Source organism: Cervus canadensis, chromosome 4 (assembly GCF_019320065.1).
Source record: "Cervus canadensis isolate Bull #8, Minnesota chromosome 4, ASM1932006v1, whole genome shotgun sequence".
In the NCBI taxonomy this organism is placed as follows: domain Eukaryota; kingdom Metazoa; phylum Chordata; class Mammalia; order Artiodactyla; family Cervidae; genus Cervus; species Cervus canadensis.
Window position 1 is genome coordinate 40917276 of NC_057389.1, and position 72089 is coordinate 40989364.

The 72089-nt window shown below is 43.4% G+C and overlaps 1 protein-coding gene across 1 annotated transcript; it reads left to right on the top strand.

The window, feature by feature from the left end:
* The first annotated feature begins 1247 nt into the window (after positions 1-1247).
* On the top strand, positions 1248-28593 carry TIMD4 (T cell immunoglobulin and mucin domain containing 4). Its single transcript, XM_043464869.1, has 8 exons — positions 1248-1373; positions 5567-5908; positions 8108-8377; positions 9979-10065; positions 24430-24476; positions 26026-26119; positions 27488-27527; positions 28465-28593. The coding sequence occupies exons 1-8, from the start codon at positions 1316-1318 to the stop codon at positions 28535-28537; spliced, it is 1011 nt and encodes a 336-aa protein (XP_043320804.1). The 5' UTR covers positions 1248-1315; the 3' UTR covers positions 28538-28593.
* The last annotated feature ends 43496 nt before the right edge of the window (positions 28594-72089 follow it).

A 72089-nucleotide genomic window follows, 5' to 3' on the forward strand; every position in this document is an offset into this window, starting at 1 on the left:
AGATCAGGGGCTTTGGAGTCAGAAAGTCTTGGCTTGAGTTCTGTTTCTACTATATTTTTGCTGTGAATGTCTTTCTTTAGCACCCTTTAGCCTCAGTTTCCTCATCTGTTAAATAGGAAAAATAATATCTATTTCTCAGGGTTGTGAGGATTAAATATAATACATCTACATCATTAGCATTAGCAGAGTACCTATCATTTAATTAGGCATCCAATAACTAATGATGATGAAATAAATCTTTTAGAAAACACATCTGATAGGTGAGCACTGATTTGATTCCTCATCTAACTGATTCTGTGGTACTGGGTATATTGCTGAATCCATAGAGTCCAGAAGCGCCATAAGTATCACGAGATTCAAGCCCTGAAATCTGGTTCATGAATTGTCTTGTGTGCTCTTCCCCATCAAGTGGTCTCACTAGAAGTGATGGAATTGGGCCCAGACATGGACTTTTTTACTACCTGAGCCTGTCTGGTGACTATCACCATATGCTTCCTTTATTGGCTCTCTTCTTTCCTTGCCCAATAAACTCTAATGGTATTTTGGCTCATGTGATGGTTGATGGCAGTCCTGTTTTTATTTATTTTTTTAAATTTAATATTTTTTCTTTAAACTTTTTAATTTATTTTTGGCTGTACTGGGTCTTCATTGCTGCACATGCGCTTTCTTTGGTTGAGGTGGATAGGGGCTACTCTCTATTGTAGTGTGAAGGCGTCTCATTGTGGTGATTTCTTGCATTGCAGAGATCAGGCTCTAGGGTGAGTGGGCCTCAGTAGTTGTGGCATGAGGGCTTAGTTGCTCCGTGGCATTTGGAATCTTCCTGGACCAGGGATCAAACCTGTGTCCCTGGTACTGGCAGGCAGAATCTCAACAACTGGGCTACTAGGGGAGTTCAACCCTGCTTTTACTTCTCCATTATTAGGGCAAGGGGGCTAAGGTTCTGGGAGAAGGAGAACCCAGAATGGCATCAGAGCCAAATTCCCAAGTTCCCACAGTGTATGAGTATGCATGTACATAAGCATAGGTGCTCATGGACATGTAGGAAACCCCCTATATAACTGGACAACGGAGTACATGCATGTCCACACCACCACTCCATGTGTCTGCACACACACTAATGGCCAGGAGAAATGTACTCAGCACATTTCATCATACATCCCAGATCGAGAGAGGCCATTCAGGAGAAAGAAAGGGAAGATTATGAGGCAAAAAGAGAAATGAAACCTAAGAGGTCCCACCCTGTCAGCATTAACTGGAGTATAAGAAATGGAATTCGGACAGACAGACAGACTCCTGACATCTGCAAACAGCCAAAATGTCCAAAGGGCCTCTGATTCTCTGGCTGATGATTGAACTTGGGCGGCTTTGTCTGAGTAAGTGTTCTCAGTCCTTCCATCCAAAAGTCCCTGAGGACTTGGCACCCTGTGATGGATTCCGATGGCTGATCTATAAAACAGAAATCCATTGCATTCCTGCATCCACTCAGCTTCTCTTTTTGGAAGGTCTCTCTCCCTATCTGTGACGCAGGGTTTATCTTGAGATCTTTGGATATTTTAGGGTGGGGATATTTATGTTAATACCAGAAATGGCAATTTAAGAAGAAATATAGATAAGGGATGGGATAACATGAGGAAAAGAAACGTCCTTTCCAGGTGTTACTAGCACAGTAAACGCCAGGGGAATTTGTTCTGCTAAGAGGTATTATTATAAATCTTATTTTATCTTTATTTTTGGGATTTTTTATTTGCTTCTTGGTTTATTTTATTTTGCGGGGGTTCAGGTGTCCAGATAAAACTTATATTTTCCACACATGGTCTCCAGGTTTTGGATGATGCAAATGTACACACTCAGTGTGGATTGGTACAGACCCTCACATCCTGAGTTATAGGACGGGATGCTGTGGGCTGAGCTGAAGTCACATCTTGGTTATTATCCTTTGACACTGAAGACTATGGCCCTTTCATGTAAGAAAGGAGGGACCTGGATAATACCAGTTTTAACAATCTATGACTCTAGGACTAGACAACATCTAATGTCCCTTGCAGTTTAAACAGTTCCTAGTTTCTGCACATGAATCTTTCAGATGTGCTTCATGAGAAAACACCTGTTATTTCAAGAAAACAAACCTTTGTCCTACTGCTCTTTGCTTATTATTTTCCTCTATAACTCCATGCAGTCTCAGGTCTCCAGCTAAATCAGGCTTTTTCTGACCACCGGTAGCCTCCAAACTGGTTTAAGTGAGTCTGCTATGAGTTCCTGTCCTCTCTGAAGTCTCCCCATTAGAGCACTTATTGCCTTGTAGTAGTTGTTCATTTAACCACCTCTCTCTCCAGATACGTTATGGGAGTTAATGGAATGAAAGCAGTTCCTGTCACTTTCTTTATCATTGTTTTTGCCTGGTCTTATCTTGTCCTGTGGACTGGCAGTGTGGAGGCTTTGGTGATGGTTGCTGGTCACCTTTCCAGCCACTGGCTGGACACTGAGTGAGTGAGCTTCTCCAACCCTACTTGAAGAAGACAGTGCCTGGTGGATGATTTCTTTTGTTTTTTCAATTTGTGCCTTTTCTAAAATGACCCTTTAGAAGACACTGACTACTCGGACTCATTAAGGATCAGCGCTGAATCACTCTTCAGAGATGCCAAATCAAACCCTTTACTCTGTCAATGATGTGATTGAGACCCAGATTGGGGAAACACCTTGGATAAGGTCACCAGCTGGAGAAGGAACCCGGCTGGTGCCAGAACCTAGGTTGTACCCACCATTCTGGGTAATTGCTGAAAAGAGAGATTGATTTAATTTCTTTGTTCCAGGATAATTTTGCAGCTGGAAAGAACAGTCTCTTTCCTATTTCTACATTCTGATATGCTTGGTGATTTGTCTTAATGCTTATTTGTTTCATGTGGCATTTAATGCTCCACCTCATGTGGACCTGAGGACTATTTCTGAGGCGAGCATGTTCTCTCCCCTTTGCCGCATGAAGATAATGAGATCAGGATTATTGTGGCTTTCCTCCAGAGAACAAAAAAGCAGTAACTGGCAGAATGAGGTTTTCATTGTAAGCATAATGGGTGTGTTTCTGCCACGCCTGCTTCCTTTTTTTAACATTAATTTTTAACAAATAAGTAATACAGAAATACCCTTGGTGAAACAATTAAATTGTTATAAAGCTAATATCCCCTTTGACACTACTACCCTCAACCCCAGTCTCTGATCAGGGAGATGCTGACTCAGTGAGTTGGATGTGTGTCCCGTCAGCCACTTTTCTATCCATTTACTTTCATATGTCTGTGCCTGCAAATCCTGCAAACTGTCTTTTTAATGGTTTTGTATTTTAAATGTCATTTTGAAATTTCCACTTTTCATGCATTAATAAGCCTTGGAGTTTTCACATCATTAGTTATAAATCTGTCTCATTCTATTAATCTTGTATGTGTAGTTCAACGGAAGGATTGTGCCGTAGGTTAGCCGCTACCCATATACACATGTTGATTCCATCCCACACATATGACCTGGAAGTAAACATTTTCAAATTGGCTTCCTTCTGCCTGTGTGCTTTTCTGCAGTGGAAAACACACCATGCAATGTTTCAGGCTTAGTTCCATTCTAGTGTTAACCAAAACTGCAAAATTACCCCAGAGTGTGGCTGTACCAATTCACATCCCATTTCACTCCAGGTTACTCCAGTCATTTGCTTGACCCCTGACTGGGCAACACTTGTTATTATCACTCTTCTAAATTTTTGCCAGTCTGATAAGGGAAATGTAATGGCCACTCGTATTTCCTTATCTATCTATGAATTGTCTATTTTGTCCTTTGCCAGTTTGTTTCTATCTGGAAGAGGCTTTCCTTGGTGAATATGGGGTGCCTCCTTCTGTACTGTGATAGTTGGGAAAATAAACTGTTGAATCTCCAGTGGAAATAATTCTGTCACTTATTTTTCAAATTAATGTACCAACTAGTTCTGAGAACAAGCTCATATTTTAGAAATTATTGGTTTTTGGTGCACATGTTCTGCACTGCTATGACAGTTGAGGATGATGACAATTATTCCTCACCCCGCCCCCCACCCAGCCCACCCCCACCCCCCAGCTCCATGGGGTGGGGCAAAATGGGCTTCTATAGCATGTACAATGTGTGGACTATCTCCACTGCAGCAAGGAAAAGAGACGGCAGGTTAAGAGAAGGTCCCAGGCAAGTCTGAATTTACAAGGACCTTTCATCCTGAGAGCAAACTTTGGAAAACCCAGCGTGTACATCGTTTGGCTTACTCCCTGGGCAATTGTTAGGACTCATGCTCATCTTCTCTTAGATAAGGACAGCTGGAAGCTGCTGACTGCTATGCCAGGGAGGAACACACTGCTGCTGGCCATGTCGTACACAATTTAGCTGTCGGGGTTAACAGAGGTAGTGAATGGAGAGTCATAGGAGGGCACCTTGAAGAAAACAATGAACAGAGATCTAGGTACCCAAGAAGGAGCGTGATGTCGTCCTAACGATCTGGAGCTATGGCCTGCCTGGCTGTCCCTTCAATAGCTTGGTTTGATTGGGAACAATCACTGATGCTCAGTTAAACCAGAGGGCTAAATATTTGCAGCAGTGGAAAAGTTTCGTAGATTCTCAGAGATGGAAGTTATCTTAGAGAAGGCACAGAGCAAGTGTTCAGTGACCTTGGTTGTATACATTGCCATGGGCCTCAGTCTTGAGACTCTGACTCAGGGTTGGGCAAGATAACAGGTATTTTTAACAAGCTCCCCAGGCCATGCTGATGATCAGTTGAAGCTGGGAAACACAGATACTGCATTTTTAAAATGGTGATATATTCCATTGCATATAGCTAACACGATCAACCTAATCTTCCAGCATCTTTAAGTCACAGCTGCCATTCTAAAGAATTCCTATGATTCCTCTCCAGTTCTAACTTAAAAAAAAATCCACAAACTTCCACCTAATTTCATACTCTCTAACAACAAACAAATGGTCTAGAGCAATTAATTTCCAAGCAAATTCCAGGAGATAGTGAAGGACAGGGAAGCCTGGTGTGCTGCAGTCCACGAGGTCACAAAGAGTCGAACACAACTTAGTGACTGAACTAAGTACACTCTGCCATAATATACTCTGGGGTAGAAGACAGAGGGAGACCCATCTGAGGCATTCGCGTCAGCAGTACACAATCACTGCCTGTTGACATACACTGGCTAGAGTGCTACTCACACCTGTTTATATGAGTTAGGGCAGTTAGATTAAAGGGTCAGAATTTTCCACTGGAGAATTTGTTTTATTGAATGGTACTCAAGATCAGCAAATCCACAAATTAGCAAATTCATCAGCAAATCTGCAGCAGAGATGGGTTCAGACTCGGGTAGTCAGCTGTTCCCACTTGAGGGATAGCAGAGTGTGAAGTTTGGAGTTTGGTGGCAGCAAAGGACAGGCCAGAATTTGGGCTAAAGAAACATATACAGTACAACCCTCTTCATCTTCCTGGAAGCATCTGCATGCATGATCCCTGTGGAGCATATTTGAGAGATTTCAATACCTCACAGCTTAATTTTCTCATCTTTCCTCACAGCTCCAGCAGCATCACAGACTGTCATCAGAGGATTTTTGGGTCAGTCAGTGACTCTGCCCTGTACATACTCATCCTGGTCTCCGAATGGTAATAGTATGTGTTGGGGCAAAGGCGAGTGTCCCAACTCCAAATGCAATGACGAGCTTCTCTACACCGATGGGACAAAGGTGATTTCGAGAAAGTCGTCAAAATACCAACTTCAGGGGATTATCCAAAGAGGGGATGTCTCCTTGACCATCATCAACACCAGCGAAGGTGACCAGAGTGTGTACTGCTGCCGCATAGAGGTGCCTGGCTGGTTCAATGATGTGAAGATGAACATCCGCCTGGATCTGCGGAGAGGTGAGCACCCGGGGCTGTGTCTGTGGGTGGAGAAGTTCGTGTTCACGGGTCATGGAGTCAGAGGGTGGCGGCAGAGAGACCGAAGCTGCTTAAGCAATGAGTGGACTGATTCAACCTGAGACGTGTTTGTGATTAGAGGAGCCACAGTCTGGAGCAATTGCCTGTGGGAGCTGAGGAACCCACAGAAACGAATGAAAGGGTGGAGGGTGAGGAGTAGGGGGTAGGGAAAAGAACCAGTGAAATTCAAAGTCAATCTGAAGAGGGCAGCTGCTTCTTATCTAGGGAACTGAAGAAATTTGGGCCAAGGGCTTTCAGATCTGTCAGTTTTTATGTGGACTGTATTGATTTTTGCATGTTGGCAAAGATTACAAAATTTTTAAAAACACTGGGTGAACAAAATAAAATGTTTTGTTCATGCATTAGCTTCATCCATAAACCAATGGTGGGCTACTTCCAGTGAAGGAAAAGGGCAGAAGATTTGGAGACAATCATAAATAGCAGTTTTCAGGTGGTCTTTCCTTCTGCTACTATCAGCTGCTTTTGATAAAATTTGAAATATGGCAGAACTCCTAAAGATTTGAGCTGCATGCATGCATGCAGGGTCTATGGTTGAATTATGTAAACAATAATCACCATTCCTGCTAGTCTGGAATGGAGCCTCTCAAAGTCAGCTCTGTGCTCAGCCTGCACCAAGGACCAAGGATTCTTGGGCTCTGTTCTTAATTGGACTGGCATCTCAGAAGGCAAGTTCTCACTAGCCATATGCATAAGAAGCTTCTCAGGTGACTCTCATGGGCTCTAAAATTTGAGAAGAACTGATATGGATGCTTCTAGTTAGAGAACTTTGATAAGCATTAGTGTATTTTTCTCCTAAAGCAACTTTGTGAGATAGAAGGTATTATTTGGATTTGTTGAAGATAAATGATGCCAATCCAAGTCTTTGCTTTCCAAACCTGATATAACCAGCTATTAATATTATTTTATAAAATACTGGTTGACCTCAATATTCTATGAAATCATTTCTCAGCTCACTTGAAACTAATGATGTCTTTCTGGTCCATTAGGGTTAATGGAAATTTGGCATATTTAAGAAAGGGTGGTATGTATAGAATATCTGTTGCTAATGAACCCAAATTCAGAGGTTTAGGGGGTGAGCAGTTTTGGCATGAATCAATCTTTACACTCTTTGAAATTGTTTGTTTTAGACAACAATTTGTTTAGACCTTTAGAAATTGTTTGTTTTATTGTGGAAAGAACACCTAGAATGAGTTCTATTCCCTTCACATTTTCAAGTGTACAATAAACAATTGTTAACTTGGGTACAATGTGTGCAGCAAATTTCTGGAGCTTTTCATCTTGCTTGACTGAAATGTTAGGCTTGGGTTTCCTTTTGATGCAATCATTCATGCCACATTTTTGCAACATCTACCAGGTAGATCTACTGTAGATCTACTAGGAACATCTGCTAATACCATGATAGGTAATAGATTTGTAGCAGAGAACAACATAAATTCCTGCATTTCGCTTGTGGAGATTACAACGTACTAGGAGAAGCAGACATTATATAACAATCAACAAATAAATGTATCTTTAGGAAATGCTACAAAATCTGTGGTCAAGTATGAGTGTGCAGAAAACATTGTTATTGTAGACTGTGGATGACCTCTTTGCAGAAGTGACCTTTTAGCTGAGACATGTGGTTTAAGGAGGAGTCAGTCTAAGGAAGAGAGGGGCTAGGAAGCAGTTGGTACAAAGTTCCTCCAGAGGGAAGGTCAATAATATAGTTGAAGAACTGAAGAAAGGCCCATGGGCAAGGGAATGTGAGAAGAATTGAGTGGAGGCATGAGGTTGAAAAGAAAGATCCAGATCAAGTGGGGCCCTGTGGGTGGGGTTAGGGATTGGATCTTCACCAGAAGGGCAAGGAGAACTCAGTTAAAACAAAGTTTTAAGTTGGGGGACTGACATAATTAAGTTTGTCATTGTCAAAGATTACTCTAGCCAGGGTGGAAAAATAGGTTGGAAAGGCCAAGGTTTTGAGTTTAGAATCCCAGTTTTCACAGGCGTTTTGATGGCCCAGGCTCATGGACCAGGTGAGGCTGTAGAAATACAGGCAAAGGGATGGATACCAGCAGTTATCTGTGGTGCTTCCCACTTCCTCCGTCTCCTCTTGGTACCGGACACATCTTCTGTTGGTTATAGCCCCCACAACCACGCGCTCAACAACCACCCGCCGCCCAACCACCACCACCGACACCACCGCTGCCGTGACAGCATCCACAGCTGTGCTGCCAACAGCAGTCGTGACTGCCTCTGAGCTCACATCCACACCACCACTTCAGATGAGAACCACAGCTGTGCTCACAACCACGGCCTCCGTGTGCCCCCTGACAACGCTGGGCTCCCTTCCCGAGGAGGACACGACACTGCTGACCCTGGTGCCTTCCACCGAGGGGCCCATCCTCACGGCAGGTAGCTGGCTCACCCGGCCATCCTTTCCCTTCTGCTGCTCAGGTGTACCCTGGATCCCTTGGCAGAGGGCTCTCCTACTGAATGGGGCAGCTCGGCAACTTGTTCTAGAGCCTGTGAGTGTGTGTGTGTGTGTGTGTGTGTGAGTGTGTGAGTTTGTCAGGGTTGTGCACCACAGACTGGACAGTTTAAACAACAAAAGTTTACTTCTCACAATTCTGGAGGCAAAGAAGTCTGAGACTGAGGGGTCTGCAGGGTTGGTCTCTTTCGAGGCCTTTCTCCTTGATGTCTGTCTTCTCGCTTTGTACTCACATCCTCTTTCTCCTTTGTGTATCTGTGTTCTGATCTCCTCTTTATGTGAGAACATCAGTCATATTTGAAGAGGCCCATCCATATGGTATCACTTTTACTCGTTTAAAGGCTCTATCTCCAAATACAGTCATGTTCTGAGTTACTGGAGATTAGGGCTTTAAATATGAATTTACAAGCAGGGGTGGGAGTGACGTGGAGGTGGGAATTCATCCCATAACTCTGTGTGTGCATGTGTGTGGGGGTGTGTGGTTTCATTAAATTGTTCCTTTTCATTGTCTTATGGTTTCCTTTTTTGTTCCTATTTTTTTCCCTTGTGTTTTTGAAAAATCAGCATTTTTAGTTCTCAACTTGACCTCCTAGGAATCTTGCAGATACTTAGTAAAGAATCAGGAAATGTTACCCTGGGTCAGACACCAGTTCCATCATGCCAGGGCTCAACTCTCTGAAAGACCTCCAGATGCCTTAAAATATCCCTTGATGGTGAACTTCCTTCCTTCCTTTCTTTCTCTCTTCCATCCCCTCCTCCCCTCTTTCTCCCTTTCTCTTCCTCCCTCCCACCCTCTCTCCTGAATCCTTCTTGATCCTACACCTTGGAACTCTCACTGAGTTACTAGCTCCATTAATTATGGGCCCTTGTCAAAGCTCTCACCACATTTCAAACTCTTAATTCTGAGGTAAAGATATTAGAAAACAATCATGAGACAGCTCGAAGGCTTAGGCATTTCAACTGCCTCAGTAAGGCCTGGATTAATTTAAACAACTTTACAGTAATGAATTGGCTAATTCCATTACACTGTGAGTACTAACCTAAGGTCCATGAACCCTAAGCAAATTTGTATGTTTTATTCCTTTAGTCCTTAAAATAATCATCTTCAAATACAACATTTACAGTTCCTCTAGATTCTAAAAATTACTTACAATCCTTGAAAAAAAAAACTCGAAATATATGTTAGTCGCTCTGTCATGTTTGACTCTTTGCAACCCCATAGACTATAGTCCACCAGGCTTCTCTGTCTATGGAATTCTCCAGGCAAGAATACTGGAGTGGGTAGCCAATATGTCCCTTCTCTAGGGGATATTTCTGACCCAGGTCTCCTGCATTGTAGGCAGATTCTTTGCATCTGAGCCAGCAGGAAAGCCTCAAAATATACATAGGGATCGGGGGCCATTTTTATAGTTGTCTTTGTACTTGCCTAAAATAAACATAGAAAACTACAAAAACAACTATAAAAATTTCTTGGCACAAGCACCAACTTTTAGCTCCCTTTCATCAGACTTTTTTTCTCTTCCAGAACCAGAGACTGTCCTGTTCCCCAGGACCTCTCAGAGCAGCACTGAGGCGACTTCTCACCGCAGCACTGCCTTGCTCACATCCAAGGGTAAGTGAGTGTGGCTCTCTCTTCTTCTTCCCTTGCCTCTTAGGTTGAGGGGGAACTCTGAACAGAGTGTCATGGAGTCTGATGACTGAAGACGACTTTTGGGTCCTGGGAGCCATGAAGCCCTCCTGGGACACACTGGTGTCAAGACTGTGTTTGTGGCTTGTTCCTTCCTATGGATTTTAGAGAGTGGGAGAGACCACTGACCGCGCTTCATTGGTTCAGTTCTCCATGGTAGATCATCTCTAGAATACGTGCCTGTCCACTCTAGGCTGGGTGGAGCTCTGCTATCTCATCCTATTTCCAAACACACTGATCTTCTTTCTTGAAGCCCCAGAGGGTGGACTCACTTGACCCCGTGGCTCTGTATAGTGGAAGGAGTGTTCTTTTGTTCATTTGTCCTTTCTTCCTCCTGCCTGACTTCTTTAGGTATTTATTAATACTAGGGTCCAGGAGCAGAAAAAGGGCTCCTCAGGTCTCTCAGTGGTAAAGAATCCACCTGCCAAGCAGGAGATGTGGGTTTGATTCCTGGGTCAAGAAGATTCCCCTGGAGAAGGAAAGGGCAACCCACTTCAATATTCTTGTCTGGAAATCCCACAGACAGAGAAGCCTGGTGGGTTATGGTCCATGAGGTCGTGAAGAGTCAGACACAGTTTAGAGACTAATAGCCACAGCAACAGCAGCAAGGGCAGAGAATACCCTAAAATTAATTCACAGCTTTGGAGTTGCTAGAGAGGACTGCCTGGGCTTGATTATCAGCTGCACTACTCTTCCCTGGGGTTCTCTGGCCTCTGTTGTGTAACCTCATGCATATAAAAATTTAGATAAGTGTCTGGCTAGCTAGTAAGCATGCAAAAGGTAACTGTTATCTTAGTAGGTAACAGGAGGATTCTTTACCACCGATTCACTTTTTCTTAGCCCTAAGGCAAATCATTATGCTCATGAACAGCATGAAGTCTAAGCAGTAAAATCATTTCAAATTTCAAGCACCCAAATATGTATGAGGACTTCTCTGTGAACCCAGGAAAACTGGGGAAAAAAAGCAAACCCTCCTCTGGTAATCGTCACATTTTCCTTTCTTTGAGATTTTTACAGTAATTTTTTTTTGGTCCCAGAGTTGGATGGTGGGGTAGTGAGGATGGGGGACTTTTAGGATCATTTGTTCTCTTACTGTATCTCTCTGTTTAATAAACCAGCTCAAGCTTCACAGTCCAGAGTAAGCTGGCCTTTCCAGCAAATCAAAGGATTCTCAGAGGGAAAAGTAGTTGGAGATGAGATTTTATATCTTTATCTTGGCACTCCATTTGGATACATAGAAATATGTAGCATGATACTTGGTAAAGATCTTTCAAATCTGTCATTCATTAAACGTGGCTTACCAGGATCAAAATGATGAAGTCTTGACCTCTGTCCTTAAAGGAGTGGGAGAGACAAGCTTATGTGGAGTGAGCCACCATCCAGTGGGCTTTGTTTGGGTGTAGAAGTATGAAGAGGTGCCCTGGGGACCCAAAGAAGGGAGAGAAGGATTCTAATTGGGAAAAGAGGGCCAGGATGATTTCTCTCAAAGATCCTTGAATTGGTTCTTCATGGATGAGAACATTTCATTGAGCAGAGTGAACAGGCAGGGAGAACAGCCTGAGCAGAGGTAGGGGGACTTATAGGAGCATGGAATCTCTGATTATTTAAGAGTCTAGTTTAATCTAACAGAGATAGAAAGCTAGGAGTAGCCTAGATTCTTAAAGGACTGATTAATGGGCTGAAGAATTCCGATTTCATTCCAGGGTTCCAAGGAACCAGTCATGTGTTTGGAGTAGAGAATGGCATTTTCAGCTCTGTTTGGGGAAAACTTGCTCTGTAAAAAGTTTTAGATGTACAGGAGGGGAGTAAACCTGGAGGCAGAGAGGCTCCCCAGGAGGCTCCTGCTATAATTCAGACAGGAAGGAGTGTCTCGACTAGAATGATCACAGCAGTAACAGCAGAGAAGGGACAGTCAGAGCCGTTTAGGACTTGGAATTGAGGAGACTCAGTGGCTGGAGTAAGAGAGGATGACTGATGCTCTGTACTTGGGAGATTAGCTGATGTGATGTGTTCACCAGTGAAGGAGCCCCAGGAGGAAGAGTGAGAATCATTTCAATGGTCTTGAGTTTGAAATGTCCCTGGAAGATGTCTAACAGGAAGTTGGAAATGTGGGGCTGGGCAACCTACAGATGCCTTGGTGGGGATTGGTGTCTGATGACTGGCACCTCCCTCTGGTCAAATATCATTACTGTGATGATACAGTGTAAGTGCTGAATAGGGACTTACCACTATACCAAAGCTTTCATACATATCATCTCATAGGGGAGAGTTCAGGATTGCCGATATAATTTTGGAAGTCATTGATAACAAATGACAGTTGCTGAGTGCTTTTAGGAAAAGGCTGGGCTTGATGCCATCGGTACATTATCTCATAGTCAGGCATTGTCCAGGTGTGTGAGGAAGATTGTACTGTTACATTCGGTATAAAGGAGAAGAAATTGAGGTGTGGAGAGGTTAAGACATTTGCCAGAGTTTGAACCCCAGGTCTCCTGGCTGTTGAAACTAAGCTCTTAAACCCTTCACTCTATTGTCTCATTAGCAGAGGGGGTAACTGAAGATCCTTTGGCATTGTCTGAATGCCCTACGGGAATGGAAGGATGAAGGCAGACTCCCCACCTCCTTTACAGGAACAAGTACCTTGAGAGAGGATGTAGTGAAGGCAGAAAAGCCAACTGAGGATGCAGAGAGAGCCAGCAAAGGTACAAAGGGCTCTGGGAGACAAAGGTTATGGAGTGTATAGGTAAATGTGAGGAAATTCTAAATGCTGGTTAGTAGGATGAGGTGTTTAGACAGTGACCATGAACTATGGCCGGAAGACCATTAAGGAAACAGGGTAAGCTTGTGGGTGGACACCCTAAAGTCCAATGCTGAGCAATTGTCAGAGAAGAAATGTTAGGTGTTCTTTCAAGGAGTTGGAGGGTGAATATTTAGAGAGGAGGCAGGGTGAGGGAGAAGGCTTGTCCTTGTATAGGAGAAAGAGAAGCAAAAAAAAAAATGGGAGAGGCAGGGTTTGCGTCTCGATGTGGAGATAGGAGACAAGGGAGCTAGGTTGGTATAAATGAAAGGGGAAGCACAATCAGATCTCATGTTGACCTCCCAGGGAGGTAGGAGAAGACTGGGGAATCAAGACCTTGAACTTTGGGATCATCCAGCCCATCTACACCAGGCCTGGCCATGGGCTGGAACCACAGGGAACTTATTCAAAACATAGATGGCCCTACTCTGCCCAAGACAGAGTAAAGTAAGTCAGGAAGAGAAAAACAAATATTGTATACCAATGCATACATGTGGAATCTAGAAAAATAGTATTGATGAACCTATTTGCAGGGAAGGAATAGAGACACAGACATAGAGACACAGTGGGGGACTGAGAGGGTGAGATGAACTGAGAAGGTAGCATTGACATATATATACCACAATGTGTAAAATACATAACTAGTGGGAAGCTGCTATGTAACACAGAGAGCCAGCCTGGGACTCTGTGATGACTAGAGGGGTGAGATGGAAAGGGGCAGGGAGGCTCAGAAGGGAGGAGATGTGTAAATACATATAATGTGGCTGGTTCACACTGTTGTAAGGCAGAACCAACACAACACTGTAAGGCAATCATGCTTCAGTTACAGACAAAGCAAGCCAGAACAACAAAAGATTTGCAGAATGAGGACCTCTAAGGGTCTCGGGCTAAGTCCAAGGACCTGAAGCCCAGCCCTGGCCCCAGAGGGCATATAGGAACTGCCGGTGTGGTAGACTCTCTTTATTCTGCACGGAAGGAAACAGGCACAGAGGCACAAAAAAAATCAAATAGAAGATGAAGTAGGTCATACGTAGGACTCTCTTCTGGCTCCTGAATCAGAGCTGTCCCGCCTTCGCTGCACTATTTCCTTGAAGCCAAAATTGAGCCCCGTCAGAATTTGACACTATCTGGGCCCTCAGTTTATCAAGGGCATAAAGGACTTGTAGGAGGAATTGGCACCAAGTTCTGCAGAAGGAGCAAATGAAGACAGGGGAAAGAAGCTAAGCTCATTTTCACTCACAAATGCCAGGGTTAGGAGGAAAGAAATTGGATGCAGCTGATTTCAAAGGCAACATCTTTCGCGAGGCATTAGCTGATTTGTTTTCTCTCAGGCCCCGTGCTCTTCCTGCGCTGGAATCAGTCGGGAGGCCGGCAGTCTGGGGATAAAGGGAAAAGGACAAAAAGTGGATTCTCAGGATGCTTCTCTCAATAGTGTTACACTGTACCAACCGTACAAATGGTTTTTTCTTTCATTAATAAAGTTGGAATTGAATTGTGTAATTCTAGCATGTTCACCTTCAGAAAGGTCAACCAAATAAGATGAAACAAAGTTGCCAAGCTCTAGGGGAGGTATGTCCCTGGTAAGGCAATCAGAGAGTGAAAATGAAATTACATACCAGCCACTGAAACTAGAACTTGAGGCTGGCTCTAAGAGGGTCCTCACCCACGGTCAGCCAGGTGAGCTGGGTGATCACTGCAGACCACACTGTCCCTCGGACACCAAGTCAGGCACTGGAGACATTCCTGGTTTCACAGGAGGGTGGGATCAGTGGATAAACCACAGCGAGCTCTGTGAAGAGGTGAGGAATCCGTTCTCCCACTGTGAACAAATCAATGAACAAAGGTACCAATGCCCCTTGGCGAGAACCTCCCCACACTTGTGGAATCTTAACTCCTGTGATACCCAGACGCAGAAGAGGAGAATGGAAGTGGAATTTCTAAGCAGACACAATTGTTCTACCTTTAGTAGCATTTGGCACTAGCTTTGCCCCTTTGGGCAAAATACGAGACCTCTCTGGGCTTCAGTTTCCTTCTCTTTCAATAATTCTTCCCAAGTTTACTTACCTCATAGATTCATTTTGAGGTCCAAATATGAAAATAAATGTTAAAGTGCTTTGTGTATTTTCAACTACTTCCCTTACTGTATCAGCGGCAGCAGCAATATCAATAAGAATAATTTTTAGAATCTCTTTCCAGAAACTGCACCCATCTAGACAGCAGAGGGCTAGGGTTCCATTCCAACTGGGCCACTTGCCACTGTGCCGTGCAACAGCGTGGTCAGTCACCCTCCAGCACTGATCTTTTCAGAGCAAGTGTGTGTGAGCTCTTGCTGTATATTCCGAGGGCCACAGCACCCGGAGTTTTAAAAGAGCTTGGGCTCTGCAGGTGGAAAATCCTGGCTCTGAAGTTTGCTTTCTGCTTTGCTAGCTCTGTCAGTTGGGCCAGTTGCCTGACTTCTCGAGGCCATGACTCCCGCTGTGAGATGAGGACAGCCATGGTGTCGCACAGAACACTCTGAGATCAAACGTGGAAAAACACCGGGCACCGTGCTGGGCATCAAGGAGGCACTTGGTACCTGGTATCCACTTATTACAGTTGTTGCTAATAATCCAGAGGGTTCTCTGTGAAATGTGCACCTTGCCCGCTCCCACAATAAAGATCAGCTGGTGGGGGCAGAGCAGGGATAGGCGTTGCCTTACAGAGAGGAGTCCAGGGGGGAAGGAATAGGGATGAAGTCTTGTCTGTGTTTCACCGAGACATGCAGATACCAGCACGTGAAAGCAGTAGCCTGAGGTGGTGACTCTGGGCTCTCATAAGGATGAGGACGCTTGTGCTGCTGGGGCATCCTTGGAGGCAGTGGAAGTTGGAGGCACAGTTTGAAACTGGGTGACTCTTAAATAATGATGTTCTAGAATCTCTGGTGTCCTTCTGTTACCTCATCTGTGTGAAATGCGAAGTCATTGTTTCTCCCCCTTTATGAGCCACTTTGGGCACCGATATTTAATTTGCTTTCTGTTTCCTTTCAAAATTAAGTAGATCCTACCCAATTTTGCCCTTGGAGGTAAGGAATGCCAGGTTCACATAGGTGATGCTCTCTTGATTGATTGAAGTTCACAGTACACTTGTAGATTATTCAGAGGTCTCCAAAATTTAAAGAGAGCATGTGAATTCAGTAGATGACTCTTTCTATTTTCAAAACGTGTTTTGAGATTCCAGATCTGTCTTATGCTGCCAAGTGAGGTCAGAAAATATGGGTTCTGGTCACTCACTTTCATTGTTACTCATCACTGTGAAACCTTGAGTGAGTGACACTGTCTCTCTAGATTTAAATTTTTCTCGATTAAAACAAGGGAACCAGAGGAGATAACTTTGAATTTCTTTCAAATCTAAAATATTCAGACTTTGGGATCCTTTTGCTGTCCTTTGGATTTTTAAGGCCATACCACAACTAATCCACAAGGTGGCAGCATAAGCCAACTGTTACCTATGAAAGGTAAGAAACTTCTCTGAAGTCTTGAGGTTGTCACTTGTAAAATTCTGTGCTGCTGCTGCTGCTAAGTCACTTCAGTCGTGTCCGACTCTGTGCGACCCCATAGACGGCAGCCCACCAGGCTCCCCCGTCCCTGGGATTCTCCAGGCAAGAACACTGGAGTGGGTTGCCATTTCCTTCTCCAATGCATGAAAGTGAAGTGAAAAAGTGAAGTGAAGCCGCTCAGTCGTGTCTGATGCGACCCAATGGGCTGTAGCCTACCAGGCTCCTCCGTCCATGGGATTTTCCAGGCAAGAGTACTGGAGTGGGTTGCCATTGCCTTCTCCTTTAAAATTCTAGGGGTGTGTTAAGATTGTACCATGGAACTAACTTATTTCATAGTTAAATTTGTTTTAAAAGTAGAAACAGATGAGTTCCAGTGTCTATGAATTCAGTAACGAGTCAGCATACATAATATATGCACTGAGAAGATAGTGCCAGGTACTTTCTGGTGTGAAATTCAATGGTTAGAGCGTTCATGTTTTCAAATACTATCTTAATATGCCCTTATTCTTTTCTATCAGAGTGGTTACCATCATGATTTTTTGAGTCATTCGGAGTTGGGTTCAAATTTCCCTTTATTGTCTGTGTTACCTCAGGTGGAGTGGTTTAAATGTTCGGCCTCAGTTTACACATCTGTGAAATGGGTTTCATAAGCACCGAAATGAAATAAGTTATATGAAGTGCTCATCCCTATGCTAGGCCTGCTAAGGTGCTCAGTAACTGATTCTGAGAAGAAGGTTCTAGGAATTTTGAAGCACATTTCTGCTAAAAGACTAGAAATAGGGGCAATTTTCAGAATGGATTCTTAAAAAATTTTCTAGCCTAAAAATTCAATGCCATTCCAGAACTGCATAAAGCACATGATTTCATTTGAGTAAGAGAGTGGGGTCTAGTCTACCCCCTCAGACATAAAACCACCTTCAAAGGAACTCTTCTTATCATCTTAGGGTCTGAAGGCTTTCAAAATTGTGCTCAAAACTCATGGCATTTCCTGCTTCCACAGATGTTGTTTCTGCACTGGTAGATTCACTTACCAGTAGTCAGCAAACCTTTCTGTGAATGGCCAGCTAGTACACCTTCAGGCCTTACAAGCCCCCATGCTGTTCTCTGCCTCAGCTGCTTAACCCTGCCTTAGCACTGCAGGAGCAGCTGGAGACAACACATGTGCAAATGACGCCTCCAGGCTTCCACCGCACTGTCTCAATGGACACCGAAATGTAAATTGCCTGCAGTTTTCATGCGTTATGAGTTCTTCTTTTGGTTTTTCCCCTCCCAACCATTAAAAAATATAAAAAGGATTCTTGACTCTGGGGCTGTGCAAAGACAGGTGGCAGGGGAATCTGGCCCTTAGGCCATCCCTTGCAGGTAACTCAATCCAGACTGTCCAGATAGTAGATCTGGACAGTTTCTTAGAAAGGGCAGCTGTGAGTTTATTTCCATAGGTTCATTTTCCAGAGTGTGCACTAAACATCACCCCCTACCCTACTAGATGAGAAGCCCTCTGAAGGGAAGGGATATTTTCATGCCATACTGTTTAAGTTTAAACTTTATTTTTCATGTTACGAAATAAATACATGCTCTCGTAAAAGAAAAAGTTAAAACTATAAAATGGAAGTTTCTTGTTTTTCAAATATTTCCCCCAGTCCTCGCCCTAATGATTGAGATCAAGGGATAATTACTGTAACAGTTTGTGTTATGTCCTCTCAGATCATTTTTTTTCCCTTAACAACATAGTATAACAGCAATTTTTAAAAAAAGTTTTTCAAATTGTTTTCATAGTCATTCTCTCTATGTTCTTTTAAATTGTGCTTTAAAGTTCATTCAACATTTTTTTTTCAATAAGTCTTTACTGCCAGGCTACTACATATCATGCATAGATTAGATTGAGCTATATAAAATGGCTGGTATTTAAGTCATTTTTTAAAAAAACTTCTTATTTTGAAATAATTTTGGACTCCCACAGACTTGCAGAAAACAGTACAGAGAGATCTATACATTCCTCCAGCTTCCCCTAGTGGTAAGATCTTACATTACAGTGAATTATCAAAAAGAAGAAATTTACATTATGATAATACAATTAACTTGACTACAAGTTCTACTTGGATTTCACCAGTTTTTATAGGCACCCATTATTATAAAAAAAACATATTTGACCTGTTAAAGCAACTGATATGTATATCCTATTTCACCTTTATATTCCTTAGTACTCAGATCTTGAGAGGTACCTTTTTTCTAGTAGCACCACAAACCCCTTCTTTGGCTGCAGGTAAATGAGTTTCTAACAGCTATCTTCAAAGTTTCACTTAGAATATCACTGTGGTCCAGCTTCAGATAAATGACACACACCCCAACAGTTTTCCCTTAACTGAGGCATTTTGCAGAGTTTCTAGTAATAGACCCAAGATACACAGACTATTTTGAGCTTCCCTGGTAGCTCAGTAGTAAAGAATCCATCTGCCAATGCAGAACACAAGAGTTCGATCCCTGGGTTGGGAAGATCCCCTGGAGAAGGAAGTGGCAACCCACTCCAGTATTCTTGCCTGGGAAATCCCATGGACAGAGGAGCCTGGCAGGCTACAGTCCATGGGGTCACAAAGAGTCAGACACGACTTAACGACTATACAACACAGAACATTTTATAAAGTTTTCACATTTGAGAAAATTTAGAAATCATTTAAAGTATTAATAAAAAAATTGATTTGCCTACAATATTTCCACTCAAAGTCAGATATAGTTAGCCTTTTGGATTTCTTTTTAGGTTTCTTTGGGAAACAAGAGCTATTTATGTGTTTGTATATATATTTTGAGTATTTATGTATTCATTCCCTATACTAAGTATAGCTTTATATCCTTAAAAAAAAATTAGTATGTAATAATTTTCTCAGGTCATTCAAATACTTTGTAAAAATTCATCCAGAGATATAAAGGTTAAATGGGACATAACAAAATCAGTTGGCAAAATAGCAGCATTTTGAGATGAATAAACTGTGGCTTAGAGAGAGAAAATCTCTTGCCCAAGGTCAGAGAGCCAGGAAGTCTGGGGGAAATATTTAGTGGTGGTAAAGCATTAGGGAGGCTGATTGGTAGTCTCACTGTCCTCTGAGGTCTAGGGCTGATTTTTTAACAGAAATTCCATTTTATCAGAGTACCCATGCATACCCAGAACTCAAGAGCCTAAAATTTATCCAGAAAATCATACTAACTGATAGTGAGAATCTAGCTGCCAAGGGGTCCCAATTTGGTTTTTTTTGTGTGTGTAGATACATTCGCACCTTGTAGGAAAATCAGATATTAATCAGAAGCATTGGTGAGTGCCTTTACCTGGGAAAAGCATGGTTAATTTTTAAGATTCTTTTGTTGTTGTTATTACAATTTTACTAATTTAAGATCGATACTACACATATGTGGCCAAAGTACAAAGCGTACAAAGAACTTGTAAAGAAAAAGTAACTTTCCTTTCATCCCTTGTGCAGACCCACTGTTGTCCAGGAAGATCTTCTAGGCCAGTGTCTCTGTGTTAGCTTTCTGTTGCTATTATAACAATTTACCAGAATGGTAGTCCCATGGACGGAGGAGCCGTCGTCCCTGGGTGGCAAAGAGTTGGACACAACTGAGTGAGTGAGCCTGAGTGGCTTAAAACAGCACAGATTGTTATTTACAGCTCTGGAGGTCAGAACCTAAAATCAAAATGTCGACTGGGCCACTTTGCTTCTGAATTCTCTAGGGGAGAATCGAATTCCTTGTCTTTTCCAGCTTTTAGATGTCACTTACTTTGTTTGGCTTTGGACCCATTCCTCCATCTATAAGTCAACAACAAAACACCTCCAAATCTTTCTCTCTGACCTTTTTTCCCATCATCACATAACCCAACTTTGGCATTTTGACCTTCCTCTTATAAGGATACTTGTGATTGCACTGGGGCTGCTGGCTAACCCAGGGTAGTCTTCCCATCTCAAGATCCTTCACTTACTTGTATTGCAAAGTCTCTTTTGCCGTGTACATATCCCAAATTTCAAAGATTAGAACATTATTTCTTTGGGTGTCGTTACTCTGCCTACCACAGTCTCCAAGCAACTCATTCTTTCCCTCTTGACCAGAATAATAATGTATTACAAGCGGTAAAACATTTATTGACAGTTTGTTCAATCACACCTCCACCTAGCATGTACATGCTGAAATATATCCCTCTCGGATAAATGTTGCAAGGATTCAATTTAATTAAATATAAACAGGAGCTCTCAATTTCCTCACTCCCAGTGGATGGCCTTGCACAGTCCAGGTGAGCACTGAGTCCTCTCTGGAGACCATTGTTCTGGACCATCCCTTTTCTAGATTGAATGCAAATCATTATACTGATCATTCCTTCTTGCTCAATGTGACATGTGGTTTCTAGATTACAGTTGTGCTTGAACTCCACTGTAATAAGAGTTGTTAAGAGCATAGATGTTGGTGTCCATCTGACAGGTTCAAATTCCAGCCCCACCACCTTCTACCTGTCTGATCTTGGTCACATTGCTCAACCCTTGGAACCTCAGTTTCTTCACTGGCAATATGTGACAACATCTTCCCTGCAGGGTTGTTCCTGACGATTAAATTTTCAGTGGAATGCTAGTAATAATATGATATTAGATTAATGCTCTTTTGAGCTTAAATGCCAGGCCTTTCAATTCCATTTAGTCTTCTTACATGTGCTCAGCACCCATTTCCTGATTCCTTCTTAGGCTCTCTCATCCTTTTATGTCAGTTCCCTTTCATCCCTGCATCAGGTTCCCAGGGCTATGGTAATAGTATCCCAAACCAAGTGGCTTAAAACAATAGAAATTTATTCACTCACAGTCCTGGAGGCCAGCAGTCTGAAATCCAGGTGTCAGCAGAGCCCTGTCTTCTCTGAATTCAGGTTCTAGAGGAGAATATTTCATTGCCTCTTCCAGCTTCTGGTGCTGTAGGGATTCCTTGATTTATGGCAGCATCACTCCCATCTCTGCTTCTGTAGTCCATGACCTTCTCTGCTTGTATCTCCCTGTGTCCTCTTCTCTTCCTAGAAAGATACCACCCATTGGTATCTTTGAGGGCTGCTCCTAAATCTAGGATGACTTCATCTGAAAATCCTTAACTAATTACATCTGTAAAGACCCTATTTCTAGATAAGGTTGCAAGATGAGGTTCTGCTTGCACACGATTGTTGAGGCAGTCAGGAGGTCTGCCCACTGCGCTCACAGGGCCATGTTATCTCTGCTCTTTGTTCTGAATGAACTCACTCCCTTCTGAAATGCCCCAGATCTGGAAATGTGGGCACTGCAAGCACAGGGGGCCAACCCGACCATTTTCATGGGTTAATAGCTGATTTTTATAGCCTCAAGACAAAGAAAATTCCTGCTGGAAGGTTGGAGTTAGGTGATTGGTTGGGGCACTAAAGGGTGCTTACTGGAGTGTGCCTCTTTGCCTAACTGGAAGTCAGGAAGCTTGTTAGTGATGATCAGGGGTACTTTTGGCAACGGTTACAAAGGAGCTCAGTCAGTTTCAGAGGTCACCTTGGTTCTGGGCTCTACTTCTAAGGCCTTGGTGCAAGGCCCTGCACCTGTGGTCTGGGGCAGGATTCAACAAGATTTTGGGAGGTGTGGGGACAATATTCCACCTACTACAGTTGCCCCCTGACAGAATTACTTTTCTGGCAAGTTCTGGGAGGGCCCTGCCTTCACCTGAATGGGCTCGTGGCAGGATTCAGGGCCTTGAGAGTATAAAGCCAGCAGAACCCAGAAGACAAGAAACAGCAGTCTGCACCTGACTCCCACCCCTGCCGTTAGCATCGCTGCTGTTCACGAGGAAGAACAGCCAACCATACACGTGTATTTCTTGTTGCTTTTTGGTGTATAACGCTGCAGTCCTACGAGGGCTTCCATTCGGGTTTCTGGCATTTTCAGAAGAAAAAGGGGGAAGAAAAGGAGAAAGAGAAGAGAAAGTACTCTTTGGTATCACTCAACAGTGTTTGTCTCCCTTGAGAAGACTCCAGTTTAAAATACAGATTAGCTCCTACAAAACCAACCCAGGCTGACTTTTCTCTTTGATGGTTTCAGTTTGGGGCTTACCCATCAAAATGATTGTAACACAACAGGATTCTGTCAGACCAGGGTAGGAATTTTGAATATTTACCTGCAATTTCCAGCTCTAGGGAATAATAACTAGGAGAAAAACAGCATTAACTAAATTGCAGGATATGAAAACATGCTGAATATCCCCCCTCCTAGTTTTCTGCTCCTAGGCATTCTACAAGTCACTTTCCCTTGAAACATGCTCTCTTGTATGAAATTATAAACCTTACAAAATCTGTCACATTTCTCCTTTTGCCTTGAGTGCGAGGAAGCTTGGGGGAAACAGTGATCAACTTCAAGAATGCTTAGCCTGGATATTTGTTACATTCGGGCCTCCTCTGTGTGTGGCTCTGTATTCTGCTTCTCTGGGAAGTTTTCCCGCACAGATGCCTTTGCACCCCTGCGGACGTTCTCCCCGCCCTGGGACCCCACTCTCACTCCTGCTCTCTGCCTGCCTCCGATTCCTTCTCCTCCACCTCCTCTGACTTCCTCTTTCTGGACAGCAGCCCTGGGTTTCTTGTACACTCTGAGGTCCTGATGACTCCCAGAGCAGGATCTCCAGCTCCAACCTCTTCCCCAGTTTGATTCTGATTCAAATCCGTCAGCTGCTTATTATGCAAATTGTGTTTGCATGTTCCTGGGGTACCTTCCATCAGTGACTCTAAATTTGAGCCCCTAACCTTTCTCCCCCTGCCTTGCACATCTGCTCTTCCCAATCTGCTGACACTGGGTCAGGCAATGGCCCAGTGTCACGAGGAGGAATAAGCTTCAAGTTATCTGAGACTCATTTCAGTTCTGAGACTAACTCAGCTTTGAGTTATCTGAGACTTATCTCTTCCAGGAGATAGTGAAGGACAGGGACGCCTGGGGTGCTGCAGTCCATGGGGTCACAAAGATTGGACACGGCTTAGCTACGGAACAACAACAACCCTTCTCTAATGTGCTGTAAATTTCACACGGGTGGGGTCATGCCATATTCATCTCTGCATTCTTATAATGCCCAGCACCATGCTTAGTCCTTGGTAGATTCTGTTTTCCTGGTTGAACTCAACTATGTTACAAATAAATGATTCCATGTCTCAGCTTAAATTTCACATTCTCAACAATGTGACCCTCGAGAACAGGTCAGCCATCCTTATGATATATTCCTCTGATATCTTATACGATTTCTGCCCAGAGTTTTGCACAATTACTTTTCCTGGTATTCACAGTATTTGTTTAAATTTGGCTGTCTGTACTAAGTTGTAAGGGACTTACTAAAGAGCCTTTACTGATGGCTCAAAGGTAAAGAATCCACCTGCCAATACAGGACACAAGGGTTCCATCCCTAGGTCAGGAAGATGCCGTGGAGAAGGAAATGGCAACCCACTCCAGTATTCTTGACTGGGAATTCCCATGAACAGAGGGGCCTAGCGGGCTGCAGTCCCTAGGATCGCAAAAGAGCCAGACAAGACTTAGCAACTAAACAACAACTAAGTTGTAAATTCCATTGAGAAGGCCAACAGTACAGCTGGAATAGTGCATGGCCTATTATAAATGCTTAATAAAAATTTGTTAACCGATAGACCGAAAATTTTTCTTTCAGGATAAAAGTCCTGAATTTACCACTGGTGGTTAAAGAAAAATTAGATTTGATTGCCTGGTGGCTTAATGACTCACTCTACCCATCTATAAAATGGAGATGCTCCTGGGGGATAATATTAGACAGCAGATGAACTTTAGATAGAAACATATCAAAACAAAAATGGATAAATAAATTACGCAAAAAAGGAAAACCAGGATTAAAAGATTAAGCACATCAACTAAAATGTTTCAGGATGTAACATTTTATTCTCCCATAGGAAATATAAGCATTATTTTCTCTTTCTCCTCAGCACCTGAGACATCATTTCTTGTGCAAAATGAAATCGAACCAGAACAGGTAAAAACTTGCATGAAGTATTTTGAAGTATGACTTAGAGTTTTAAAATCCACAATAAACGTTTGCAGAAATGGATTAGGGGACGCATATCTATCCAAGGGCAAAATGCATTACAACTGTTATGAAATAGTGAAGGAATCTGTAGACACTCTTGGCAGAAATGACATTGATATCATCAATTCTAGATGTATAGATGCTTTGAAAAGAAAAAAAGAAATATATATATATAAACATCGAAACCATTCTGCGGCCCCTCTGGTGGCCCAGGATCAGGGACATCCTAGAGCATCAACACCGGTCTCCAGCATTCCTCTTATTCCCTGAGCTTATCCGTCATTCATTTTTATTATCACAGAAGTGACTCAAACTGCTTCACGGGAATCCTTCAGGCAGTATAAACAGCCTATAAAGGAAAAGTGAAGGTCTCACCCCTGCTTCCTTCTTCCCTTTCTCTCTCCTCAAAGAGAGGCGACTGCTCTGCCTTTACTGCCTTGTAAGAGAAGGGACTGGCAGTTGAAGGGATGCAGGCTGGCCTGGCCAATGGGACCTGGTGTAGCCCCCAGGGAACTGGATGCTGCCCATAGAGCGGTGCTTCTCAGACTATTTGGTGTCAGGACCCCTTTATATTCCTAAAAATTAGAACTGAGAAATTAAAAACTATGAATTCATTAAAAGGGATAACAAATATGTTAACGCAAATAATATTTTATGAAAAATAAGGACTTTTCCCAGGACTTCCCTGGTGGTCCAGGCATAAAGACACTGTGCTTCCAATGCAGGGGGTGTAAGTTTGATCCTTGGTTAGGGAACTAAGATCCCACATACTGTGTGGTGTGGCTAAGAAAACAAACACAAATAACCTACTTTTTCCTGAATGAAAAAACTATTAGTGAGGAAAGTGGCATTGTTTCATTTTTGCAAATCTTATTAATGTCTGGCTCAGTAAGGGATAGAGGATCTCATGTCTGCTTTCATATTACATCATCAGAGCCTCAACACCTTCACATCACAGGTCATACAATCTCAACCTCTGGAAAACTGGAATGCAGGTCTCATGAAAGAATGACAGTAAAAATAACAAATAATGTGTCCTGAAAATCATTTTGATCTCATGGAGAGATCCACTGGCTATACTTTGGGAATCACTGCTGCAGAAAACTTGAAATCGAGTTCCACTTTCTCTTTTACCTGGTTACCTCTAGAAGTCTAAGTCAGCCAGGAGAAGAACTGAACAGGGTAGGTTGAACTGAAAGGATTTAGGCGATGGCCAGCAAAGTGACTTGACAGTGGAGAGCACAGCTCACAGCAATCTGCCTGATGCTGAAGAGTTAGGAAAATTGGGGGGCTCTGGGTGAAATGTTTCAGATACTCCAAGATTTTTTTCTTTAAGTTTAACTTGTAAGGCTGGCTTTGTTGTTGAGATGCGTTGGGCAAAATGTGGTGGGCTGCAGGGAAAGGGGGACACCACTGGCAGGCGTGCTGGTGATGGCAAACAGGGAGGATGATGTTGGGAAGTGAGTGGCTAATGCGCCTCCCTGTGTCTCACCAGCTGAGAATGACCAGCAACAATGAGCTGCTCATGATCATTGCTCCCTCCCTGGGATTCGTGCTGTTGGCACTGCTTCTGGCGTTTTTTCTTCGAGGTAAGGAGGGCAGGACCAGGTGGGGTGAAGCCTTTCAGAGCTTTGGAAGCTCCAGGAGGATCTGAGAGTGGATGGATTTTGCTTCCTGCCCCTGTCTGCTCTCCCCCACCCCATTCCTTAGAGTCCCACTTCTATCATTACCCTCATCTATCAAGGAGGATAGCAGGTAAACTCATTCTCCCTAAGATGCCAAAGGCTTTGAGCATCACCTCCTGATAGAGTTTATGTTTTGAGAAAGAAAAACAACATAAAATGAGAGCATCTTTGTTTATTGGACACTTACTTTGTGTGTTTTCTGATGCTGTATTTTTGACATCTCCTAATTCATTTCATCCTCCTGACTCCCTTAAGTGGGAAGTACTGTCTTATCACTGTCTTGGGGTGGAGGACTCTGCTGGTTGGGAATGTCTTCAGGAAGAGAGCCATGAGTCATCCTAGTCTTGTATTTGTTACCTTAAAGTAAAACTTCCTAACCTAAGACTCAGAGAGAGAACCTCAGAGAGAACCAGTAAACTCTTTGAAATGGTCACATCTGTATTTTTCAGGGAGTAGGGTCCATGATTGTCATTAGATTCTCCGGCTGGTCCACAACCTTCTATCTTCCCTCCCCCATCTTCAAAAAAAAAAAAAAAAAAGTTTTAAAGCAATGCATAAGGAAGTCATGAACCAGGGTTTATTGTTTTCATGCAAAGTACAGGCACATAAAATGGTCCTGGAAAAATGGGGGAAAAAATTTCTCTATAGTCATTAATAGAAGCTGGTAGTAAGTGAGGATCTCTGACTAGCAATAATCATCTCAACCTGTTTGAGCAACAATAGTGAAACTTATGTGTCTCTACACCTATCCCTAGTGAACCCTGCAAAAGGAAATTTGGAGCTTAGTGGACATTTGCCATTAACTGTCATACAAAGTCATGTTACAGTTTGGGAAATTCTGGGTATATGTCCTAAGGCAGTGTTTTAAAACCCAAGTGAGTAACTGAATTTAAGTAACTTAAGAATAAAACCGCTTAGGGAATTCCCTGATGATCCAGCGGTTAAGACTCTGAACTTCCAATGCAGGGTGCACAGGTTCAAACCCTGGTCAGGGAACTAAGATCCCATAAGCCATGCTGCGTGGCCAAAAATAAGGAACTTAAAACCGTTGTCTATAATGTTGGAATAATCTTGTAATTGGTGGGCAGTAATGAGGGGCCAAAAGAAGTAATCATCTGATCTGGGAAAGGAGTGGCTTTCTCTGCCAAGTCCAGTTCCTAAGTTTCCACCTTCGGACCACCTCTGCTCTTCATAAGGTTGCCCTGTGCTTCCCCAGCATTTTGTTCACATAAGTACAGCTACTCTGCTTCTAACATGGCCTTGTCTTTTCAGGGAAATTCGTGAAAGCCGATTGTTTCCAGAAACACACCAGGTAATTCATCTTGCATGGCTGATTGCTGTGATGACTGGACAAGCTGTTGCAAATGATCAGATACTATTCAGTGGTTGAATGCCTTGGGCTTGCATTCCGATTAAATATAGAGTTGGAGAGATATGGCCTTAGAGGTAAAACAGTTGTGGGGATTCAGCTTACATTAACCTCTGCCTTGGATAACACTGTGGTGTTTGTCCAATATGCAAATATATTAGCAGCTTGCATTAACAGAAGTATGACACACAAAAGAAGGAAAGTGATATGCCATGCTCCCCATTATTTGCTCAACTCTGGGTAACTCACTTCAAAAGGTCATTGTTAAACCGGAGTTCATTGAAGGAGCATTGGCAGCACGGAAAATGAAAAAACCATAAACAGTTTCATTCCTGGGATTTAATTCCTCTACCAAATTAGGCCACAGGACCAGATTTTGTTTTGTCTTTTTGAAAAAAACAGTTTGAAGAGTCTCTGGAAAGTGATTTTACATATGGTCCTGTTACATAGCTTTTATGGAAAAGAAATGAAAGGGTTTTGTGTAAACTGTTATTAAGAACTTCCTTTCACTTAATAATTGCATCAATATTACAATATCTATAAATAAGTAAATATTAATAAGTAGGGAAATTGAGGGCTAGCAAGGTAACTTTTCAAAGTCATACTTGGAGATCCTCCTGGTAAACAAACACATTTAGATAATGGTTTTATGTTTTGCTAACACAAGGACTTTAAATCTCCTTATTATAATAGATAGGCAAAAAGCCTTTTATCTCTTGTGGCCTCAGTTTTGCCATCTGTGAAAGAAGAGGCTTGGACTGGATGGACTCTGAGCCATTTTGACTCAAACAGCCCCTGGTTAATCATTTTGTAATTTAGCAGCATCCACTGGTTGCCGGTCTTGGTGGTCTCACCAGCAGGCTCTCTTCTCTCTTTACAGGCTAGATGAAGTTGGAGAAGGAAAAGAGGTCCTCAGTGGAAGAGAGGATGAAGATGGTCTTTTCACACTATGATGTGCCCCTTTTTCTTAGGACTGATGATGTGTGTAATGACACGTGAATCATCAAAATAAGTCTTAGAATTTTTTTTGCATCCATCTATTGCCCTGGTGTCACTGATCCGTCCTGCTTTAGGTTCACAAGGGGAAGTTAGTTTAGAGACCACACTTTCTCTGTCTCATGGCTTAACCTCTGTAGTGTCACTGCTGTAGTAGTGACATGTAGACTTGGAGTGTCACAAGTCCACTTGAATGCCTTCAGTGATGGTGAACTCACTATTGCACCTAAGGAAGTCCATTCAATCTCAGGGCACTTCTGACACTTAGAAACATTTAAAACAAAGTCCCCGGAATCACACCATCATTTTGACTTACCTCTAAAAGGCCCAGATTTTCTATTATTTTCCATTCACAATTCTGTATCTTTAAAGATGACCATGGTGTCATATCTTAATTCGTGCTTGGGGAATTTAATTTTGGAAACAGGCAAGAGTTCATCAGAGTAAGGGAAGGTGAATAACATGGATGTTCAAACAGGGCCAGTCCCTGGATGATGTGACTGAGGCAGTCCAGATCAGTTTCTATGAGTATATAGTCCATGGGAACTGGCTCCTCAATAAGAACAGGTTTATTTAAACACTTTCAGAGTCAGTAGCATGAGGAACCATGGAGAGAGGCTAAAACAAGCAGTCATTGACTGAATGGAAAGAATGTGCACCTCAGTGAGAGGCCTCTGGCTGGGAAAAAATGTGGAAAGTCAGCTGGGGCTGAAAGAAATTTGCTGAAAATACTTCCTGGTATGTTTGAGGCAGTAGCTACTCATGAAATAGGTGTACAGTCTTTCCAGGTAACCATGCTTTATATTTTGACTCTCTTGACATTACTTTAAGAGAGGGAAAAGGTACCAGTCTTATCACTTGACCACTACAGCCTCTAGATCCCTCCACTGTTAGTTCACACAAATAGAGCGGTTAGTAAAAGCACCCCTCCCATCCGAGCACTTGGAGAACCACCTGCCCAGGGCAGCCAGCCTTCTGCCTTGTCACCCGGTGCCAAGATGAGTGGCAGGGTGGGCCTAATAAGGAAGGAAGGAAGGAAATAATTAGCAGCACACAGGTTGCTTCTTTATTTGGCTTGGCTTTCCCCTCTATGTTAAATTAAATAACTTAATAACCAGCAGGCTAAATTCAGATTTAGAAAACTGGGAATAGGTGGCTGGGGCTATGGATCTAGAATCAGGTACAGGGCCTTAGTGTCCCCATCTGGAAAATGGGATGGGACTAGATGACCTTGTACAGATGGTCAGGTTTTAATATTTTGTGGGTTAATGAGACATCCCATCCTCACTTAACTGGTGCTCCCTACCCACCTTTTGAAACCACCACCAGTAACACCGCTGACTTGGGTCTGGCTAGAAAAGATGACAGCAAATACCATACCCCCTAAACCTAATGTCTCAGCTCAGTGAGTATATTCGTGTTTTGCCAGGAGCCATCTACTATCTTTTCCCAAGTGTGTTTCTGATCCTTGATCAGATTCAGAAACACTGAAATGAATAATCACAGTATTTTACAAATAATAATGTCCTCCATGAGCCTCTAGTAGTAGCTTTCAACCTTAGCTGAACACTGCAATTATCTGGGGAAATTTTATGTTGATTCCTGAGTTCCACCCTTTTAGGAGGTCTCTTGGTAATTGATCTGGGATGTGTGAGCTGGGCATCTGATTTTATTATTTATTTATTTATTTTTAATGCTCCAAGTGGTTGGCGAGAACCACTGCTCTCACTCTGGGGTTCTGAAACTGGGCCCTTCAGACCAGCAACCCGAGCATCTCCTAGAACCTGTTAATGACACGCATTCTCCTCCCCACCTCACACCTACTGACTCAGAAACCTGAGAGGAGCCCAGAGGTCTGTGTTTTAATTTGTTTTAAGTTAAGATGTGCCTTAGAATTTGAGAACTATGGCAGCATATAATTTCTAACAGGAAGGTGGAGATTTTAAGGAAAGACTCTTCTGTAACCAGGGCCCAGTGATGATTGGCATGGCCACAGAGGTGGGGTGGGGGTGGGGTGTTCGTTTCCAGCAGCCAATGGCCAAGGTCCCAGTGGAGTCATCAGCCCTCAGTCAAGCTAGCATCACTTTCTGCTGGATTCTTAGGGTAGCTTCTAACTACACTCACCAACTTCTCTCCTTTCCCTCTCCAATTTGTCCTCCACGCTGTGGCAGAGGAATCTTCCAAATGCAGATGTGAGATTCCTGTGTCCTATTTTCCACTCAAGGGGACTTAGAGGAAACACCCTTAGGCTCGGCCCCAGGCTGCGGTGGGGGACTCAGAGGCCGGGCAGCTGATAGGGAGGAATGAAGACGTGGGAGTGAAGTGGCCTAGACTGACATGGAATGTTGTGTGTCCACTTACAGGTACTCACACCACACTTGGTAAATAATATCTTCGAACTGGATGGCCACAAACTGGAACAAGGCAGCCAGTGTGAGATTCAAAGTTTTAGGGGGCGGAGGGTGGGAGTCACAGGATAAAGAATGAAAACATCCAGAATTCTTACGCTGAGACTCCTTGATCAGAGCAGGCGGTTGGGGTACTGGCTCCTCTTTCCCTCTCTGGGCCATCAGGATGAATTGGTAGCATCTACAAACAACCCCCTAGTATCCACTGTGTGGGTGGCCCAGAAGAGAGAATCGCTTCCCTCCAGAAGCTTAAAACTTTAAATGAGACAAAGCCCACATAGGAAACGCAATAGGCGGGAACCAGTGTCATGTTTCCCTTTCCACAAGGAAAGACTTTAGTGGAGACAGGGCTCTGACAGTTGTTTTTCCATGGTAGGACCACAGTCAGACCTGGAGGATTTAGAGCAGCCTAATTCTGCAACCTGGACCTTGGCCTTTCTAGGCTAAGTGAAAGAGAGAACATCTCATCCTTAGAAGCATTTGCTGTGTTCCAGGGTCTCTACCACATTGAAACATATACATGACCGTGTGTAAAACAGGTAACTAGTGGGAAGTTGCTCTATAACACAGGGAGATAAACCCTTACTCTGTGACAACCTTACAATCAAGAGGGGACATATGTATACTTACAGCTGATTCACCTTGTCCTGCGGCAGAAACCAACACAACATTGTAAAGCAATTATCCTCCAATTAAAAAATGAAGGCAGGGTCACTGGATCCTCACAGCCGCCCAGTGAAACAGGTCTATTATTCTCCAGAAAACAGAAAAACAGAAAGAGCTGAAAGAATTTGCTCATAGTCCTAGCCTGTGACAGAGCTGGTCTGGAACCAGGCCTGAAGGACTCCATGCTCTCACCACTACCCCGTCCTTCACCATGACATCCCTTGTTTAAGACTTCACACATCTAAAACTGAGGCATTGACCGGAGTTGGTCTGAATTAGATTTTAGTTGACTCAGATCACCAGGGCAACCTGAGAGTTATGATGGTTGTCCAGCGCCAACCCCTTTATAGCTCAGTCTCCCCCAGTCCCCATGGTATTTACTCAGAGTCTATTTGCATTTGTGGAGGAAGCTGCTAGTGGAGAAGCTGGCAGGAACCTTAAGGAAGCCAGGTGGGACCCATTGAAATGGGAATGTGTTGAACTAAGTTATGAAGACATGAAACGAGCTGTCAGCAGGCTTAATGAAAGGTTAACAGGAATCCTGCGATGGGTGGCTGGGGAGATTCCGTCTCTCTGAAGAAAACAAAAGGTTGAGAAGTGGGTTCCCTGCCTGGAGGCAAGAGCAGGAGGAAGACACTTGTAACCGAAAGGCTGGGTCTAAGATAGAGTTTCATTTAGATTTCTAAACATGTTACGGTCTCAAGAAAAAAAAGAAATAAAGACATGTGAGTTCTCGGCTCTCTGAGCATCAAAGGCCAGCAAAGGGACATGTTCCTGAATACGATGAAGCTATCACTGCCGTGCAGGATCCTGGGGAGCCTCAGAGATGGCTGCTCCCAAAACAGAAAGTGGGCTCACTATCTAATTGTGCTGTTCGTGTGTACTTCTACCGTGGTAGCTTTATTCATGTTGCATAAGTCATTGGGGGATGGGGAAGCAGGAAAGACCCTTCACATCCTTTGATTGAACTCCCATTTCTTAGTTGCTGAACCTGAGGCCCAGAGAGGAGGAATGGGTTACCAACTGGGCTATACAGAAAGCCAGTGCTAGAACAGAGAGCTAAACCACAAACTCTAGATTTATCTGTATATACTACGTGCTATGCTCACTCATGTCTGACTCTTGCAACCCCATGAACTGTAGCCCGTCAGCCTCCTCTCTATATGGGATTCTCCAGACAAGAATACTAGAGTGGGTTGCCATTTCCTTCTCCAAAGGATCCTCCCGACCCAGGGATCAAACTGTGTCTCCTGAGTCTCCTGCATTAGCAGGCAAATTCTTTACCACTGGGGAGCCCCAGGTGATAGGATAAGAGTATCTATGGCCAAATGATAATCTTCTCAGAATTTTCTAATTCCACTTGGATCTGCTTGATTCTTTACTCTTTTGAAGTCAGATTCTTTAAGTTCTTATTGGGCCTGCAACTCAGATTTCTTTCCCTTATGCTTGTCTTTCCCAGCACACACGTGACTCTGTTGGACTCCCTCCTGTTCCCAGAAAGGAGGAATCGGACACTGAAGTGCAAAGCTTGACTGTTGATTTCTTAGAGCTGCCGCCATTAACTAGAGTGACCAATTTGTCCCAGTTTTAAGACTGAAAATTCTGGTATGCAAGAACCTTACCACCTCGGTGTCGAAGAAACTGGGATGGTTGGGCAGCCCAAGTACATAACTAAATTGGAGATCAAAAGCAACACTCCTCTGACTTCTTTAATATAGTGTCCTTGCACTTGGCTTCACTTCAGGCATTTTTTTTTCTGTGACTTTGCAATTGGACCCAAGGGGAGTTTAATTTTGGAATGGTGGCCCAGACTGTAAAGAATGTGCCTGCAAGGATCCTGTGTCAGGAAGATCCCCTAGAGGAGGGAATGGCTCCCCACTCCAGTGTCCTTGCCTGGAGAAGTCCATGGACAGAGGAGCCTGGCAGGCTATAGTCCATGGGGTCTCAAAGAGTTGGACATGACTGAGTGACTAACCCTTTCACTTCCAGCATTGGAATAGACTACTAAATCTCTATTCTAGACCCTTGTTCTGCAACATGTGGGCCTCAGACAGCTGTTGTCATCACCTGGGAGCTTGTTTGGAATGCAGAATATCAGTGGCACCCCAGACCTTCAGAATCTGCATTTTAACAAGACCTCTGTGTGATTCACATGCACATTAAAGATCGAGAAATACTTGTTGAAAGCACTCATTTTCAAACGTGTCTGTACACTGGAACCTTGTTGGGAACTTCAAAAAATCCTGAAGCTGGATTCCCCTCTTCTCTCTTGGTTTAATTGCCATGGAGGAGACCTGGGCTTCAGGAGTTTTGAAAGCACCTCGGATAATTCTTCTATACAGCCATGTTTGCAAACCACTGGTCTGCAGGGAGGGCAGCTTTGCACCAGAAAGCAATGTTGCTAATTAATCAGGATAACTCTTGCCCTAAGTTACAGGTTTATGTGGGTCTAGTACCCCCATGTGATTTTGCTCCAAGAAATGATCAATAAAATTTCTCAAGAAGATCTGAGGAGACAAGATAATGACCTCAATGTCCCAATTACTGTGGACAAGGCCCATTTAAGCAATTAAAAACCAAGATATAATATTTGGTCTGTGGAAAGTCATAATGAGAAAACAGCAAAGATAAACAGACAAGGAATGTCTGAGGGACAAGGGGATGCTATTAGTCTGTTAAGAGATATCAGAGGCATAATGAGATGGCAGTAAGATGACAAGGGAAATGTGGAGAATGGGTTCAGTGGAAACCTTTGTGTAGAACAAGCAACTTGGTCAAAAGGCAACCCTGTGCCCTCTGACACCTAATTGTGATAGGAATCCCCATGTATATGTGAATTTGGTGAGAAGAGTACAACAACCAAGCACGCATCTTTGTAGAAGGTCACCGCTAGTTACAAGAAATGGATATCTTAGCAGTGACATCAGGTCCCTGTTGGTCACGAGGAACAGGTAATGGTTTTAGTGCTCTTCTAATATGTGAAGATGCAAGCATCCAAGTTCATAAAAATTTTCCTCTGAAAATATCTAATTATCAGAAGGCCTGTTCTGCCCTTTTCCCCAGAGAACAGAGCACCTCATTCCTGATCTCCACCCTGAGCTTCCTTTGGATATGTTAAAGATCAGCAGCTGGAGGGGCAGTTACTCAATCCTTGTTGAGCCAGATGGGGCATGACATTCTTTAGCTGACAATGAGATGTTAGAGTCTTTGTGACTTTCCTTGACTCTTCCCTCTTGGTCCCAAGATGGCTGCCACAGCTCTAAAATACCCTTCCACAAAAGCATCCCAAGCAGGAAGGAAGAGGCAGATGGGAAATGGGACTTTCCCCCTAATGTGATACTTACTTTTTATCAAAAAGGGAAATATTTCCTAAAATCAACCAGAGGACTTCCCCATATATTTCACTGCCCATACATTTCATTGGGTCATAGAGCCATCCTTTAGCAAGGGGGACTGAGCTGTCTGGGACCAATTTGTAATTACAAATTACAGGCTGTGCACTCTGCCATTCAGCCAGAACTTAGGATCAGTCTGCATGGAGAAACTGGGAATATTTGTTGGGTAAACAATCTTGATTTCAACCACATTCATTCATCTAACAAAAATGTGCTGGATGTCTCCTATGTGCCAAGGGTCCTATCGGGTGCTGGGGTCTAAGAATGAACTAGACAGACTTGTTCCTCATTCCCAGACACTTATAGTCTCTAAAGCCAATTCTGTCTTTATTAGGCTAAGCGCAAAATACAGAGACTTGAATCGCTTCTAATGTACCTGAGCGGCAAAAAGAAGGAAGAGAGAAAAAAGAATTAAAGTTTGGAATTTAGCCTGCACACTTCTTGCAGCGGTGCCTTTGTGAGGCTGCACCATGACAGGCAGCCTAGATTAGGAGTAGGCCTGGTTTTCCAGGGTAACATGATTATCAGGCCACCTGGAGCCAGCCAATCAATATGCACCCAGTAAGGAAAAGGGAACCTATCAGGGGAAAGCTGAAAAGCCCACGAACACCCAAGTTTGAAAAAAGCCCTTGAAGGTTTGAGCCAATAAGATTACTTTGCAAACATGTAACCAATCCGCTTAAGCCAGCTACCAACTGCTTATGCACACCTTATAAATTGGGTAACAGCTCGGGCTCAGCGCTTTCTGACCCTGCACTACTGTGTTGGTTGCGGCAGTGAGCCCTGACTTGAGTCAGCAATAAACTTCCCTTTTTTTGTGAGTTGCATTGTCTTGGAAGCCTTCTCTCTTCCCGCTCGGGGATTCGGACATCGGGCATAACATTTGGGGGCTCGTCCGGGATCCCTTGACCTGGGAAGGAGAACACTTTCAGGACAGAGGGGAAGGATAAATAATAGCACCGGTGCTCAGTCAGTTCAGGAAAGTCCAGTGTAAATCCGAGGCCCTGCTGAGAAGCAGGAAGGTATCTGGCGCAGGAGAAAGCTTTCTATAAAAGGGGAACAGATTGGACGTTCCAGCCGGCGCAAGACCAAGGCCAGCGAGCGCGCTGGAAGGCAGCCAGCTCTGCAGGAAGGAGAGTTCCTCTCCTGATCCTGAGTCTGGTGAGCAGTGGACGCCATTCGGTAAGGTAAACCTTGTACCGGGGGGCAAGAAAATTCAGGGGGCCCCAAAACCCAGCGCTGTGTCGTCGGCCGACGTTTATCTGTCCGTGTGTTTGTCTTCGGCTCTCCGTGTTTGTGTGTGTGCCGGCATTGTCTCTGGTCTCCCTTTTCTGGAAGCCCAGGGAAAAGTCCTGTAATGCCTGGGTGTCTGTAGGTGGCAGGAGACGTCTGTAAGTCCACCCCTTTTGCCCCCCTTTCCTGCCTCCTCGTCCTCCTTCTTTCAACCTGGCTTCCTTTCCTCCTTTTGAAATCTTTGGAGACATCTGAAGTTTTGTGTCTCTATAGAAGGTTTTCTGAGAGACTGTATTCTTGTATTTAAGGGAGTGTCTGATGAGGACTGCCAGGTTTATATGTGTGTGTTTTAACTCTGTTCTGTGTTGTGATTTGTGACGGCCATTTTGCTTTGTCTGGCCACCATTTGGACCTGCCGCCATTTTGTTAGAACTTGATTTTCTTTTCCTGTGCCGTGAGACCATGGCTCTCAGGAACACTTATCTAGACCATCTCTAACTCCTGAGACTGAGAGAAAAAGGAAAAAAGCCTTTAAAAATGTTATTTATTTCAACTTTTTTAATAAACTAGTAAATTTTATATTGTAATATCTAATTCATGACCAAACTTAGAAAATGAAGCTAGATCTTGCACTGTGTCTGTCTAAATATGTTTTGGTATGTCTTTGTCTCTGGAAAATATTTTTTAGGTTAATTTGTAAATGAGCTCTATTTAATTGGCTTAAAAAAAGGGGGTAAGTGCTTACAAATGAAATAATTCTAAATTAAACAATAAATTCCAGGTTTAGGTGAACTGGGAAATATTCAGTACTAAATACCTGATATTAATGTTTGTTGACCTATCTAATATAGACATGTCTTAGAGTAATTAACATCAAGTAGAATATTTTCATTGTACCTAGGTTTAATAAGTTAAATATTATACCTATTACAAGTTTGTCAACAAGGAAATTACCTCGAGTGAAAAAAACTTCTAAAAAATGTAAATGAGGTATGAGTTTGTATATAAACTCTATTAAGAATAATTATTCTTTAAGAATATGTGTCAGCAACCTAGATGCCCATCAGCAGATGAATGGATAAGGAAGCTGTGGTACATATACACCATGGAATATTACTCAGCCGTTAAAAAGAATTCATTTGAATCAGTTCTAATGAGATAGATGAAACTGGAGCCCATTATACAGAGTGAAGTAAGCCAGAAAGATAAAGAACATTACAGCATACTAACACATATATATGGAATTTAGAAAGATGGTAACGATAACCCTATATGCAAAACAGAAAAAGAGACACAGAAGTACAGAACAGACTTTTGAACTCTGTGGGAGAAGGTGAGGGTGGGATGTTTCGAAAGAACAGCATGTATATTGTCTATGGTGAAACAGATCACCAGCCCAGGTGGGATGCATGAGACAAGTGCTTGGGCCTGGTGCACTGGGAAGACCCAGAGGAATCGGGTGGAGAGGGAGGTGGGAGGGGGGATCGGGATGGGGAATATGTGTAAATCTATGGCTGATTCATGTCAATGTATAACAAAACCCACTGAAATGTTGTGAAGTAATTAGCCTCCAACTAATAAAAAAAAAAAAAAATCTGTCTACAATGGTCTCCCCAGATTGGCGTAACTTGAATTTCTAAGGGTTGTGCTAAACTAAGTATTGGAAGTCTATTAAATAATTAGGTCATTTCCAAATGAAATAAGATTTTGAAACACTTACTACTAAACACTGATTTCCTTTTACAGAAAAACTAAAGATATTTGGGACTATAAATGAATAATGTTCGATGCCATCCTAAAATGTTTTAAGAAAGCAAGAGTTTTAGAAATTATCACTGGTATTTATGCTCACCAATGTATAAAATGCTAATATAAAAGTTAGCTCTTGATTGCTAAAGGAAAGCAGGAAGTGTGCTTTCAGTAAAGTATGAAAAAATACTAAAAAGAGTTAAGCATGATCAGGATTTTCTAAAATTGGATTACAATTAGTTAGATAAGTGGATTTTGTTAGGAATGACATGGTTGTAAGAAAACTGCTTAGAGCCAGTTAGGCCCAAGATAGCTGAGCTGACTTTCACTAGACCTTGAGCCTTGGTATTTACGCCCATTGTGACATATCAACAAGCTAAATGATACACCCATCAACACTGACTAAATCTGACCAAATGTTCTAAAGCTTTTAATTGATCTTTTCAATAAAACTTCCTAAACTGAATTCTTTTGAAGTTCCTTTGACATCTAGCTAACTTTGGGGTGTTTCAGAGGGCCCCTGAAACACCCCAAAGAGGGATATTAAACTGTTTATTTGGTTGGTTAAATTACATGAAAAAGATTATCAAATGAGTAATAAATCCACTCATGTTATAATGTATGAAAAATTACTAATACAGATATCCTAGAAAGTATATGGAGTTCTTAACATTTTGATACGTCTTGGTATTCTAATGAAAAACCTGATGACTTCACAAAAGTTAACAAAGGACTGAATGAACCAGCGAATATGCTTATAACTTTTATGGTTTCTATCTGAGAAATTACAGGTTTAAATCGTGTGTTTTCCAGGAATAGGAAAAACCTTCCTCTCAAACTAGTTATAAAAATAATTTGGTAAAATTACACTGAAAGGTTGGGCATGTTGAGGCATGCCCCGGAAGAGTGCTGCAGACAAGTTCCAGAGGCTGGCTAAACTTCCGGGGGCCGACCCCCTGCAGCCCGGTCCAATCAGGTGCCAACACGGAGCCCTTGGACAGCAACTGCCGCTGTAGCCCGCGCTTTCTTCCTTATATGGGAAGACCTGGCTTGGACCCCGGCCCTGGCTATAAAACCTCTCCCCACCCCTCATACCTCGCAGACTCCCTTTGTCTCCTCGCTCACCACCCCACCCCGGGAGTTCTGCCCGAGTGCGACCGCCCAATAAAGGCCTTCGTCAATGGTCCTTAGAGGTGGCCCTTTCTTCCCGTGGTGTTTTCTAACATCTGGCGCCCAACGTGGGGCTCGAGGTGAGGGCCCCCGGCACTCGCCGTTGAGGCCCCCTCGAGCTCCACCGCCGCGGTAGCCCCGGACCCAGGCGGCTGACCAACCCCCTGGACGGCAGGATATGGGGTAAGTCCCTTCGGCTTTGGGGCCTGCCCTCCCTGGCAACCACCTCCTAGGGCCCAGTAATGGGTTAGCACTTACTGGGCCCTCCCGGTCACCAGCTGGTGGGGAGACGTCCCCAGCGGCTGAGTAGACCTCCGGCTTCGGCCTTTTCCGGTCACCAGCTCGTGAGGAAGACGTTCCAAACGGCTGCACGGACCTCCGGCTTCCCTTGACATGTCCGAAGACGTTCGGGCAGCGGGGGTTGCTTCCATGCCCCGTTGTCGCCATGGGATCGACAGCCTCCAAACCCGATCCCCAATACTCCACACCCTTAGAGTGCCTGCTGGCTAACCTGTGGACCCTAAGACTAAAGGGATATATCCGCCCCAAGCAGGTCATTTTTCTGTGTTCACAGGCCTGGCCTCAGTATTCCCTAGATAATGGCTCACAATGGCCAGCCACAGGGACACTAGACTTTGACGTCCTCCATGATTTAGATAATTACTGCCAGAGAACGGGAAAATGGTCTGAGGTCCCCTATGTTCAGGCCTTTTGGGCGTTGCGCTCTCGACCCACCCTGTGCACCACGTGCGCTCCCAGCCAAATCCTACTCACCATGGCCCAGGCCCCCCGACTCCACCCTCCTGGGCTAAGCCAACTCCTCCCGTCTCTGAGTCCTCTGCTTTCTCTGTTCCCCTGGAAGATCTGGTGGCCCCCCCTCCCTATATCTCTCCCACGGCTCCCACCCCTTCCTCTCCAGTTCCTGCTCCTTCCCCATCCACTCCGACCCCTTTTGCCTCTGCCCCCGCCCCCGAGACTCCACCACCGGCCCCGGATCCTCCGGCCCTTAACCCTATCTTGTATCCTCCCCTCCCCCCCGTCACTCCCTCCCCTTCTCCGGTTAGCTCCCACACTCACTCTCACAGCAACCCTCCAGGTACCTCCCCTCCCCCTCCCCCAGCCCTGCTACTCCCTCTGCGACAAGTCGCTGGAGCTGAGGGTCTAGCCCAGGTCCACGTCCCCTTCTCTCTCCAAGACTTAGCACAGATTGAGGCCAAACTGGGATCCTTTTCCTCCAACCCCACTCAGTACATTAAGCAGTTTACTGGTCTGACCCACGCCTACGCCTTAACATGGCAAGACATATATGTCATCCTGGGGTCTACCACCACCCCCGAAGAGAGGCAGGCCATTTGGACGGCAGCCAAGCCTCAGGCCGACCAGCGGCACTGTGCCAACCCCTCCCCCAAGCGCCCCCCGGGAGCTCAGGCAGTTCCTGACACCAACCCTGATTGGAACTACCAAGAAGGGGGTGGCGGCCAGCTGCGGGTACACTATATGATAGAGTGTATCCTCGATGGAATGGAAACGTCCTCTCATAAGGTAGTAAACCTCCTCAAACTAGATGAGGTGACTCAGGGGCCCGACGAAAACCCAGCCATGTTTCTTAATCGGCTGACTGAGGCCCTTGTTCAATACACCAGACTGTCCCCTGAGTCCCCCATTGGAGCAGCTACCTTGGCCAATCGTTTTATCTCCCAATCCACACCTGACATCTGAAAAAAACTGGCCAAGGCCAAGGACGGCCCTCAGACCCCTATTCGAGACCTGGTAAAAATGGCCTTTAAAGTTTACAACGCCCGTGAAGAAACTGCTGAGGCCAGGCGAAAGGCAAGGCTCCTAAACCAGCAAACCTGGGCCTTGGTAGCGGCCCTGCGGCCGGCGGCGGGCTCGGGGCCCCAAAACCCCCCTCTGGGGGCCTGCCTCAAGTGCGGCCAAGAAGGACACTGGGCCAAGATGCACCCCAATCCGCGGCCTCCTTCCAAGCTGTGCCCGTTGTGCAAACAACGAGGACACTAGGCTAGTGACTGTCCCCAGGCCTCTCGGGCCCCGACCTCTAGGGGCCGGGGACCAGAGCGCCCCAGGGAGACCTCCTGCCCTCCTCCGGCCTTGGAGCTGCTGAGCTTCAATGATGACTGACGCCGCCCAGACTCGGGGACCCCAATAACCCAAGCCGAGCCTAGGGTAACGCTCCAGGTAGTGGGTAAGTCCATCAACTTTCTAGTTGATACAGGGGCTACCTATTCGGTCCGTCCCTCTTTCGGGGGCACTTTACGTCCTTCCCAGGTTTCGGTTATGGGCATTGACGGCCAACCCTCGTGTCCGCTCCAAACACAACCGCTATCCTGTCAATTAGATTCCTGCCTATTTACCCACTCCTTTTTGGTCATCCCCTCCTGCCCTACTCCTCTCTTGGGAAGAGATATACTCGCTAAGCTGAAGGCCACTCTTCACCTAACTCCAGGATCGGCTCCCACGTCAGGGGCCTTCCTAATGTTACTTGTTGACCCTCCAACCTCTTCTGTTAATCCTGAGGTCTGGGACACCTGAGTCCTGGTGGTGGCTCGGCACCACCCTCCAGTCCTCCTCTGGCTAAGGGACCCCACATGTTTCCCAGCCCGGCCCCAGTTTCATTTGTCTACTCGTAACCTCAGGGGGCTAAAGCCCACCATCGACTGTCTCATGGGACAGGGTCTTTTGATCCCCATGACTTCCCCCTGTAACACTCCCATCCTCCCTGTTCAAAAGGCTTCAGGAGACTACTGGCTAGTGCAGGATCTCCGCCTGATCAACGCGGCGGTGGTCCCTGCCCATCCACTTGTCCCTAACCCCTACACCCCTCTTTCTTCTATACCTCCCCAAACCTCTCATTTCACCGTTATTGACCTCAAGGATGCCTTTTTTTACCATCCCACTCCACCCTGACTGCCAATTCCTCTTTGCTTTTACCTGGACTGACCCTGACATCCAGCTGACCACACAACTCACATGGACTGTACTCCCTCAGGGGTTCAGAGACAGTCCCCACTACTTCGGACAGGCTCTGTCCCAGGACCTGGCCAGATGCTCGCTCCGCCCTAGCACCCTCCTCCAAAATGTAGATGACTTGCTCCTTTGCAGCTCCTCAGAAGAGACCTCCCGACAACATTCTGCAACTCTTCTTAATTTCCTCGGTTCCCAGGGTTACAGAGCCTCACAATCTGAGGCCCAACTGACTCAGACTTCTGTTGTCTATCTAGGCCTCCAAATCACCCCTACCACTAAGGCCCTGACAGAAGATCGGCGTAGCCTCCTCAGGTCCATCTGTCCTCCGGCCAACGGAGACCAGATATTGTCCTTCCTAGGACTGACGGGGTTCTTCCGACACTGGGTTCCAAATTACGCCACCCTGGCCAAACCCCTATATGCCGCCGCTAAAGAGACTCCCACAGGACCGCTGTCTTCCCCCACCGAAGTGGCTAAGGCCTTCCACGCTTTATGCTCAACCCTATTGGCTGCACCCCCTCTCTTTCTCCCAAATCCCAACTATCCGCACCATCTATACACTGATGAAAAGGGAGGGATAGCCTTTGGAGCCTTGGTGCAACCGATTGGCCCCAAACTGCTGCCTATTGCTTACATATCCAAACAACTTGACCCCACAGCCAGGGGATGGTTCCCCTGCCTGCGGGCACTAGCGGCAGTGGCAACATTGTACGCTGATGCTAAAAAGCTGATTCATGGTCAACCCCTGACCATCTTCTCACCTCATCGCCTTGGCGATCTTTTAGCCTCTAGATTTCTCTCTGACCTCAGCGAATCCAGGCTCCAGCAGTTTCACCTGGTATTTTTGGACAATCCGCAAGTTTCCGTGAGTCGCTCTCCACAATTAAACCCGCTTTCTTCATTGCCCTCCCTCCCCCTCTCCTCAAAACCCCCAGCCCACTCATGTTCAGAGGTCCTTGAGTCCCTTATGCAACCACCTCACAACCTGTTTTCCGAACTTCTACCAGATCCAGAGCTAACTTTGTTCGTCGATGGGAGCTCAAAGCGAGATCCCAATGGGAACCGAAGGGCGGCTTATGCTGTGGTAACCACCCGGGAAGTCCTAGAGGCTCAGCCCTTGCCACCCGGGACGACCTCTCAAAAGGCTGAACTAACAGCCCTAACTAGAGCCTTACACCAAGCAAAAGGAAAAAGGGCCAATATTTACACAGGCTCCAAATATGCCTTCTTGATTGCCCATTCTCACGCAGCAATCTGGAAAGAACGGGGCTTCCTGACCACTAAAGGATCCCCCATCTGTAATGCCCCCCACATTATTTGACTGTTAGATGCCTTATCTCTGCCCAAAGAGGTCGCTATCATACACTGCAAGGGACACCAAAATACTCATGACACTGTCGCTCTGGGTAATAATATGGCAGATCAAGTGGCTCGACAAATCACCTTACAACAAGCCCCGGAGCCCTTGCTGACTGAGATCCACCCTCAACCCAGATTATTCCAGCGAGGAAGCCAGAGCCTTGCTGGCACAGGAAGGGACTCAGAGGCACCCGTCGGGATGGATACTACTCCATAATAAACCGGTGCTTCCTGAGCGCCAGGCTAAGGCCATAATATCCCAAATCCACAATACCCTCCACATCGGACCAAGGGCTCTTTTCCTTTCTCAGCCCTGTCTTTTCTCCCCTACATCTCAGACAGACCATATATGCTGTCCACCGCTCCTGCCTAACATGTGCTTCCACCTCTCCTCAAGGAGGACTCCGACCCCCACAGGAGACTCATAAGCTAAGGGGACATATGCCCGGACAGGATTGGCAGATAGACTTCACCCACATGCCCAGACATTGAACCTACCGTTATCTGCTGGTCTTGGTGGACACCTTTTCAGGATGGGTCAAGGCCTTCCCCACCGCCCGAGAGACGGCAGCGGCGGTGGCAGAGGTCTTGATGACCCATCTCATTCCCAGATTTGGGTTGCCAAACTCTCTCCAGTCTGACAATGGGCCTGCATTCATCTCACAGATCTCCCAGCAGGTGGCTACGGCCCTGGGCATCGACTGGCATCTCCACATCCCCTATCGGCCCCAATCGTCAGGCAAAGTAGAACGGGTGAACGGCATCATCAAGACGCACCTGACCAAGCTTGCTTCAGAACTGCGGCTGTCTTGGGTCGACCTCCTTCCTCTGGTGCTCACTCGCATTCGCACCACACCATACTCCAAAACAGGTTTGACCCCTTTTGAACTGCTCTACGGCAGGCCCTATCTCCTGACTCACCTCCCAGAGGGAGAGGCTCCCCCACTCGTGGGGTACCTCCCCCTCTTCTCCCTGCTACGATCCTTGCTGAGAGAACACGCAGACCGTGTCCTGCCACAACCAACAGACGACGAGGGGCCAACTCAGCCTCTGGCCCTGGGAGATCAGGTACTGCTAAAAGCCTTGAGTCCCCACCCACTACAACCTCGCTGGATGGGGCCCCATACTGTAATCCTCACCACTCCCACAGCAGCCAAACTTCTGGGAAAACGAGCCCTGGTATCACCTGACCCGGCTCAAACGAGCTCCCCCAGGTCTCCCAGAGACAGGGGAGGCCCCGGCCCAGGCCACTCCTCCCAATTACTCCTACCGCTCCACCCTCACGGGGCCGACCAAACTGACCATCACCCGAACCCCTCTGTCGTCGATCCCAAAATAATTGAGGGACCACATCCCGATATCCGATGCTGACCTGGCATCACCCGCTGTGGCTGCTAACAGTCACAGCTCTGGCCATACTTTTTGCCATTGGATTAGCGGCCGCGGCCCCCCGCGATTGGTCCTCCACTCTTCGACTGTCCCTGGCCCTCACATACCTAGCCATCTGCTTCCTACTCCTGGGGTGCTATTCCCTTGGGACACCCTGACCTGGTTACCAGCTCCATCCCTAAGAGACCCACGGGGCTGATTGTCCGCCACACCCCCTTCACCCCAACCTCAGAACAATGCGGGACTCTCTACTCTGGGTTACTCTGGGGGTACTGGGGGCCCTGGAAAAGGGGGGCACACCTACCAAAACCCCCACCAGCCTTTTCAAGTCACCTGGATCTTAAAAAATGGAGAGACCTAAGTCATACCTGAAACCGGGGGGTGGTGGGTATGCTCACAGACTGGGCTGACGCCCTGTCTCCATTTGGCTGTCTTCGACCAGAGCAGGGAATTCTGTGTCATGGTAGTGGTAGTACCCACGATTACATACCACCCAGAAGAGGTCCCCTACAACTTTTGGGATCAAGATACCCCAGCTCCTAGACATAAGAGGGAGCCCGTTACAGCTATTACTCTAGTAACACTGTTCGCCCTGGGGGCGGCCGGAACGGGTACGGGCATTGCTTCCCTGACTACACAACATCAGGGCCTGATCATCCTGAGAGTCGCCATTGATGAAGACATTGCATAAATAGAAAAGCCTATGATGGCCTTAGAAAAATCCCTAACCTCTTTGTCAGAAGTAGTGTTACAGAACAGACGAGGCCTAGATCTGATCTTTTTTACAACAAGGGGGCCTCTGTGCAGCCCTCAAGGAAGAGTGTTGCTTTTACGCAGACCATACAGGGGTAGTAAGAGAGTCCATGGCCAAGGTAAGAGAAGGACTAGAGCGCAGAAAGAGGGAACAGGAAGCCCAGCAAGGTTGGTTCGAATCATGGTTCCAAAACTCCCCCTGGCTGACCACCCTGCTTTCGACCTTAATGGGACCACTCATAATCCTCTTGTTGCTCTTAACTTTCGGGCCCTGTCTCTTAAATAAGCTCTTGGCCTTTGTCAAACAGCGGCTCAACACGGTCCAGCTGATGGTGTTGCGACAGCAGTACCAAGGGCTTCCAACAAACACTCTGTGACAAAATTAACGGCAGACGCTCCCTGTCATCCTGGCCACACCCTACCCCTCACCACCCCCGTTCAGCAGGAAGTAGCCAGAGAGAACTGGTGCCCCTTGTCCTATTACAAAAAGGCCGGGATGAAAGGTCGGGCATGTTGAGGCATGCCCCGGAAGAGTGCCACAGACAAGTTCGGGAGGCTGGCTAAACTTCCGGGGGCCGACCCCCTGCAGCCCGGTCCAATCAGGTGCCGACACGGAGCCCTTGGACAGCAACCGCAGCTGTAGCCCGCGCTTTCTTCCTTATATGGGAAGACCTGGCTTGGACGCCAGCCCTGGCTATAAAACCTCTCCCCACCCCTCATACCTCACAGACTCCCTTTGTCTCCTCGCTCACCACCCCCCCCCCCACCCGGGAGTTCTGCCCGAGAGCAACCGCCCAATAAAGGCCTTCGTCAACAGTCCTTAGAGGTGGCCCTTTCTTCCCGCGGCGTTTTCTAACATACACATTATAAACAAAACAATTATATTTTCTCTCTATCTGACTCCTCCAGAAATTTGAAACTCTTAGGCTTCCAGTAAGTTTATCAAATGAGCTAAGAAGGTTATCTCACTAACAGGTACAAAAATCTCAAGGAATTTTTGAGACCTTAAAAAGAAAACAGTTCACCTAGATTTGCTAGGCAAAATCTGTGATAAGCCTTTGGTGTGAGTTTCCCAGCCCTGTTTTATATTAAAAGTTCAGTCTGAGATCCAGTAAGTGTTTCAGCAAAATAAAAAGTCTATGATCAATTATGGTTATATAAATCATCAGACCAAAATTAGTGAAAACAGACCTATTTTGCAAGCAAACTAGCCTTAATTTGGTTGTACTTGATAAAAATGAGGGGAACTTTAGGGAGAAAAAGATATTTCAAAAAAATGTTAAATCCCAGTTTGTTAATGGAGGCTTGCCTGTAGTAAGACTCATTTCTCAGATAGTTCTTTGCTGTTATGTGATATTAATGTGAAAGTTTATTTCTGAAGCTTATCTCAGTAATCTATCTTTGGATGAAGATCAGATGCCTCATGACCTGCAACCAGGACTGGAAAAAGACATAATTTAAGAGACTGTCTCCAACCTGGATGGAAGGACTTTTTATCAGGTACTCTTAACTAGCTCATGCACAATGAAACTGAAGAGAAATTAACTCTTAGATTAATTCCCACTTCCAAAGGCCCCTACACTGGATTGGTCTATAGAGAAGACAGCTGACCTGATCTCACCTTAAAATGATGCTCAAACAAGAGAAACTACACTACACCAGGATGAGAAGACAGCAACATCAGAGGTAGACAGCTTGCCCAAGATGCTGGATCTGATTCGTATGATCGTTTGTAATGTTTTCTTGACTTCTTAGACCTTTGCATATAAATCAAATGCTTTTCTATCATAGGCCTGATTCTATGCCAGTTTTAGAAATCAATCCAATTGTTGGGTTTGTGGCCAGTTACCTGTATCTAGTTCTGGGTTACCTTGGTAAATTTCTCCACTACAAGACTAACTGGTTGGCCCTGAGGAAATTTACTTAAAAAAAAATTATAGTCATATTCAGGTCACTGTGATACTACCAGATGAGATCCCCTCACTGGGCCAATTAATAATGCCTACTCTGACTATGGCCATAAATTTGAGCCTTTTTCTGTTCCTCAAGCTCAATCAGAGCAACAAAAAGTTTCAACAAAGGAAAAAGAATTATCCCACAATTATAAGATGGATTTATATAGATAACACCAGGCTATGGTAATTTAGGTTTAAAGTCTCTGTGTTGAAAACAATTATATCATGCTAAGGATAATCAGTCTAATAACACTAGAAAACTGGGCTATGTGCCTTATAGATGGTGGTGCCAATGTATAATTTCCCTGAAAGATAAAGATTCGTGCAGAGTAGACTAAGTCAGACGACCTGGGATATACTGGGCTACATCTAATGGAAGCTCTTAAGTCTTACTTGTGACTTTACTAGTACTGCTGGCTATGTTCTTTGTATTTCACCTGTTTTACAAAATTGCTATTTCTTACAGTGCCAAATGTGTGACTGAGGCCTCTGATAAAATAATATATAGTTCCCTATGAGATCGATGATGATGGCAGTGTAACTCTGGATATGAGAAAAAGCAACAAGAGGGAATGTTTTCCTGGACCAAGAGGCTAGTAAGACAGGTGGTCCAGAGAATTTTGGATACTGTTTTATGGCCTAGTCCAGTAACAGCACATTGAGTGGCCTGTCAACAAAATCTTTGCCAAACCTGAGAATGGACATTCTCACCACCGTGGGATAAAATGGTCATGAAATGCCCCCCTCAAAATCATGGTCAAGTTTATGAGCAAAAAGCGGCTCTGCCAACTGAAGATTGACACTTGCCATCTACATCTACAGAGATTATATCATGGCCACTGCAACTGCTGACTTTCAACGGCCCTGAAAGGAGTTCAGGGTGAAGATCAAGAATGAGGCGCTCCGTGCTCTGGGAAAAACTGGCAGAACAGGACTTCAGATAGTTAGATCTTTTCAGGAGATTTTATGAGTCCCAATTCTTGCATCTTCTCATACCTAGAGAAACACTGACATCATTAATGGTGCCATCTCCTTTGGCTATTAAGGAAAAATTTTACAATTAAAAGTCAAAATAGAGTACTCAGCTATGGTTCAGACATCCTGAGAAATAACCAGGTGTTACTATGGGTGTAATTTCAGATTAGACATTGTATTGCTAAACACTTGAGTTTTCCGAGTCATGTCAGGCTTAGATGCCAACATTCTCAAAACAATGTCTCCTGGAAGCTAGTAACTTCTACCTTACTTTTTATAAAACTAGGCAACTGGCCACCTGGCTACAAGTCTCCCTGAAGTGCCAGGTCCAGACTGGGTTTCAGACCTATTCTTCTAAAAGAAAGAGATTTATTTTGTCTATTAAAATTCCAGTTATCCCTCCTCTAGCTACTACTAACTGGGTATGTTACAACAAAATGCCAGACCAAGGGATTGAGATTTTAATCATACAAGGCTCAAATCTAGGACTTGGAACTCAGGAATACTTCCAATTTAGTGTCTCTTCTCCAGGCTGAGGCAGTCCTATGCCCCATTTTGACAAGAGATTATCACAGTCACAGTTGCCCTGTTCCCTAAATTAAAGCTGAGCAGGACTCTGTGGGGTGGCGACTCTGGAGTACAGACCTGCTGTACTGTAAAATATAGGCTTTATTCAGCTTCCTTGACCTTCCCTGAGTTCCAAAGGGTAGATTCAAACAATTGCTAATCAGGGAAGAGAAAAAATACAGAAACAGAGGGAAAACAATCAAATGGTGGTACAGCCTTGAGACTGTACCTGGTTCTTACTCAAAGAACTGGTCCTGGTTCTTACTCAAAGAAATATGCATAACAATGTCTTTTGAGTTCTTCTACAGAACTGGAGCCCCCACCCAGGTGAAAGATGGTAACTACAGACTAAACACAAGATTCCTAGAACACAGCTCTGTTGCTTGACCACCAGCCAATCACCCCAAATGTTGCCTCCTGTTTCTGGGGACCAGTGATGACCATCCTGTTAGGTCTCCTGTTTGGCCCCTGTCTATTTTTATCTCTGAGAGGTGCCAACAGTTTCAAACTAAGTTGCTGTTATTACAAGAGAAAAAGCTGGTCTCAGATATAAAATACCCCAACTTAGGTCAGGTATAGAGAGACTTCTGCTCTGCTAGGCAGGCCTACACCCAGGCACAGCAGGAAGAAGTTACAGAAGAAAGAGACCTCCGCCCCAATTCCCAAAAAGCATCTTGAGTATGAAGTCTCTCAAGGGAGAGTTGTTAGGGAAAACACACTGCCTGTCCGTCCACCTAATGTTACTCAGATCTCAGTATTCGACTGCCCCCACAGATGATATAGAAGACCCATGATTGGGCCTTCCACAGAAACAACAAGACAGGGGGGAATGTGAGGCTGCGCCATGACAGGCAGCCTAGATTAAGAGTATGCCTGGTTTTCGAGGATAACATGATTATCAGGCCACCTGGAGCCAGCCAATCAATATGCACCCAGTAAGGAAAAGGGAACCTATCAGGGGAAAGCTGAAAAGCCCACGAACACCCAAGTTTGAAAAAAGCCCGTGAAGGTTTGAGCCAATAAGATTACTTTGCAAACATGTAACCAATCCGCTTAAGCCAGCTACCAACTGCTTATGCACACCTTATAAATTGGGTAACAGCTCGGGCTCAGCGCTTTCTGACTATGCACCACTGTGTTGGTTGCAGCAGTGAGCCCTGACTCGAGTCAGCAATAAACTTCCCTTTTTTTGCGAGTTGCATTGTCCTGGAAGCCTTCTCTCTTCCCGCTCGGGGATTTGGACATCGGGCATAACAGCCTTTGATGCCAGTGCCTGGAGTCAGTGGAGGAAGGAGGAAACATTGCACCCTAGGAGTTGAAGGCAAATTAGAGCAACAATTCTTAGCTACAGTGAAAGTTGATAACTCAGTAGTGAGTGATCAGCTTGGTAAAAGTGCAGTGTTAGAGTAATGGAAGGGACCACTTCTGTATTTCTCTGCTGTCTCATGCTTTCCTAAGCATTTTCAAACACATAGCAGTCTGTGTCAGAGGAAGGACAGAACTCTATTTTATAGAGGAGATAAATGGAAGCACAGAGAAGTCCAGTGACACCCCTGGTTCCCTCAATGGTGAATGAGATAGAACTAGAATCAAGCATCCTGACTCCTCAACCCAGGGGGTCAGTATCATCTTCATGGGGTGCCTGCCATATGCACCCAGCTTTGCACTTGCACCTACTAACAGGGCCAGCAGTCAGATGAATACGATTTGAGCACTTCTGTGTGCCAGGCACTGCCCTAAGCACTGTATGTGCTTTATTCTATTTCATCATAACAATCACTCTGTGAGGGCGCTGCCAGCCTTATCCCTGTTTGAGACATTGGGAAATGGAAGCTCAGATACAGAGTAACTCCTCTGCAGCTGAGCTGGGACTCAAGCTGTGGAACAGCTCCAAAGCCAAAGCTCAGCCCTGTGCCCTGGCCCCTCCAGGCGCACACAATGCTGGGGTGACCTCCCAGTGATTATGCTAGTGTGTGAGGTGGGAAGGGTAGATAGTCAGCTGGGAGTTGTAGGTCTCCCCCTAATCACCTCAGCAAAACCAGTTGTTCTCCTTGTATATGTTGTCTGAATACGACCAACCTAGAAATGGGGCGGGGATGATGCCATGATGAAAAGGACATGATGCCATAGGGTCTTAGGCCTGGGTCTCGCAGTCCTGAAGAGACAGGATTAGATTTACCAGCAAATGTGGCTATGTTTTCAGGCACAGAGACAGTGATCAGAATTGAACCTTTAAGGTATACTACAAATATGGCCTCCTTTCTCCCTTTTAAGATAAACGAGAGATAAACAAGAGAAAGAAAGGCAGAGTCCTGGAGAGCCTGCGGAGAACCCAGTCTTCCTCCCTGTCCTTGCCTCACCCCGCCTCTTATCTCTGTGCTCCACCTGGTTACCTCTTCTCTCTGCTCTGTTCTCTTTCCCAACCCAGCCCCCGTTTCCCTCTGAGATGCCTTCAGTGTCTTATCTTCCTTCAGCAGCTCCATCAACAAAGTTCTATCATTTTTTCCCCTCGTGATTCAGGATGCCTCGGCATCATTTTAATCTATTCCTCTGAGCTTTGGTTTTCAATCTCTTCCCAAACTTAATCTCAGACCCTTCTTCACTGAAAAAAAAAAAAAAAGGCCCAAGGAGATTACATAACCTGACACTCCCTTCTGGCTGGGGGATCAAGATGACTAGAGGAGACAGTCCAGTCTTGCTTCCCCATAATGCCCTGGGCTTGCCATGGTGAAAAAGGTTTTTTCCATTAACCAAAGACTCAGAATCAACTAATGCTAAAACCTCCTCTTCTATGCCCTACATTTTTAAAACAATTGTTGAAACATTTTGTAAACTGTGGTATATGGAAAGAGCATAGGTCTTGGAGTCAAACTGGCCCAGAACCTGAAGCTGCTCCAGCTTGGCCAGAAGGCCCAGGATATGCTGCTTTCCATCTGTTAGTCTCAGCTTCATCATCTATAAATTGGGCCTGATCATGGGGCTCTCCTCATATGTAAGCATTAAGTGTACCAGTGCCAGGAAAGCATGGCACAGGGTGGGTGCCCCGTGACTAGTAGGTGCTACTGTCATAGTCCCCTCTCCAGCCCCACAAGCTCAGAGTCTGTGTTTATTAAAACTCGCTGGCAGGACCTGCAAGCTCCTAGCATGGATCAATCCTGTGGGCTAGTGTTGAACCTGGGGACTGGTGGTCTGCCTCAGAAGCTGAGTGAATAATCTGTAGTTATAACAATTTAGAGAGCATAAGAAGCATCTGAAGTAAAGTGAAGTAAAGGTCGCTAAGGCGTGTCCGACTCTTTGCGACCCCGTGGACTATACCATCCATGGAATTCTCCAGGCCAGAATACTGGAGTGGGTAGCCTTTCCCTTCTCCAGGAGATCTTTCTGATCCTTGGAATCAAACCAAGGTCTCCTGCATTGTGGGCAGATTTTTTTTTACCAACTAAGCTATCAGGGAAGCCCATAAGAAGCATCTGGGAACAATGCTAAAATGCATATTGTTTGTGGCTCACTCACTAAGTATGTCCAGCTGGTTGTGTCTGATCCCACAGTCCGCAGCACACCAGGTTTCCTGAATTTTCTCAAACTCATGTTCATTGAGTTGATGACATTATCCAACCATCTCATCCTGTGTCGCCCCCTTCTCCTCCTGCCCTCAATCCTTCCCAGCATCAGGGTCTTTTCCAACGAGACGGCTCTTCACATCAAATGGCCAAAGTGTTGGAATTTTAGCATCAGTTCTTCCAATGAATATTCAGGGTTGATTTCCTTGAGGATTGACTGGTTTGGTTTCCTTGCAGTCCAAGGGAGTCCCAAGAGTCTTCTCCAGGCCCACAGTTTGAAAGCATCAATTATCCAGCACTCAACTTTCTTTATGGTCCAGCTCTCACATCCATACATGACTACCGGAAAAATCATAGCTTTGACTAGATGAACTTTTGTCAGCAGTTATCTCTCTGCTTTTTAATAAGCTGTCTGGAGATGCTGATTCAGTGAGTCTGGAATTCTGTCCTATGACTTGTGTTTTTTATAATTTCACTCAGTAGAGCTCTGAAGCAGGGTGCAGGAGACCCTCTAGGGCGGCTCAGAGGCCCACGTTCACACAGTGCTCCTATCATCCTTCCCAACTCCTGACCTCTCTGCCTGGACAGCCTCTTCGGAACTCTGACCTTGCTCCATCTTTATCTTTGTGCCTGGTGCTCGGCTCTGATTGCTCTTCTGTGGTCCACCATGGTGGACCCCAGGGCGTTGTCCCCATGCCTGTGGTTCTTTCTCTCAGCTATTACTCCTTGTTCACAGCTAATTTTCTTGAGCACCTCTGAGGTTTGGCTTTTGACTTAATTCTGTTTTCCATCCTAAATTCCCCCAAGGTAATGCTGGCCCTCTTGTGACTTCAGTACATCTGTTGATGGTTGTCATTTGCTGTCCTTTCCTGCCTCTCATTCGTGTCTTTGGTACCTACCAGCCACCCCTTTGGATTTCCAGTAGGATGGAGAATTTTGGACTATGGAGAGAACACCATTTTGAACTTGAATCATAATTTTAAAAGACCAAGAATGTGGAATGTAGACAGTGCATTGAATGTTTATGTTACTGTATGCTGAGTTATTTTCTATTTGAACTTTAAATCCATCTTATATATCTTGGTTCATTATGGGGGTTTTCCACCCCTACCAAGTGGCGAAGACTATAAGAAAATTGCTCTGGTTCTATGTGGATTCTTCCTTTAAAAAAAAATTTGTCATTATGTATACACACACACACACACATATAGAACATAAGATTTGCTATTTTATCCATTTTAATGTATAATTCAGCAGTATAATTACATTCACAGTGTTGTACAATAATACGTACATTATATATTTCCAAACCTTTTTAATCATCCCAAGCAGAAACATGGTAACTGTTAGGCAATAACTCCCCATTCCCCACTTCCCTCAGCCCCTGGCAACTGCCATTCTACTTTCTGTCTCTCTGAATTTGCCTGTTCTAGACATTTCATATAAGTGAAATCATATAATATTTGTCCTTTTATGTATGGCTTATTTCATATAGTGTAATGTTTGTAAGTATCATCTATGTTGTGGCATGTATCAGAACATCATTCCTTTTTATGGATAACTCATATTCCATTGTATGTATACACCATGTTTTGTTTATCCATTCATTTGCTGATGGACACTTGGGTTGTTTCTACTGTTTGGATATTGTGAATAACGCTGCAGTGAACACGGGTGTATAAGTATCTGTTAAAGTCCCCGCTTAATACTTTTGGGGATGTATATCTAAAATGAATTGCTGGGAAATATGGTAATTCTACATTTAGCTTTTTGAGGAACTACCATGCCATTTTCCTCAGTGGGTACACCATTTTATATTCCCACCATCAATGTACAAGGGTTCTAGTTGTCCTACTTTCTCATCAACACTCTTCATTTTCTTAAAAACAAACAAGTTTAGCCATTCTAGTAGGTATAAAGTGGTACCTCCTGGTTCTGACATGCATTTCACTAATGGTTAATGACATTGAGCCTATTTTTTGAGCCTTATGTTTATTAGTCATTTATGTATTTTCTTTGGGGAAGCATATATTTAAGCTCTTTTCCTATTTTAAAATTCGATTTGTCTTTTTGTTATTGAGTTGTAGGCATTCATTATATATTCTGGATATTCATTTCTTATCAGATACATGATTTGAAAGTATTATCTCCCATTCCATAAGTTTTCTTTTCACTTTCTTGATAATGTCCTTTGCACAAAAGTTTTTAATGTTGATGAAGTTCATTTTGTCTATTTGTTTCTTTTGTTGCTGGTTATCTTAGTGCCATCTCTAAGAATTCTTATCCAAACCCAAGGTAATGAAAATATACCCTGGTGTTTTCTTGTGAGAGTGTCTTGTCTTAATCTTTTGTTGTTGTTGAAACAGAGCTGATTTACAATATTGCGTCAGTTTCCGGTGTACAGTAAAGTGATTTAGTTACGTGTATATATATTCCACTACTTGAGGTCTTTTCAGCTCTTTTTTGGTAGTCCTTTGTCTCTGTCGGTTTTTACTCTTGTTGTCTTAATTTCTTGTATGCCTGGCTATCTTGATTGTATGAGCCCTGGTATAATATGATCTTCTCCAGAAAGAACTTTTTGAATTTGCTTTTTCTAGGCTTTTTGTCACCAGTCTAGGGTTACCATAATTCATCTTCAAAGCCTGAAGTTTCTTGAATTACTTAGATGACTTGGTGACAGTTGCAAGCCTGTTTTACCAAAGGTTCATCCTTATCCTGAGGGTATAGCCCATTTTGTCCTAGTTTATGCTGCATAGTGGTTTATCAAAATCCCTCACTCTGGTGAATTCTAGAACTTGACACTTTCTCTCTGACTTAATCAGGCAGCCCAGAAAAATTGCAGATATCTCTTCCAGATCAGAAGATGCTTCTATGGCAAAAGAAACTTCAAGTTGTACTATTATGTCTCTGGTTTGGCATATTCATTAGTTTTAGATCTAGTGGTTTTTCATTATTTGTTAGCTCTTTGATATTTTAAAGAATATTTTAAATTGTTTTGTTCAGGTTTTTTTGTGTCCTTCATTGGATGGTTGGTGTAAATTACCTAACTGATATTACTTAATCAACTCATCTTGAAAATGTTTATTTTCCCAGTAGCCCTGCCAGTGTTATTAATAAAACCAGTTTCTTTGAAACAAAGGTAAACAGAATGAAAAGTTATGTTTAGTTTCACAATAAGATGATAAAATATGCTTAATAGCATACCTTGATTTATTCTCAATCTAAAAAGTCTATTTCCTGGTCTGTCATACATTTAATGTGGAGGACAGCAGACCAAAGGGGATTCGATGTCTTTCTAGAAAAGAGTTGAAGAACTGCCATTGGGAAGAGAAAACTGTCTTGTTCTATGTGATTCCAGAAGGCAAAGGACTGGGAATGGAAATTCCAAAACTCAATTTACATCTAAGTAAAGGATTGCTTTCCTAAGACAAGTTAGAGTAATGGTCAGTGGTGAATATTGTGTAGAGTAGGATTTTGGTCACTAGGCATTCATTTGTTCTGCTTTTCTATTTGGACTGACTCCTTCAATACCTCTCTTCTTCCCTTTCATTATCATTCCATTGCAGCTGACTCATCCCCCTGCCAACTGTGGCATGTACACTGAGCCTGGGATATCAGAGCACTGCACAGACCTACCCCACTTCTCACAATGATGAATGAATCAGGGATGGGCCCCAGCCCAAGTTAGGCCAATTAGAGCCAAAAACAATTCTGGGTTTCTTTGAGTTATCGAGGTGTGGAGCTTTACCTACTGGCTCTGAAGGACAAAACAGAGGGCTGCAGCTGCCATTGTGCCACCACAAGGGGAGTCCACTTGAAAAGAAGAGCGCTCAGAGTAAATATGGGAATAAAGATTAAACCCTGGTGACATTGATGGAGTCTTGACTATGCCAAGACTAAAAGTATGAAGTTAGATTATTCATGTTCTGAGATATGATGCAATAAATCCCCATTTTGCTTAAGCTAGCTTGAGTTGAGTTTTCTGCCACATGAAATAGAAAGAGCTTTATCAAAAATGGGTAGTAAAGCCCCAACTCACAGCATTTACACAGAAGAGGATGACCAGCCTTCAGACTAAGTTGGAAGGGGTGCCCAGGTTGTGTGAAAGGTTCGCTTTGAGGCCTTTTGGCTTTCAGTTCTTGGCTTCCCCAAAACTCTCCATTATTTGCTTTTGTCCTACTCAGTAGGCTGGTAGTTTCATAGAGACTCCCAGAGGACTGCATTAGCTATCTCTCAGGACTGAGTAATATAGAAGTTAACATGTGCCCAGGCCTGGGATGCATATTTAATGGAGAAATCCATAATGTTTAATCCTGAAATGAATGATTTATAGAGAGTTGGGTTATTCACTTGGCACTTAATTTAGTTGTCTTGTTTAGCCAAAGCAAGGCTTCCTAACAGGATTTTCGTCATAGCCTTGGCTGAGTAATGAGTTTCTTTGCCAAGATGAGTTATTGATTAAACCTTTGTATCATCTGCCTGGCAAATTAAGGAAACTGTTTCATTTTAAAGATGTCCATATTCAGACATATATGCACAAAAGATGTTTTGAGTATTGTCATTTATTTCTCCATCATTTAATCATCAAAGGGTATTTATGGAAACTGGATCTGAGCTATATCACGGTGTTGTGTTATTTTTAGACCCCAATAAGTAATAGTCCCCATCTGTGGATATAAATGTTTTCTCTCCTTTTGTTGTTATAATTATATACATTTTAGGTCCAGATGTTTAAAAATAGGAAAATTTCTTTTCAAATCAATATAATACCAAGTACTTGATAATGATGACAACAATTTTATGATGTATTTAATTTTTTAAAATGTTTTATCTCAATTTCCTCAATGTTTAATAGTTAATTAACACTTAGCATGTACCAAGCATGTTGCTGGGAACATTACATGGGTTATGTTATTTAATTTTCATGCCTTCCTACAAACTAACCACTATTAATATCCCCATCTTAAAGTTAGAGAAATGGAAGGGCTGAGAGCTGGGAGGATAACGAGCTTCCCCAAAACCACGCAGGCTCACATAGAGCTAGGGAGTAAACCCAGATGTTCTGACCCTGGAACCCAAGCTTTTAACCAATATCCTAAACAAAGTCCACAAATCCCATGGTTATTAAACATTTATGGCCATCTGCATGGGAATCTCACAATCTATCAGTAATCTTTGTGAAGTTATATCATCATTATCTCCATTTGTCAGAAGGGGAAAGTAAGAGACAGAGAGACAAAATGACAAGTAGTCACATTGCTTTCCATTTGACTATAATTTCTTTTGTTATCAATCGAAATCAAAGTGTTAGTGCTGGATTAGACAGGACTTTGACTGAGGCTAGAAATCATTATTTTGAGTCCCTTCACAATACTTCATACAGTTATAATAGAAATAAAATTTAAACAATAGGTGCAGATATAAAACAAAATCAAAGCATTTCATTTTCTCAAAATCAAACTAAGCCTGTAGCCTGGGAGGCTGTAGGGAAAGTACATTTCAGTCATTTCTGGAGGCTCCATTCCCTTTCCCTCGGTCACATCCAAGTTTTGGAGACATGAGTTATTGCTGGAAGGCGGGGGAAATAGTTCTTTATTTTCAATCCATTCTAGACTGCACTGAGCTCCCCATTACCAAGTCTGAGTGGGGAAAGTGGAATCTCTTGAAGACAAATGTCTCAGTTCCCTTTGTGCCAAGGCTTTGTTCCAAGAATATTTGTTCACCCAGGTGAGATCTTCAAGGACTGGAGTCCAACTCCCCCAGTGCTCTGGCAGGCACTCCACTCTCCAAAAGCAGACCACATCTATTGAATCTAACACAGCAGAAGTCTCTACAACTTTGTGGATTATCTCCATCTCCTGCCCATACTTGGGGCATCTCGTCTTTTTTTCCCTCTTGCTTTAACCCTTCTATTGCATTGGCACTGCTCTATCTCTGCTTTTTTTGCCGGCATGCATGTTAAGTCACTTCAGTAGTGTCCAGCTCTTTGTAGCCCCTTGGACTGTAGCCTGCCAGGCTCCTCTCTCCATGAGATTCTCCAAGCAAGAATACTGAAGCAGGTTGCCATGCCCTCTTCCAGGGGATCTTCTTGGCCCAAGGATGGAACCCTCATCTCTTATGTTTCCTGCATGGGCAGGCAGGTTCTTTACCCCTAGTGCCACCTGAGAAGCTCTCTGCTCTTCTTGACACCCTCCAAGTTCGCCAAGTACAAGATCCTGGAAAAGAGAAGTTAAGAACATTCTGGGATCAACTTCTCATATCTTTGCAATGCAAATTCCCCAGAAGCAGGAGAGCACAAAAGTCCCATTACCTGGTCTGGGTGTCAGGTTGAGACAAATGAAAGAACAAAACATGGACTATATCTCAATAAACATCCTGCCATATGATGTGATCCTTTCACTTCCTTCTCAAAGAAGGGAACCAGCAAAATAGCCCTAATTAAGTCCTGCCCTTCCACTTCCAGAATATTGATTTCAAGTCCAGGTACTCTGCTTTAAAAGGGTTGTGAGCCTACTAAAGAAATGCGAAACATCTTAAGAGGAACTGGGAATGCTTAATTAGGGAACACCAGCTGAAAGGCTATGCTAGAGAAGAGGAGTGCTGAAGGGCTTTATAAGGAAGAGACAGTCCTGGTAGGTAGAAGACCAGAAAGTTGCTCTGTGGTCCATAACCTCAGGGAAACTTCTAGAGAGTGTCACTCGAGTGTATGCTCCTCGATTCTTTGTCTCGTCACAACAAAAATTTGGAGTGACGGACATTAAAGCCCCTTGGCGGGTCACAGCTCTCGGAGGACAGACCGTGTTATAGCTCTTAAATAAATTAGTGTTACAGCTCAGTGTTACAGCTCTATTTATTTAGATATTAGCAGGAAAATCCATCTTTGAGGCGTGAGGGCACGTTGATCCAAAGATGCGAAGAGAAGATCGCCCCATCGCGCGGCGGGGGCGGCGGTGGGGGTTGTGGGCGGAGAAGAGGGCTTTGGCTCCTCTTTTTATGTTTTTTTGTTCCCCCTGGGCCTGTCCTATGCAAATTGGGCTTAGGCAGGAGCATTGTTTGTTTTACCTGAGGTTCTCACTCCGGTCCTCGGACCTTCCTTTGTTCTATTTTCGCCGGCTTTCCCTTCCAGGTCTTTTAGCCACTGCCATTTTGGACTCTTTTTCCCTATTCTAACTACCTAGCAAGAGCAAGTGGAATGGTGTGGCTGCTATTGGTTTTACTAAAGATGGTGATATTCAGAGCCTGAAGGACTATATATCAGTGCATTATAAAAGGGCTATTTAAATATATTTTGGACTTCTCTGGTGGCTCAGTGGTAAAGAATTCATCTGCCAATGCCCGAGACTCGGGTTCAATCCCTGGGTCAGGAAGATCCCCAGAAGGAAATGACAACCCACTGTAATATGTCTTGCTCAGAAAATCCCATCAACAGAGAAGCCTTGTGGGCTACAGTTCCTGGAGTTGCATAAGAGTTGAACATGACTTAGCAACTAAACAACAACAAAAATATAATTTAGGCTACTTGATCTTTAAGGATCCAGTTTAAGGAGACATTTTACCCCAGAATTCTGTGTTAACAATAATCAGCTGTGCTGATAGCCACTGTGGCTTGTCTTTATCCCTACGTGACAAATACCAAAATGTAGGAGCTGCTGCTGCTAAGTCGCTTCAGTCGTGTCCGACCCTGTGCGACCCCATAGACAGCAGCCCACCAGGCTCCACTCTCCCTGGGATTCTCCAGGCAAGAACACTGGAGTGGGTTGCCATTTCCTTCTCCAATGCATGAAAGTGATAAGTGAAAGTGAAGTCACTCAGTTGTGTCCAACTCTTAGCGACCCCATGGACTGCAGCCTACCAGGCTCCTCTGTTCATGGGATTTTTCTGGGCAAGAGTACTGGAGTGGGGTGCCATTGCCTTCTCCAAAATGTAGGAGACAAGAAGAATAACAGAAAAGCAGGCCCAGCAAGGGCCACAAAAGAAATTTATAATTATTGATAAACTGGATGCTATAAGGCATGGGACTCTTGAAAGAAGTCCAGAGGGAACAGTTCATAATCTGAAAACAAGATATGATCCTGGGGTCGGAAAACCGACCCCAGACTGTTTCTCAACTGGCGTCTCAGAGTCACATGATTTATGGATCTGGTGGATAATCTGTAGATAAGAATATTAGTCTTAGTTACTGATTTGTTATTGATTACTGTTTCTTAATTACTCAGTGGTTAATGATCATTTTGTTCTTTGGCCCTGAAGGTCACATGAGTTATAGTTTAACTCCCCGCATATTCTTTCATTCACAGCTGAAAGTATAATAAAGTTGGCTTGGATTTAGTTTCGGCACCTTCACCTAGGAGCGGTGTTGGTCCCCTGATCCTCGCTTTTCTCAGAATTCTTGGGTTTTGTTTCTCATTCTCTTGCTGTCGGTCTCAACACCAAAACAGCTAAACTGTTTTCATCTTCACAGACTGTGTATGTGTACGTGTGTGTGTGTGTTATCCTTCTTTCTGGAAAGGGACAAGGTGTATTGAGGAAAGCTCAGACTTTCAAAAATCTGTGTCTCTAAAGTTACTAAGAGAACTCGCTGAAACAGAAATCTGAGAAATGCAGACCAGCTGGCCCCAAGTAAACGCACAGTCTTGTGGCAGAGTGATGTGTGGTTTAACACAACCAGGGAAGTCAGAAAGAGCTAAAGAGGCTTTCCCACAGGGGCTGGTGCAATCCAGGGATTAGTAAAGGGGGGAGATGGGAGGGAATTTTTATCTGTGATCTAGAGACCTCTTAGTGGAGATTCTTTTTCTCAGTGAGAGACCTATAGACCATCACTGCCTAGGCAAAGGCTTAGAAGACTGTCTGGTTCTGAAGTCTTCATGTTACTGATGAGGAATGTGTGATCAGAAAGGGTAGAGGACTTGCGGACAGCAGACCAAGTTCGAGATTCAGCTTTCGTTGCAGCTTTCCCCACCTTCCTTCCCTGGCTGCATGGTGAGCTGGGGATGCTATGCTTCTCTGCAGGAGTATCTTCCAAAAGTCAAGATTTGAGAAAATAGTGAGTTTTGAACATTTTGTAAGGTGAGGCTAAAAAAGGGAGGGCCTCCCCCTCTTTTCTGCTTCTTTAAATTCAATGCAGCCAGCATTTCCCAGTCCTGCCGCTCACCCTCAGTGCTCCTCACATTGTGTGTGCCTATGCATTGCCTGAGGGGCTTGTTAAAATGCAGATTCTGTAGTTGGGGGCTGGCCTATAGTTCTGAATTTCTGACATGCCCACAGGAGCGTCTACAGCTTTTCCTGGTGATGGGGGGCTGCCACTGAGCCCAGACTCAGCCCTCTGTCCCTCCCAGCCTCCTAATGACCTGCAGCTGGTGGACTCACCTGTGGGGGTGGGCGGTGGGCACGGACCCCACGTGGATTCACTAGGGGAGGGGAGGGGGGCAGCCATTTTCAGTCAGTCTGCTTCTCTTTCTGCAGAGAGCTGCCCAGGTCAGAGTTTGGTAACAAATCTCCTGTTGAATGTTCAGAAGAGGCTCTAGGTAAGTTAATTTGGCAGCAGCTACTGCCGCCATTGGTTCCTACTGCGTTTAATTCTCCAGTCTCTCAGATACTATGGCTTAACAATGTTTGTTGCGTGGAATTAGGGCAAATTCACAGATCGAGGCTTTGGGGGCATCCTTACTACTCTGTACAATCAAACTGAGTGTGTCTAGACCTTCAGACTATTAATACTTGCCTTTCCCCTCTCTGCCCCCCCTTCACCCCACCAAGAAAACCTATTTGAAGCCCGCAGAAGTTCATTCTGAGAATTTCATTATCATTGTGCCATTCATAATTCGCTGCTTAACCTCTGTGGATGGCAGCAAGTGCGGTTTTGAACAGTCCCACTGGAATAAAATCACAGGGTTAATAATCTCTGCTCTTTGTGAGTAATTGGAAAAATGGTATCCTGGAAACAAGCCATTAGCAGAAAACTATTTTTTAACCAATTTCCATAGAATATAAGAAGTCAAACAGTGACTAGAATAATTTCACTGTGAGTTATGTTCCCCCTGACGCGTTCACAACTGGGGCAAATCTACGGGCACTGCATTTCTGAGACTGACCACTTAAAACTTAAAAACAGCATTCAACCAGAGCTGTTTGATAAAAGTACAACCACCTACAGCCCCTTTCCTAGCTGAAAGAATGCCGTACACACCACTATGCATTTTTCTTCTTTGCGGCACCGAGTGTAGTGTTGGGTCCATCCCAGCAGGCAGAGCTGAGCTTCACTGATCTTTCCTTTAAGTGTTGAATGGTGCTGAACTGCATGGGAAGTCTGTAATTGAATAACCGTCACAAATTGGGTGGGCTTTTTGGATGTTCCCCAGGGTTTTGAGGAATCCTTAGGAATATATGTGCTTAGTTGTGTCTGATTCTTTGTGGCCCCATGGACTGTAGCCTGCCAGGCTCCTCTGTCCATGGAATTTTCCAGGCAGGAATACTGGAGCGTGTTGCCATTTCCTACTCCTGGGGACCTCCCTGACCCAGGGTGGAACCCACATCTCTTGTGTCTCCCACATTAGCAGGCAGGTTCTTTTACCACTGGGCCACCTGAATGGTGCTGAACTGTATGGAGTCCATAATTGAATAACCATCACAAATTGGTGGACTTTTTGGATGTTTCCCAGTATCATGAACTTGCAGTTTCAGGGAACAGAGTGGGAGACACAGAAGGAAGCTCATGGTTCCCTGAAGCTAGATGAAGTAACAGTCTGGATGAAAGCTGGTCAGATGCAAACTTTGGAGTCATCTAGAAGTTCTTACTAAGAGAAGACGTTTCTCCCAAACTGGGAGCCGTGAAGACAGAGGGGAACTAAGAAGGCTGTTGTGGAGGCAGAGGGATGAACCACCAGCACTGAGGTTCTGGGAGATGGGCTGAGAGGGTGCTCTCTCCGGGCTGGGGGAGAGCTGCTCTGACATCAGGGGCAGCGTTCACGAGCTAGTAGTGCCTTCACCTAGGGAGAGGGGCCCTGGGGTATCAGGTTAACCTAGCTACTGGCTGGCACTGTCGCTGAGCAACCCAGGTAGAAGGGGAGAGAGTTTGCTAAGGGAGGGAGGCTGGGAATACGGAGAACCATTTCCCATGCTGGCTTACTGAGCAGGGCTGCTCCTAAGAGCCAGCTGTGGGTTTTGCTCTGTTTTTGCAGCAGGTGGCATACAGTTTATTTATGTGGAGGAATCTGCTGTTTCAGTACCTCATGTACAGTTAAAGCGGCCTGAAGTCTGGCGGGAACCTGGTGAATTTTAGCTGTCACTTGGGTTCCTAATTTGCAATAGCCTGTTACCTGTGTTAGCCTTCGTGTTCTGCTGTTGCAAGAAGCTGTGTTCCAAATGTCATTCCTGAATGCATGTTCCATACAGAGCATCTTATGCCTGACCACTCCTTCTGGGGCTTCCTTGCATCCATCATCTCACACCCCTGCTGGCTCATCCGCTTCAGGCCCTCGCTACACCCTGTCTATCACAGTAGCCTCCTGACTGGCTTCTCTGCCTATGGTGTTTTCCCCCTCCATTGGTTCATCAAAGGCCAAGGCTTACAGGGAGCTGTTTAAACTACCACTTCAATCAAGGTCCTTACTTTCTTCAGAACCTTTGATGGCTCACTTTGCCCAGAGATACCATCACCATGCCTGAGCTGGACATTTAATGAGTTCTGTGGGCTATCTGTCCACCCCCACATCCCTTTCTAGGTAGATATCTTAAAAAACAAACAAACAAACTTCTTATTTTGTATTGGGCTATAGTTGATTAACAAAGTTGTGATAGTTTTAGGTGAGCTACCTCTTCTCATTTCCCCCAGTGCCTGTGACTTTACTTGACCTTAATGGTGAGAGTAAAGTCTAAAATCCAGGTCCCCATCCCTGCCTTTCTGGTTTATCTCATTGCTCTTCATCATACAGGGCAGACAATTTCAAAAGCAAACTACACATCTTTAATAAATCAGAATATATTGAGTATTGGCATTTTCTGGATTAATTACCTTTCCTAATCTCAGATATGCAGATGACATCACCCTCATGGCAGAAAGTGAAGAGGAACTAAAAAGCCTCTTGATGAAAGTGAAAGAGGAGAGTGAAAAAATTGGCTTAAAGTTCAACATTCAGAAAACTAAGATCATGGCATCCAGTTCCATCACTTCATGACAAATATATGGGGAAACAGTGGAAACAGTGGTAGACTTTACTTTCTTGGGCTCCAAAATCTCTGTAGATGGTGACTGCAGCCATGAAATTAAAAGACTCTTGCTCCTTGGAAGGAAAGTTATGACCATCCTAGACAGCATATTAAAAAGCAGAGACATTACCTTGCCAACAAAGGTCCATCTAGTCAAGGCTATGGTTTTTCCAGTAGTCATGTATGGATGTGAGAGTTGGACTATAGAGAAAGCTGAGCACCGAAGAATTGATGCTTTTGAACTGTGGTGTTTGAGAAGACTCTTGAGAGTCCCTTGGACTGCAAGGAGATCCAACCAGTCCATCCTAAAGGAGATCAGTCCTGAGTGTTCATTGGAAGGACTGATGCTGAAGCTGAAACTCCAATACATTTGCCACCTGATGCAAAGAGCTGACTCATTTGAAAAGACCCTGATGCTGGGAAAGATTTGAGGGCAGGAGGAGAAGGGGACAACAGAGGATGAGATGGTTGGATGGCATCACCGACTCAATGGACATGAGTTTGGGTAAACTCCTGGAGTTGGTGATGGACAGGGAGGCCTAGCCTGCTGTGGTCCATGGCGTCACAGAGTTGGACATGACTGAGCGACTGAACTGAACTGCACTGATACTAAATATAAAATAAAAACTTTAAAATATCAATGAATTTGAAAATATAATTTAAAAAAGGAAATTTGCTTCTTGGAAAAGATTAATAAAATTGATAAATATCTGTCAAGAGTGATTACAAAGAAAAGTTTTCCAGAATTAAGAATGTTTATCATTTGAGGTTTTAGAGGTTTTAAAAATAAAAACATTTAACTTTAGATAAAATGTAGAAGGTCTTAAGGGATCATTGTACCCATCATATAACCTAAAAACATACCTGAATCTCCCCCATCATGTTTAAGATATAGAAGACTTGCAGACAAAAGTAGTCTAAGGAAATTAAATTACAGACAAGTTTAAGGGATTTCTAGGTGAGCAGATACCAGTGGCCAAATTCTATTCTGCAAAGTCTCCCAGGGGCCAGTTTTGCTGGGATACTTGCAGACCTTGTGAGCTGGCATGAATAGACTGAAATCAGAAGCTCCAAAGGCAGGGAATTTGTTCTTGCCTGCCAACCTTCGCCAAAAGAGCTTTGCTGAGTGTGTGTCAGGGGCATGGAAGCTGAACTAGAAAGCAGAGGGAGCATTCTGCATCCAACAGCGCTTAGATCGCAAAGTCCTACTAGAGGGAGTAACTTATAAGAGACACAGGACAGAACAAGTTAGATCTAAAGACATTTGAAAATGCGGAGGGAACCTAACCAAAGCTGTAACTCTGCCACAGTTCAGCTCGAATCCTGATCAGATTGTTAAGACGGACTCTTCTGTAACTTACTGACAAGGGAAAGGACATGCCTTCACTTGTACAAAATAATATTTACTCCAAAGACTACAATTTTTTTCATAACACAATTGTGGGAATGCAATAAAATGTGAAAGCAGTGTAGAAACAATATGATTCCTAATTAAGAGGAAAAAACTGTCAATAGGAGCAGACTGAGGAATGGCTCAGATATTGCAATTAGCGAAGACTTTAACGAAGGGCTTCCCTGGTGCCTCAGATGGTGAAGAATCTGCCTGCAATGCAGGAAACCCCAGGTTCGATCCCTGGGTCAGAAAAATTCCCTGGAGCAGGGATTAGTTACCCACTCTGGTATTCTTGCCTGGAGAATTCTATGGACAGTGAAGCCGGCAGGCTGCAGCCCATGGGGTTGTAAAGAGTCAGACAGGACTGAGCGACTATCACTTTTCTTCACTTAAAATAGCTATTAAAATATATTGAAGAAATTAGAAGAAAAACAGACAAAATGGACACAAAAAATGAGAATTTTAAGAGAAAAGTAAAATTTCTACAATAGAACAAAGTGGAAATTTATAACTGAAAAATTATCATATATTAAATGTATTTAATGTATTCAAAGTAGAATGCACATAGCTGAGGAAAAAAATATCAATTATTTCATCCAGGTCATAACTGTCAAACTAGTTTAAACCAAAAATAAAGGAAAAAAATTTAAGCACAGACATAAATTCTTACATGCAGACAGAAAAAAATAGGTAGGTTATATTCAGGAAGACAAACATAACATAATAAATAATTTTCATCAGAAAACAAATGCAAGACAAAAGACAACAGAATTGACTTCTGTAAGTGCTGAAAGAAAAAAAAATTGGAATTAAAATAAAAGTCTGTATAAAGACAGTTTTAGATAAATGAAAACTGAGACAGTATGCCACCAGCTTTTTAGGCTAAAAAGGAACAATCCATGACATCAGCACAGATCAGCCACACAAATCTGCAGACTAGACCAGAAAGATCAAATACAAGCAAAAATGTGCAATAATAGTTTTAAAAGTTAAAAGTAAATTACTGGATATTTTTTAAAAACCACAATAAGAACAATATATTGAGTTCATAATACATGTGGAAATAACATGTATGACATCAATAGCATATTTGGAGAGAAAAATAAATGTAATTATACCCTTACAAAGTTGTATATTGCTCATGGAGTAGCAAAACAATAATTCATTTATCTTGATAAGTGAGGTAAAAATTGAGGATGTTTATGGTAATCCCTAGAGCAGTGGTTCTCTACCAGTAGTAATTTTTCTTCCAAAGGAACATGAGCTACTTACTTCTGGCTATTTCATTTTGGTTGGGAGAGATGGGGATGTTTCTACTGTCATCTAGTGGGAAGAAGCCAGGGTTGCAGCTAAAAATGCTACAATGCATAGAACAACTCTCACAGAAAGGAAACATCTGGATTCAAACATCAAAGTGCCTTGAGGTTGAGAAAGCCAAAATACAAAGTGGTCACTGAAATAACCATTAAAAAAGGTATGGGTGCAATGAGGGGGCTGGCTTCATCTGGAATAATTTTTTAAAAAAACACATGATTAATCCAAAAGAAGTCAAAGGAGACAAAAGATGGGACAAATAAAAAGATAACAAGCCACTAGACATAAAAGTAAATATGTCAATGATTACATTAGATTTTTCTTTTACGGACAAATACTCCATCAATTGGCCTAAAGTGGTTCATAAGACAGACAGACTGGCAGGCAATCTGGCAGACAATCTTTGCAGACAGACTTGAAAAAATAAAACTATCTTTTGTTTATAAGATACACTTTAAATATAAGTGCACAGATAGGCTGAAAGCAAAAGAATTGGAAAAATACACACTCTAACCATAAAAGCTTGTGTGACTCTGTAAACATCTGACAAAGCAGGCTTTAAGAAAAAGAGTGTTGACAAGTAACTTTGCATAATAACAAAACAGTGGTTAATCAATCGGATATCATTCTATATACATAAATAATGTCATTTCAAGATGCGTGAAATGAAAACTAAAGCTAGATTTGATAGAGCTGAGAAGATAAAGACAAACCCACATAGTCAGATGTATTATCTCTCTCAGAAACTGAAAGAGCAGTAATCAATAGAAAAAAGTGTTTAATAATCTGAATTTAGGTACAGAAGATTTCAAACAACACTGTTAACCAATTTGACCAAATAGATGTGCATTTAATATGACAAACAACAGCTTCAGAAAAGAGTCTTTTCAAATGCTCAAGGGACAGTCTTTAAAATAGACCATATGTTGCTCTATAAAGCCGGTCTCAAAAGTTTAAAAACAATGAAAGTGAAAGTCCCTCAGTTGTGTCCAGCTCTTTGTGACCCCATGGACTAGTCCATGAAATTCTCCAGGCCAGAAACTGGAGTTGTTAGGCTTTCCCTTCTCCAGGGGATCTTCCCCACCCAGGTCTCCCTCATTGCAGGCAGATTTGTAACAAACTGAGCCATAGGGGAAGCCCTAAAACAATGAAAGAAATTTCCTAAAGTTCCCTGCCCAGAAGTCAATGATAAAGATAACCAGAAAATCTTCAAACAGTTTGAAAATCAAATAATATATTTCTAAATAACCCATGAGTTAAAGAAGAAATAATATTTAAAATCCGAAAACAATTTAAAGGAAAAACAATGACAATTCAACATGTCAAAATTTATGGGATGGAACTAAAGCAGTTTGGATGAAATTTTATTGCTTTAAATACATATATTAGAAATGTGTTTAAAATCAATTATTTAAACTTCCTTCTCATAAAACAATAAAATTGGGGCAGGCGGGCAGTGTGGAAAGAAAGAGCAGAAATCAATGAAACAGAAAAGAGACAATTGAAAAAGCAGAAAAAAAAATGAGTTCTTTGAAGAGATCATTAAAACTGAACTTCCTTGTAAGACTCATTAAAAAAAAAAGAAAATACAAACTATGACTGTCAGGAGTAAAAAAATAACACCACTACATATATTGAAAGATAACAAGAGAATGTTATAAACAAACGTCATGCCAATAAATTTGTCCAGGTATATGAAATTAACAAAGTGCTTGAAAACACCTTACCAAAACTGACATCAGAAAATAAAGAAAAACTAAGTATTTCTGTATTAGTTACCATTCCACAAAGTAAATTCCTGACCTGATGGCTTTGGTAGTATTTCTGCCAAACACTCCCATACACGTGAATAATACTAGTCTTGTGCCTGTGTGCTAAGTCACTTCAGTTGTGTCCAACTTTTATGTAATTCCATGGACCACAGACCACCAGGCTGCTCTGTCCATAGGGTCTGACACAAAGTTATTCAGAGATGAGAGATAAACAATTTCCAACTCATTGTATGAGGCCAGCATTATCCAGATACCAATATCCAACAAAATTTTTATAAGAAAAGAAAAGATATAAAATCTCTAAAAGAATACATCAGCAAATAGAATAGAGCAATACATAAAAATGGATTATATATACTGACCAAGGGAGTCTTAGCTCAGAAACACAAGGTTAGTTTAACCTTTAAAAATCCATTAAATAGAGATATATTCCATATTCATAAATTGGGAGATAAACTATTATTAAGATATCAATTACCCTTTCCCCAAAATTAACATATAAAGTCAATGCAATCACTACCAAAATCCCAATAGGCTTTTTTTTTTTTTTGCAAATATTGACAAAGAGATACTAAATTTGTTTAAAATATAAAAGATCTAGCCTAGCTGTGGGTTTCCTTGGTGGCTCAGACAGTAAAGAATTCGTCTGTAATTTAGGAGAGCTGGGTTCAATCCCTGGGTTGGGAAGATCCCCTGGAGGAGGGCATGACAACCCACTCCAGTATTCTTGCCTGAAGAATCCCCATGGACAGAGGAGCCTGGCGGGCTGCAGTCCACGGGATCACAAAGAGTCAGACATGACTGAGCGACTAAGCACAGCCTAGCTATGAAAATCTTGAGAAAAATAAAAAGTTACACTACTAAATTTCAAGACATTCTATAATACTTTAGCTATTAAGACAGTGTGATATCGGGAACAAGAATAGACATATAGGTCAATGAAACAGTCTAGAGTATGAGGTAGATCTACACACATTTGGTTGCTTTATTTTGCCAAAATTATGGGGAAAGGAAGGCCTATTCAATAAATGATGTTGGAAGAACTGAGGAAAAAAAAGAACTATACTACTCTACACATAAAAGTTAATAATATAAAGTAGATTGTGAATTTAAAGTTGAAAACTATAAAATTCTAAAATAAAACTTTTGTGCATGTCTTCATTTTACTGAGGCAGACAGAAGTTCTTAAACAAAACACAACACAAATTATTTTTTAAAAAGCTATAATTGACTTAATCAAAACTAAAATCTTCAGCTCATTAAAAGATACCTTTAACAAAGTGGAAAGAAAAGCCACAGATCAGGGGGAAATATTATATATCTATATAAATATGATATATATAGATACATAGATATGACAAGAGATTCATGCATAATGTGAAAACAACTCCTATAAAACAGTAAGAAAATGCTCAATGTTTAAAAAATGACATAAACTGCTATGTATAAAGTAGATAAGCAACAAGGATATATTGTGCAGCACAGGCAAATATAGCCATTATTTTGTAATAACTTTAAATGAACTATAATCTATAAAATACTGAATCATGTTGTACATCTAAACTAAAATATTGTAAATCAACCATACTCCAATAAAAATATTATAGAAAAAAATGAGCTCTCCTTCCCTCACGTTTACTGTTTCAAATGGCTTGAAAAGGGACTGCCCCAAGAAGATATTCAAAAGGCCAATAAACATGTGAAAAGATTCTCAACTGTATTCTCAATGGGGAAATTCAGATTAAACTAAGGAATACTACTGCATTTGCATCCATTATTAATGCTAAAATTTAACACATCGACAAAACCAAACATTGGAGGGTGTGTGGAGAAATTGTGAACATTATGTATTACTGGTGGAATATACAGTGGCTCAACCATTCTTAACAACTGTCTATTAGTTTCTCATAATGTTAAATTTATACCTACCCTATGACCCTCAATTCTATGCCTACATATATTGTAAAAGAAATGTCATATATCTACAAAAATATTTGTACAAGAAGATTGATAGAAACTTTGTAATAATATAAAATAAGCTATCTGTCCATTAATAGAAAAATTGATTTAAAATTTGTACTATATTTATATAACGGAATATCATATGGCAGTAAAAATAAGAATACTTATGAATATAAGAATATAAAAATATATTATAAATATAAAAATAAGGATATAAATCAATATAAAAATAAAAATACATTACTGATGAACATAACACCAGATGAATCTCAAAAACATTACAGTCAGAAAAAGAAGTCAAGCAAATATATATACTGTTTATCTGTTAATATGTATTATTCTGTTTATATAAAATCCAAGAACAGATAAATTATTATTTTGCTTTGTATATCAGAATAGGGGTCACCTTGGGGGCAGGTGTGAGTATCAACTGGCAAGTTTTATGAGGGAACTTTCTGAAGTGTTAGATCTTTATCTGGGTGATTTTTATACATGTATAATCATAGATTAAAAACTTAGTGAGCTATATACTTAAGACTTGCACATTTTACCTTATTTAAACTATACTCAGTTTCAAAAGAGATAATAGGAGGAAATTATGAACAACTTTATGCCAACGTATTTGAAAGTTTAGTTGAAATGGAAAATTTTTTCAAAAGTTATATTTTAAAAGTATAAATATTCATCTATCTAATAAAGC

Excerpts from the sequence above, each read along its gene's own strand:
- TIMD4 (XM_043464869.1), top strand. The coding sequence starts at position 1,316 with ATGTCCAAAGGGCCTCTGATTCTCTGGCTGATGATTGAACTTGGGCGG. Across the intron at positions 1,374-5,566 it reads ACTTGGGCGGCTTTGTCTGA|CTCCAGCAGCATCACAGACT; the intron begins GTAAGTGTTCTC and ends CTTTCCTCACAG. Across the intron at positions 26,120-27,487 it reads TCTGGCGTTTTTTCTTCGAG|GGAAATTCGTGAAAGCCGAT; the intron begins GTAAGGAGGGCA and ends TTGTCTTTTCAG.